This window comes from Juglans microcarpa x Juglans regia, chromosome 5D (genome assembly GCF_004785595.1).
Source record: "Juglans microcarpa x Juglans regia isolate MS1-56 chromosome 5D, Jm3101_v1.0, whole genome shotgun sequence".
Classification (NCBI taxonomy): domain Eukaryota; kingdom Viridiplantae; phylum Streptophyta; class Magnoliopsida; order Fagales; family Juglandaceae; genus Juglans; species Juglans microcarpa x Juglans regia.
In genome coordinates, this window is record NC_054602.1 from 27,955,619 (window position 1) to 28,016,566 (window position 60,948).

Below are 60,948 nucleotides of genomic sequence, written 5' to 3' on the forward strand. Positions count from 1 at the left end.
ACCCAATTCTTGAAACATCACACTCAATGTTATATACATTAGAAAAGTCTGGTAATCTTAAAATAGGAGGATGACTCACAACTTTCTTCAATTGCTCAAATGTTGTAGCAACTTCTTCATTCCAATGGAATGAATTTTTCTTCAATAGAACAGTCAATGGGGCTGCTATAGAACCATAATTCCTTATGAATTTTTTATAGTAAACCGTGAGCACCAAAACTCCCCTCAAAGACTTCAAGGTTTTGGGTATAGGCCACTCCACCATAGCTGTTGTTTTAGAGGGGTTTGTCTACACCCTTTTGCCTGATATAATGTGGCGTAAGTATTCAATTTTTGTAGCACCAAACTTACATTTTGACATTTTAGCATACAAAGTATGTTGCTTCAATACCTCCAATATAGATTTCAAGTGGAATACATGGTCAACAAGATTTTTACTATACATAAGTATATCATTAAAGAAAACTAACACAAATTTCCTCAAGAAGGGTTTGAAAATGTCATTCATTAACCCTTAGAAAGTGGCTGGTGCATTTGTAAGGCCAAAAGGCATCACTAAGAATTTATAGTGGCCCTCATGAGTTCTAAAGGCTATCTTTTGTGTATTTTCTTCTCTAACTCGTGGTGATAACCTGCCCTTAAATCCAGTTTAGAAAACACTTTGCTCTAACAAGTTAATCAAATAGCTTATTAATGATAGGCATAGGAAACTTGTCTTTGAAGGTCTCTTGATTAAGGGCACAGTAGTCAATGCACATCCTTAAAGTGCCATCAACATTTTTGACCAACAAAACAAGTGAGAAGAAATGACTTTGGTTGTGTCTCCCCACCCAGATGCCAACAAGTCTTGAATTATCTTCTCTATTTTTTTATTTATAGTAATGAGGGTACTTGTATGGCCTTACTACTACATGATTTGTCCCTTCTTTCAAATTAATAGGATGATCAAATGCCCTTCTTCGTGGTAACCCAACAGGTCTTGCAAACACTTCTTTACATTAACCAAATAAGTCAGTAATAACCCCTTAAAGAGTTTCTTCTTGTTTCTGATCCATAGCCATCAACTGCAAGAACCAACCTTGCTTTCGAACAAAGTTATACTTCAACCCTTTATTCCCAATGAGAATATAAATAGTACCAGACTTAATTCCCTCATACACAATAGTATTCTTTCTCAATCTGAAACTCATAGACATTCTTATGAAATCCAACTTAGTGGAACCCAAAGTCTTGAGCCACTACACCCCAAGAATAATATCACAACCCTTTAAAGTCAGTACATGAAAAGAGATTGAAAACTTGGATCCTTGAATTTTGATCACTTCTTCACTTTTTCCTTGACTCAGAACCTTGGCCTAATTTGCTACACTTACCTGTAAGCTTGAATCCTTCTCAATCTTCAATCTGGCAGCCTGAACCACTAGTGGATCCAGGAAGTTATAAGTACTTCTTGAGTCCACCAAGATGTCCATAGCACAAGCTCCAATTCTTCCTTGCAATCTCATGGCATTGTTGTTAGAAAACCCTAATATAGCATTGATAGAAACTTCTAAGCCTTCCTCTTCTACTCCTTGTATTTCCTCCACACTCGAAATTGGTTCATTGTCATCCAACACTGATTGGTCCAAAGAAGGCTGCTCTACTTGTAACAAGTAGACCTTGGGATTCTTACATACATAGGCTGGATTCCACTTCTCATCACAATGATAACAGATGCCCCTTCTCCACTTTTCAACCATTTGAGATGAAAAAATCTTCTTAACTAGTGGAATACCCCTCTGCAGTCTATAACTCTCTCCAACAACTTCAAACTGGGCCTTATCCCTACTTACCACACTGTCTCTCCAAACTTTTTTGAGGCCACAAATATTCTTCTTGTATTTTTGCAAGGCCTAAAGCTGCATTCTAATTGTTATGATTGAGAATTCGAACAAGCAATCGAATCTCATCCTTCAATCTACCCATAAAACAACTTAACTTGTACCTCTCAGACAATCCCTTCAGTCTATTTGAAAAAGCTTCAAACTATGCCTTGTAAACAACCACAATAGAGTTATACTTTAAACGATTAAAGCTTCCATAGGGTCATCATACATAGTGGGGCCAAACCTCACTTGATACCAGCTTGTAAAAATTCCACAATCTACAACATTTTGATACCACACAAGGGCCTCACCCTCCATGTGATAAGAGGTTATCAAAACCCTCTAATTAACTCAGGTTTGATGGAATTCAAAGTACTGAGTGGCTTTGAAAATTCACCCAACAAGATTAGTTACCTCAAAGTGTGGAATGTCTAGTCTAACTCCCTAAGGCACAGAACCCCTTTCATCAAAATTCATTCCACGCCCATAAGACCTTTCTTCATGATTCATGCCTCTACCATCATAAGAACTTGGAAGAACAGACTTACGTTGTTGACATTCTACTAAAGATTTTAGCATAATAGTGAGTTGATCTAACCTACCTGTAATTCCATTGATCGCACGATTGTGCTCCTCCAATTGTTTCAAGATTCCCTCTTGCTGTCTCAAATAACCTTCTTGTTGTGCCTTAGGCTGCAGCTGCTTGAGTATTCTATGCCATAAGAGGATTGGCCTCTTTGATACCAATTGTTTTGGATCTGCTACCTTCCCAACTTAGCCAACAGAATCAAGAACAAGATGTTAAAGAAAACAGAAGAACAATTCAAGAATTAACCAAGATTGCAAGAATCAGAACCAAGAAACTACTTCTCATTTATTGGAAGAGATTTTCGAGTAATCTCCAAACTCCAAAGGATCAACTAACATCCAGAATGAATATATTCTTTCTCAATTTCGTTCTTATACCTACGACTACTTATAGTAAAATGCATCGTTGATTACATTTCCTACAACAATATGATGGCGATTCTCTCCATCAGTTGCGACACCTTTAGGATCTAAAATGCACCGCTTCACTTAACTTGCACCCACCGTTTCACTTAACCACATACTTCCTTTGTACTCATCAAAATGCACCGCATTACTAAATTGCAACGCTCTGTTTCCCTTCATCAATTAATATCTTTATATTCCTCATTCCTAGCTAATTCCTTTCCCATCAACACAGAACCCTGACAAAGTAGATATTGGGTTAGAGTTGAAGTTTGAGAGTTTTTACACACCCGTATACGTGAAAGCTAGAGGTAATAATCTTTTACACAAGTTGCGGATTTGATACGGACGTAGGGATATGACATGAAAAATTAAGCTTAGTGTTATAGATGTGTTTTGTATTCCTATTAACGACTTCCGATAACCTACAACCAGAAAATGAGAGAGGAACCGGTGTGGGGGGGGGGGGGGATACCTCCAATGTTTAAGTCAAGATAGAGTGTGGAGAGAATTCTAATTTTCAAATGGTTCAGAAGTTACTTTAGGTGTGTTATTTGGCCTCTATTTATACGGATTGGGGCTAGACCGATATGACTTGTCTTTAGGCTTGACATCGTCTAATCCTTGATGGACGAAGGATTGTTAGGGCTTTAAGTCGCTGCCAGTCAGAGGAGGAATTGATACATTGGACGGATATCACGGGTGAGTATTGCACCCAAGTAGCTTGTCTACTGCCCTAATTAATTGCCATTAATATGCTTAGATTTGAATTCCACATTAGTGCATTTTGGCGGTTTAAACTCTAGGTTTCTAAGCAGGCCCTCGGTTTCAGGCTTGGGACCTTTTTAGACCATGTGCTCTGGCCCATTTTAGGTCAGGTGGTATTTATCCCAATAGTTACCCTACAAATTCCCATCGCACGAGGGTGACAGGATATGCCAATTATGATTTGCATTAATGATCCCATGCAGCTCGAGTGTGTCGCTTAGGTTTGTTGGCATGCACTGTCTTTGTTTCATTAGTAACTGCTTCAACGATATGCCTCCCCACGTCTTTGTGTGCAGCGTAGATCACGAGACTTGTCTGTTCTGTATTTGTGTCAGTGAGGCTTGTCGCAATCCCGTTGGGATTGTCTAACTGTCACTAGTCTTATTTAAACTTGTATCTTCATATTTTTTAGTTTCATGTTATTGCACATTCTTCCAAAACCCTAATTGTTTCTTGTTGTGGTGTTATCCTCAAAACCCTAACTTCCCATTCTCAGCTTCTTCTTATCGAGATTTGCCAGCACCAATGGCCCCTCGTAACATTTCTCGTTTTGGTTCTCTTGGCTCTCGTTCTTCATGCCCTAAGCATCTCCCAACATGTTTGGGGTGCTAGTTCATACGGTTCGGATGACTTTGAGGGCTACCATTGGTCTGCTACAACTTCACAGGTATACCTTTTGGTGAGGAACTCCTATGGGTGTTCCTGATTTCATTGTTTTAGTGGCATCTGGGGCCCGTCTTGGGGCTGTAAATACAGAGGGGTTTTCCTAATGGGTGGCCCTACATATGAGCATGTTTCTGGTGGGGCTTCAGCTTCCTTTTTGTTGCCTTGCCCAGGACGTCTTGGATTATCTGGGTCTAGCTCTGTCTCAACTCTTCCCTAAGACTTGGAGGATCTTGCTATTGTGTTGCGTTGTGTGGCGTCAGGTCTTGGAACCTATTGGCGAGGAATATCTCAACCTTATCGCTTGGAATTCCATTTGTACCCATGGTGTGTGATGCCATGATGGGAATCAATGCAATTTCCATTCAAAGACTAAGTGTAGGGTGGCGCGTTTAGAGACCTATTACTCTCATGCCAAGGAATGGCATAAGAAATTATTCTTCGTGTTTGGCATGGGCTGGGAATGTTCGGCAAGGGAAGCTAGTTGCCAAGAGTTTCCAGTTTGGGCAGTGTGGGGCATATTCCTTGAAGATTGTGAGTTTAATGTGGTGCTTTTTGATAGGAAGAAAGCTTGCCTTCAACAAGTTTATTCTTGGATTGGACTAAACTCTAAGGCAATTTATAGTGATGTTCTTCTTACTCGGGTGAACATTGACCGAAATCTAGTTATGCCGGGTCGTTTCCACATTACTGGATGCAAATTTTTTTGGGTTCCATCCAATCCTCATGGGCAAAAAGGAGCCCCTTCCATTCCACTGGAGCAGAAGGGGAATAGGCCTCACCTAGATAGGGATTTAGTTCACGGCGAGGATGAAAATTCTAGTGAATCAAACTTTGGTGCTTCCATTCCTTTGGGTGTCACTGTGGCAGCAACATGTTTCATCGCTTCCCAAAGGTAGTGGATCAGTAAAACCAGTTGACCAACAACAACATGTTTCGTCGCCCCCAGGAGACAGTGGACCAGCTCCCCCAGCCTCAACCACTTGTGACCGCTTAGAGGAGATGAAGTAGGCAGAAGCTAACTTAGCCCTAGTTTTGGATGCTAAGTCTTGTGAATTAGGCCACCAAGGGCAAGTTTGTTAGCCCTTATCCACTCCTAACCACTTGGTTAAGGCCTTTGACCAAGAGGAGGCAACTATTTACGTGGTGTTGCATTACACATTTATGGAGTCAGTGCCTGAGAGCTTTGTGGTTTTGCTTCTCAAAATGCCATTTGAGATAATGGAGGGCATGTCTGGGGCCCTAAGGGATTTGTCCAAAGCAGAAGAGGCCGTTGAGGGAGTGTTTCCCTAGGATGACCATGATGATCCCACACCATCCATCCCCTCTACAGCTTCTAGTGGGGAAACACTCAACCTCCCATTCGACCCTTGTGATGATCACTCAAATGTTGTCCTCTGCAGGGGTCAGGTTTTAATTCCTTCCCCCTCTTTCTGTATTTCCCCTATTGGATGGAAAATTCCTTCGCTTGCTAATCTTGAAAGGGATTTTGGACCAGGTACCTCTTTCGGCGAAGCTGAACCTTATGGGGAAGGTGGATCAACAATTCCAGCCAGTGCGACCTTTACGCCTTAATCGCATGCAGCCTTATCGCCCTATCATTTTGAGCGGGCAAGTGGCACCAGGCCCTCGTTTCATAGCTGGGAGCTTAATGTTTCGGGGTTACCCGGTCCCTCTGGGTCTCATTCTTCAAGGCCTAACCTGAGGGGGTCCTTTTGTCCTCGATAAATTCCCTATGTTAGTTACTAGGTTACATGTCTTCCTTATTCATAACACAAACTGGTTTCATGTCCCAGGGGGTCGATCAACTTTCCAATTAAGTCATCAATTGCCAGTTTTATTTGGAAGATAAGGTTCGCTCTCTGCGAGCCAATGCTAAAAAAGCTTACTGAGTTATTTCCAAGTTGAGGTTGTAAAGGAATGAGTTGGTAGACGGATGTTATGTGATGTGCCCGGATTCACTGTATTGCAATGCATGTTATAAACAAGGGCATGTAAGAGTTGGGATAGGCAACACATGCTTACCTGCACTCGTTTATGACAATTAAAGATACAATACAACTAGCATGCATCTAAACAAAATACAATATTCACAATGGATTTTTTTCTTTAAGCAATCCTATGCATCAAATATGATATATCCCAATCATAAAACATATTTCATAAACTAAAGATAATAGATGTTCAAATCACAGCATAAGTCCAAAAGATTTGTAACCATAGGAGTGCTAGAGATAGAGCTCCCAAAGTATATGTAAAAACTAAGGTAACTACTAGGCTAATCTATCAAGTAGCTCGTGTAACACGGTCAAGGAGCCAAAATACTATTGGTAAAATGGAGCATCGAAGTGATGAGCTCTGCATCGTGCCATCACTATCTAGTCGACCGCCTCTAGTCGAGCTTCTGCCACGTCTCCTGATCTTGGCATATGATCTACCATTCTAGGGGGAATAATAGTTAGGACTACCAGGTGATATTTGATTACAAATCTCAGCAAGTTAACAAATTATTTAAATTGACAACTTAAAGATACATGCATGACAGTAAAAACATGAATGCAAAACGTGAACATAAGTAACTTGATGTGACTTGACAAATAGCCTGACATGTATTGACATGATTTGAACTGACATGAAATAAACTAAACTCACTTGAACCTAAAACTGAACATGACATAACATGACTTGAAAATGAATTAAACGTGAATTGAGTTGAAGCTGAATATGAAATAAATTTAAACTGAACATGAACGTAGAAGCTTGTTCAACAATTAAATAGGTTAATTAAAAGTGAAATGTGGATGCTACACAAGTCCCATTGAGTCGTGTGCCCCTGCTGACACTGTATTGCTTCATAGTTATCAGCACCAACTGTTAGTGTGTTAACATACGTATCAGTTCACAGGTATCTGCACTTGCTACGAAAAACGTAATGTGTGTATCTCGTGATAGGTATATGCACCCTCATGAGTATGTATAACATAAAATTGAAATATGGGTAGCACCCTAGGCGTTGGTGCTTAATTTCTCTCCGATGACCAGTTATTTAGGCCACATTTGAAGCCTGTTGATCTTTACCTTGTCAACCCAAAGAATTTTACACTAGTTTAAATACTCCAGAATGAACAAGTGAGTTTTACTAGGATATTACCTTATCCTAGCACTTAAGGTCGTGACAAGCGTAAAAAGACTTGACTGACGTGAAAATACTATTTTTGAGACACACTCTGTACTCGAGACATGACGTGATGTAAAACGGAAAGATAGATGACATGAAATAATATAACGTGACATGTCTGTGATATGAATGACATGTCATAATATGAAATAAAAAAAAAAAAAACATCTTTTGATATAGCATAATGTGTAACAAATAAATATTTATTGACATAGTAGAATGTGTAATAAATAAACACTTCATGACATAGCATAATTGTGACATGTATAAGATCATAAGAACACGAATAACTATCTCTTAGCAACTAACCTACACAATATCCTGACAGTAAAGTATAGGCTAGTTTATATATAATCGTGTACTTGAAATAAATCATAGCATGGAAGGATATGACATTTATAACATCATAATAAATATGGATGATGGTTTCTTACCACCATATATACACAAGTATCCTAGAACTAAGCTAGAGACTAACATATAGTGAGCGTAGCATAACGAATTAAATGCGAGAATAAACATGAATTGTAAGGATACATTTCTAAATGTTAGAAACTCCTTACTAACAAACTTAGAAACATAAAAATACTGACTTAAAATAAAATTACAATTTTATCCCTCTACTTGTGGAAAAATGATTATTTTACCCCTAACTCAAGGATTTCACATCCTAACTTCAAAACTCACCAAAATTTATGCTTCTCATGTAGATTTTGTCCAAAATCTAAATATCTAATTAGAAAAATTTAAAACATAACACAACTATGTGAACTAAGCATAGGCCGAAACATGACAATGCTAAAACTCTTGATTTTTGTTGCAATTCTTTCAAACCTTATATTTCATTCTAAAACCAAAATATGCAACATTTAAAATCACATCCTATGCTTAAATAATATGCTAGAACAAACACGAAACACATATCATAAAAAGCACAAACTTTCTTCATGATAAAACTTCAAGTATTTGACCTCAAACAGCAACCCTTGATGTTTATGGTGTGTCTCCCTTCAAAACAACTCCAAGAACTCCAAGAGTTCAATAACATACTCTCAATATGTTCATAAAACATTCATAAGGCCTATCACGCTTTGAATAATTAAGCTAAAACCACAGAAAATCAAACTCAACACAATCATTTGTACCTATTCTCCCAAACCATGCACTATGAGATTTGGTTGTGATCAAACCATTAAATCCAAAACTTTCATGAATTAAATCATCAACATATAACATCATATGGTTTATATTCAAGTCCTAAAATATATCTAAGCATCAAACCTAGGATCACATGGCAAAAAGTGCATAAAAATTATAGATCCACCAGTGAGCCTCACACACAAAACCTGACCGGACCTTTGCATGCAACAAAATTTATATATTCAAGATCAACACCAAAAATCTCCTAAATAACATTCTAACATGTCATATCAATGTCTTACGAGAATCATATGTAAATATCAAAGTCATTGGTCTATGGTTGCATAACAAAAGACCTAAGCTTTTAAACAAACTTTTTACCCATCAAAAGTCCATTAAAATTCACATAAATATACCAAAAAAAACCTAGACTCAAATATGAACAACTTATATGAATAACAATTTATAGAATCCACTTAGAAGAGCTTCAAACATTTCGAGCAAGAAAGGACAAAAAAGTTGTCCGAAAATTCCTCTGGATTCCTCTCTAAGGAAATGTCTCTAACGTGACCAAAGACAAGTGAAATGGCCAAGGACAAGACTTATACACCGGGATTGGTTGAGAAGAGATTTGGAAGTGACTTTTGGGTGATGTTGTGTCAGTAAAACCTTATGCAAAACCAGGTGCCACAGCCCATGTTTTTCAGCCAAGGAAGCTTCCTTGTGAAGGATGGTAGTGAGGTGGGTGTTGGATTTCTCATCAACCACTATTTGGGGTAGACTTGGGCAGGTGAAGGCACTTATGGTAGGAGGAAACTTCTTGCACAAGCCGTGCCAATTGTGAGATTTCCTGGGCCTTAACCAGATGGGCCATCATTTGGGATTTCAATGGTGTTTGGTTTCGGGTTTGGGTTTCTAACAAGTCCAAATTCTATTTTTCTTGGCCCAATGAAATTACAAGATATAAAATAATAAATAAGGATGAAATTGATTTAATCAAGTAATTAAACACTAAGCTACAACTAGTTACACTTAGGATTTTGAGGGAAACATTTGGGGTTTGGGGGAAGCCATTTAGGGTTTTAATTTTCACCATGGTTTTGAGATTTCCATTGGATTCCAAGTATTTGAGATTTCACTAGGATTAAAACCCTCTTTGGTTTGGCACAAAATTGGATGATAGGAAGGAATAGTATTTGGCTTAGGTAACATGGTCACAAAGCTTGATTTCCTTCACATTTCCATCTTATAGTTCCTCTTGGTGCCATGTGTCCAATACTATTCACCAAGTGTGGCTAAAATTAGTATCCAAATAAAACTTTCTCTAACCTAATTTAGATATTTCATACTGTGATCTTGAAAACTCTAGATTGAGTGCTAGCACTTAAGTCACTATTTACTTCAAAATTTTATATTGTAAAATCTTAGATAATCATAATAACTTTAAAGTACAAATCGTTTATCAAAATTTGACTCCAAAGTATCTCGAATAAATCAAAACGCGATTTTGAACAAGTGTTGTTCTAGAAATCAAAAATCATTTTATTGCATCATAAAATCCTAAATATTCATCTAAGTCTAATTATGCATATTGTTCCTCATTCTCACACTCCTAAGTACCTCAAATAAATAAAATAGCATTTTTTGACATTATAATGAGTAATAAGACTCACTATACTAACAGACTAAAACCTATGCAATTGATTGATTTTTGAAAAAATTTCGGAGTTTTCATGGCATTTCTAAAGCCTAAAGAAACTCATCCATTGACTTTATGGCGGATTGTTATATGTTCTCATTGTGAGTCTTACTCTCACATGTTAGTAGAAGATGTCACTAGCCTTCAGGACATTGTTGTTGATCTTTGACATGATTTGGACAAATTTGAGGAAGAAGTGTCAAGAGTCTACTACGAGGCCAAATTTTTGGTGGAGGAATGTGACACCGCATATTCTTGGCTCCAACATTTGGAGAAAGAGTTAGAGGAAGCTAAACAACGCTCCTTGGAGTATGCTGGCTTGGCGGCCAGGTCGGAGAACACTCGTCGAGAGCTTAGTTTGTCCCTTGATTGTGTCCATGGCAAGATGGCTCAACTGGAGGCTCGAATCGCAGTGGCCAACTAGGATCTTAAGGAGGATTACCAAAATTACCTTAAGCTAAGTCGTGTCACAGAGACTCACAAGAAGAAATCTATTACCTTTAAGCAGAAGGTCGCCATGTTGGAGGTAGAGTTGAGAGCTTCTAGAGAGGAGGATATTTGCCTTTCTCCTCAGTTTATGGCTGACAAAGATGTTCGTGAGCGAGATGTTCAACAAATTTAGCATGCTGAAGCAAAGGAACCACTTTTGGAAGAATCCTCGTGTGAATTTGAGGTCTCCGGATTTGAGCTCCATTCATCACGGTTGCACAGCCTAGAAGGTGAAAGGGTTGATTCATTCAAGGGAGTGTTGCCACCCTTTGATGAGTGCAAGCGCACTCAGCATAAAGGCGAGGGTGGATGCACTCAAGGAAGTGTCATTACCCTTTGATTGTCTTGTGCGAGTGTAAGGGCACTCAACTTAGAGGTGAGAGTAGATGCACTTAAGGAAGTATCATCACCCTTTGATCGCCATGTACAAGTGCAAGGGCACTCGCATAGAGGCAAGGGTGGATTCTCTCAAGGGAGTGTCATCACCATTTGATTGCCGTGTGCGAGTCCAAGGGCACTCAGTATAGAGGTGAGGGTGGATGCACTCAAAGGAGTTTCATCACCATTTGATCGTCGTGTGCGAGTGCAAGGGCACTCGACATAGAGGCGAGGGTGATGTACTCAAGGGAGTGTCATCACCCTTTGATCATCATGTGTGAGTGTAAGGGCACTCGGCTTAGAGGCAAGGGTGGATGCACTCAAGGGAGTGTCATCACCCTATGTTCACCGTGTGTGAGTGCAAGGGAACTCAACTTAGACGCGAGGGTGGATGCACTCAAGGGAGTGTCATCACCCTATGTTCGCCATGTGCAAGTGCAAGGGCACTCGATTTAGGGGACGAAGGTGGATGCACTCAAGTGAGTGTCATCACCCTTTGATCACCATGTGTAAGTGCAAGGGCACTCAGATAAGGGATAAGGGTTGATGCACTGAAGAGAGTGTCATCACCCTATGTTCGCCATTGGCACTCGGCTTAGGGTGCGAGAGTTGATGCACTTCAAGGAGTATCATCACCCTTTGGTCGCCATGTGCGAGTGCAAGGGCACTCTGCTTAGGGGACGAGGGTTGATGCATTCAAAGGAGTGTTCTTACTCTTTATCTTCATCTTCAAGTGTAAAGGCACTTGGCTTTTGCGCGAATTGTAGTTGGGAGGAAATCAAATGTGTGTGACAATAAATACCATTAGGAAAGGAGAGAATTTTTACAGAGCTTTGAGTTTACATGGGTACACTTCGGCAAAATACTTTCTTAGATGCTTGACTTTCCTTCCTCGTCCTTAAGGTAATATGATCCCAGTCGATGGCTGACAATAACTACAAGCGTGCCTTCCCATTGAAGACCAAGCTTTCCATATCCTTGTGTCATCATTCCTACTTCCTTTTAGTAGCCAACCTTGAATGATCTAGACTTGACGCGTTGGTGGAAGTAGTGTTGCTTTCCTTTTATTATCCGCCATTTTTGTTTCAATTTCTTCTAGCCTTTTATCATTGTTGTCTTCATCATAATGTGGGTCTCTATAGATGGGCATCCCAACTTCTACCTGTACAACTGCCTCAATTCCATAAGTTAGGACAAAATGATTCTATCTCATCAGGGTCTTTGTGCTAGTTCTATAAACCCATAGGACTCCTAGCAGCTCTTCAGCCAAAGTTCATTTCTCATGTGTTAATTTCTTTCTCAAGATTCTGACCAAGGTTTTGTTGGTTGCCTGAAACCGTTAGCTTGGGGGAGACCCAAAGATGAGTATTTGACCTTGATTCCTAACTTGGCACACCAATCGCGGTAGTGATCATAATCTAACTACCACCAAATATACATATGACAACTTTCCACAAGAATCCGGTGACACTACTAGTAGTGATTGTTGCCAAGGCTTCTACTTCTATTCATTTTATAAAGTAGTCTACGGTGACAACGATGTCGACTCCTCATTGTGAGAACAACCAAGGCGACGTGATCAATGTTAGCTCTTCTGGTAGGCAATGAGGCGCTGGTGCATACAATTGGCATTTTGCACAATTCCTAACAAATTATTCCACATCCTTGAGAGCACGTGGCCAGTAATAGCCCGCTCTCATGACTTTCCCTTCTGGGCTCTCCCACTAGAGTGATTTCCATACACTTATTCATGTGTGAAGAAACCTCATTTGTATAATATGATGTCTACCAGGGTGAAGTGTGAGGCTTTGTTCTTCACTTTTCTTGCCTCCCATTTTTCATTGGGGAGCTCTCTAACAGCCAAGTACTTTATCACTTTCAGTGCCCATTTTGGGGCTTCTAGTGTTAATTCAAAAACTTCTACTCTGATAGTAGGGATTTCTAATGTCTTCATCGTTACTTCTCAAGGGAGAGTAGACTCTTCCATGCCTAAGGTTGTTCATGCCAACTTGTCTGCTTTCTAGTTTTCTTCCCATGGTATTTGCTTAATGTTGAAGTACTAGAAATGGTTGCACTTCTCCCATCTTGCTGTAAGTATTTTTTAAGTTTCTTGCCTTTCGCCACTTGGTTGAAAACCATCTAGGAATCGGCCTTTGCATCGATTTCCTTTGCCCCGAATGCCTCTATCACGGTGAGTACCACCAGCAAAGCTTCATATTCCGTCTCTTTATTGGAGGTTTTGAAGACGAGTTTCATTGCATAGTAAAACTGTTCTCCAGAATCTGTCAATAAATATTTGCCAAGGTCTTCTTGTCGGTTCAGCCTGAACTTCTTCTAAGAAATTGGTAAACTTGATGATAAAATCCTCTATTATTTTTCATTTCATGTTGTTCTGGGGAAGACACTCACTATCAAATTCACTTAGCTCGACTGATCAATTCATGAGGCGTCCAGAGGTGTTGGATTTTTGCAGTACTTTCTTCAAGGGGATTCCGATAATACTTTAATCGGATGAGCTTGGAAGCAAGGCCTTAATTGACAAGCGATTGTCAACAATGTGAATGCTAACATGTCCATCTGAGGGCAATGATCCTTAACTCCTCTTAAGACTTGACTCATATGGTAAACCGGTCTCTAGTTACTCTTCTCTTCTTTCACCAAGGCCGCCAATATTGCATTTAGGGAGACTGATATGTATAGATATAGGCTCTCTCCCAACCCAGCTTGACTTAAGAGCAGCAAATTGAATAGATACTCCTTCAATCTCTCGAACGCTTGATCGCATTCGTTATTCCAAAATTGAACCATTCGCAGCACCTTGAAGAAGGGTAAGCACTTGTCCATTGACCTAGACACAAATCTATTGAGTGTTGATATCCGACCAATTAACTTCTACAGCTCATTTTTATTCCAGGGTGGTCTTATGTCCATTATTCTTCTAATCATTTTTGGGTTGGCCTCTATGCCTCTTTTTAGACGATGAAGCCTGGGAATTTTCCTGAATGTACACTAAAGGTACAGTTTTCCAGGTAGAGCTTACTCTTGTACTTTCTTAAGACGGCGAAGGCTTCCTTTAGGTTAGCTATGTGGTGTTCGTGTTCTCTACTTTTGACGAGCAAGTCATCTACGTAAACCTTCATGTTGTGGCTTTTCTGCTTCTTAAATATGTGGTTCACCAATCTTTGATACGTAGCCCTAGCATTCTTCAACCTAAAGGACATCACTTGGTAGTAGTACAACCCACAATCCGTTATGAAGGAAGTCTTTTTGTGATCGTTTGGATTCATACAAATTTGATTGTACTCTGATAGGTGTCCATGAAACTCAGTATTCGATATTCTGTCATAGGGTCTGCTATCAAATCATTACGGGGCAGAGGAATGTTATCCTTTGGGCATGTCTTGTTTAAATCAATGAATTCAACGAACATTCTCCATTTTCCTTTTGAATTCTTCACTAATATTACATTGGAGAGCCATTCAAGGTAGTAAGCTCTCTTATAGACCCCGCAGCTAAGACTTTTTCCACTTTTTCAGCTATTGCATTTTCTTAGTCATGAAACTCCTTCACTTATGTTGGATCTTCTTAGCCTTAAGGCTTACATAGAGACAATGCTCGATGATCTTGTTGTCGATTCCGGACATGTCTTCTTGGTCATTGAGTTCGGGTGGTGACGGCGGCAGTGCTTCACTAGACTCCAAACTTTCTGCCACTCTTAAGTCTCTTCCCCTGTTTTGAGCTCTTGTACATAGCATTCTTGTGCCAGTACTTGATAACCGTGTAAGTCTTCTACACCTGCCTCTATCAGGAAATCCATCTTCAGGTGGTAGGTGGAAGTTACGGCCTTTAAGTTATTCACGGTTGGGCACCCAAGGATAGCGTTGTGAGATGAGGTGGCCTTAACCACCAAAAAGTTTGTCATTGTGGTGGTTGTGCAAGGTCCTTTCCTAAACGACATAGGCAATGTTATTGCGCCTATAGGTTGAACCCAAATCTCCTAAGAACCCTTTCAGCAATGTGGGCGGAGGCCGTAGTCAGCTTGGGTTGATTCCCATCTTTGTAAAGGCATTCTAGAAAATGATATCGGCCAAGCTACCATTGTCAACTAGAATTATTTGGGTAGTGTAGTAGGCCACCAACAATGTTAACACCATGTGTCGTCGTAGGGGTACTAGACTCATAACCAAAAAATATGTTGACTGCCTTCTGGTTCTTTGCTCTCTTTTGGGGGCATTTCTATTGAGAATACTTTTTCGTATCTAGCCCTTTGGGCATACGCCATTCCACTGGAAGATGTGGGGCCACTCCCAGAAAATCCTCCTTCTATCATCCAGATCTTGCCCAGTGGTGCATTGTTTCTAGCCAGGCTTTGGTGAGAAGCATCCTCGAGATTTCCATACATTTTCCTTCGCTGCTTTAGGCTTTCGATTCTATGCGACCTTCGAGTTTGCTCCAACCTCTAGCCCGAAGATTGCCCTATGCGCATTGAATGCTGAGTGACTAACCATTCAAGCTCCCCATTTTCTCTCATTGTCTCTATCTTCTTTCTCAGGGAGTAGCAATCTTCTGTCCTATGCCTTTCCCCTTGGTGGTAGGTGTAGAAGTGACAGTTTCTCTTATTTCAGTTGATGGTGGCCCCTTACATGCCCCTCACCTTTTGTTTGCACGTTCAAATTCATGCCTAGACTTTGGATTTCTAGAATACGTGCCTCCATCTCATCTTCTATCGTACTGGCTTTTCCTCACATTTTCCTGCACTTTCCCGCGACTTGCTTTTTTGGAGCTATTCTCTACCTACTCCAACTTAGACCTCCTTGGGGCAATTAAGGCCCTGAGTATGTCCTCAGCATTAACGAAGTCGTCTGCCCTATCCATGAATTCTTGCAATTTTGTTGGAGTTCTTCTTGCCAACTTCGCCATGAATGGGTTCCGGGGCCAAATGCCTCCTTGCAGCGCAACAAGCACAATCTTCTCATCTTGATCGTTCGCTGTCATGGGCTCCTTGTTGAACCTAGCGAGGTACTCTTTTGGGCTCTCATCCTCCCATTGTTTGACAGTCAAGAGGCACGCCCTAGGCCGCCTTCTCTGTTTGCTAGCCATAAATTGTGTTAAATTGGCTAGCAAGCTCCTCGGAGCTGTCTATGGAGCTTGGTCGCAAGGCTCCAAACTATCCTTTTGCTACCCCTTTTAAAGTGAAGGGGAAAACTTGGCATGCTCCAAGGAAACTATGGAGAGTCATTTGATCTTTGAATGTCTCTAAGTGGAACTTTGAATTTGGGCGGGAGTGGCACCATCATTATCTCGGCGTTGTAAGGTAGGTCGGTGCTATTAAGTAGTAGTCAACAAAGGAGGATGTGCCTATCTTCTTGGTCATCTCCTCATACGTTTCCATGAGGTTACACAAGTCTTGATACATCTTCCTCCCTTCCTCATTCTACGTGTATTCTGTGATTCTGCCTCGTTTCTCTCAACATGGCTTGGTGCAGCATTCTCTACACATATTTGTCTAAGGGCTTCATTTTCTTGTTGAAGATTCTCCATCCCCATAGTCATCATCCTTAGCCTTTTCTCCATCTCTGCAAATCTTTCCTTCATTTTGTTGTTTACTTGATCACTTGTTGTCGGGGTTTCTTAAGAATGCGTAGTAGCAGGCATACGAAAGGCACGTTGAGATATAAGAGATCCCACAGATGATGCCAATTCTTACGGACATGTTTTGTATTCTTGTTAATGACTTCCAATAACCTGCAATAAGAATATGAGAGAGGCTTAATGTGGTGGGAGGCACCTCCAATGCCTAAGTCAGGATAGAGTGTGGAGTATTCTAATTTTTAGATGGTTCAAAAGTTACTTCAGGTGTATTCTTTGACCTCTATTTATACGGATTGAAGGCCTGACCGATACGGCTTGTCTTTAGGCTGGACATCCTATAATCTTTGCTGGACGGAGGATTGTTAGGGCTTCAAGTTCATTGCCAGTCAGAGGCGGAATTGATATGTTAGACAGATATCCTAGACGAGTATCACGCCCAAGATAGCTTGTCTGCTATGCTGATTAATCGTCATTATTTCTACTTAAATTTGAATTCCGCATTAGTGCATTTTGGCGGTTCGAACTCTGAGTTTTATTGAGCCAGCCCCCGGTTTAGGGCTTGTGGATTTTTGAGAACATGAGCTCTAGCCCATTTCCTTCCTAGGGATATTTATCCCAACACTTTGTCTAGACTCAAGCTTATGTATCAATTTATAATAACATTCTCCATAATAGCGCGTATAAGATTTTAAAAACTAAGAAGAACAAGGATTTTATGGCACAAACTACCAAAGATTGTGATTTACCCCTTCCATCAAATTCCTGTTGTTAGACATTTGTCACCTAAGTATTTGACTCTTCGCATCTTTGGTCAAATATGACAGTATTGGCCCTTCTCAATAAATGCTTGAACCCACCTCAGTCTTAAGAAGGAGTCGAATAACAAATTGTATAGGGTTATTCAGACTTCATAGATGAGCAATCTTAACTTCGCCATGCATGACTAAATGTGTAATAGATAATACTATTTAGTTTCATGATTTTGTTCTCTTATTTTGACTGCTCATTTATTTTATTTTATTTTTCTTAATAATTAAGAAAGTGACTACTAGTGAATTTATATATTTTTTATTTTTATTTTTAAAATGTTTAAGAATTATTGAAAGAAAAGTAAAAAAAAAAAAAAAAAAATTACATTTGCACTAATGGTATAGAAATGAGTAGAGCCCCATGTGTTATTGGATTCGGTATTTAAATTTCTGCCAAGAATTCAAATTGGATTAGTTTTCTTTTTATCACTCCAAAAGAATTAGGAAAAAAAAATTAATTGATATAACTTACTGTTTTGTCTCAAATAGACAGAGGATTGTATTGTTACCGAGTGATACCCTTCGGGTACAAGAATGCTGGAGCAACCTATCAAATGTTGTTTAACCAGATGTTCAAAAAATAAATTGGACGCAACGTGAAAATCTACATCTACAACTTGCTCTTCAAAAGCAAGGAACCAAAGCAGCACATCCACGACTTGAGAGAAGCCTTTAGTATTCTGCCTCATGTGAAAGAAAGCTGGTAGCAAAACATTTGGCACCAATCACAAATGTTTTAACCCTTCTGCTTTGTAGCAAATCATTACTTATTTTTATGGCTTCCTCCTCTTTTGACAGTTTTATTTAGACTTTTGGTGTTTAGATGTAAACATTTTCATTCTTTCAAGATTATAAGAATTTTCTTGCAGTTTAAACCACATTCATCCAGGCAAGTATTCGAATTTTGTAACTGCTCATATTTGAATGAGGGTACAATTATATAATATAGATACTAGATTAATACTCAATACCCGTAACCAGATTTCACATTGTAAAATTAATTTGGCTTATAGATGAAATGGTGTCGTTTTATATTTGTAACCCTCATCTTTAAAATAGTTTGTTGACAAATTCGAGTATCCAGTTACAATTCAGGTAAACTGGCTGTCTGGATTTTTATAACTAGGTAAGGTCGGGTAATTACCTGGGTTATAACCAAGTTAACCTGAACGAGTACCTAAACTGCATTTTAAACATGGATACAAATTTAGATATAGTCGAATACATGAATCGGTATCTAGATTTACACCTCTAATTACTAGAGGTGACAACTAGTCACACCAATAATGGAGCGAGAAATTTGGCTATGGAGGAAAGGTCAAATTTATACTATGCTGATTATATATGTGTACATGTATAAGAATAATCAAGCAAAGTCCCAATGGCTTGCTCTTGAAAAAGAATGATCAAATCAAGCTTGTTATAGAGTAAACATTCCATTCTTTGCTTCCTCAACATAAATGACCTCTCTGCACGGATCAAAGGTCAAGGGCTCGCGATCTCGCGATCAAAAGGCTAACAAGCCACAACACGTCAATGCGAAATTCAAATCCAGTTGTTATTAATCACGGATTAATGGCATAACGGGTAGATAATATCCAGCGTAATATATGCTCGTGGTACTCACCACATAATAATTCTCTCCGGCGTAACAATTGATTTGGAGCCCTAACAATTCGCAATCCGGCAAATACTAGAAAAAGGTTAAGTCGTGGGACAAGCCTTCTCATCACATGCCCAACTCATATAAAAAGAAGTCAAAGAGCACGCATGAGGTAACTTTTTATCACTTTGAAACTTGAAATTCTCCAAACTCTATACTGGCTTAAGTATTGGAGTTGTCTCACACACACCGAGCCTAACCTATCTTCTGATTGTAGGTTACTGGAAGTCGTTGGCAGTGATATGAAACACGTTTGCAATACATTAGATTATAAAACTCTTTTTTTTATTATTACATTAAGTCACTTCATCATGTAAACTTTCTTACAAATGATTTTCGTGTATACCTAACACTTATCAATAGGATTTCCCAACTTCTATCTCATCTACATATAATCTTCCACCACATAGGCAGACGTTCAACAAGTTTCTTCAACCATGAGAAGTTGGATTCTACAAGAAAATAACATGATGCATGGCTTATTTGGCTTATTGAAGTAAAATTTCCATTTCAATCTCTCATCACCTTGGATTTGAAAATGAAGATAGATGTCCTGTTAATGCTAACCAAATCCTGTGAAATATTGAGTGTAAATTGAGTGTTAGCTTGAGGAAGATTTGTGTATTTTTACATTCAAACAATTTTTTTTTTTTTTTTTCAAGAGACTGCTTATCCCAACTAACATTTGAAGACTTTTTTTGACACGTGTATTGAGCAGTTATTGAGTCACTTCATGCTGATCTGTGCTGGCCAGGAAATGTTTGCCAAAACTCTAATTATTTGGGTGCTCGTCAATTTCCAGCCCTTCTAATTAAAAAGAAAAAAGAACCTAAACAATTTCTTGGAAAATTGTCACCTGGAGAGCCACCCATTCAATGCCATTGGGACTAGACATTAATTAGCCTATAGTCATTGTTTTTCAAAGAATATTTAAATAAAAATACTTTTAAATTAATCATTATAATTTTTTTAAATTATTAAATAAAAAATAAAAAATAATTCAATCTTTTTAAATCTCAAAATAAAATTTATATTAAAAATTTATATTCTAATAATATTTTAATTTTACAATATTTTTTATTCAACTTTTTCTCTCTTCTTTTCTAAAATTTAATAATTACTTAAACTATCTCATTACTATTAACAAATCATCTTATTACTATTCATAAAATTATTTTCTGATCTTATTCTCTAAGTATTTCTTATTACAAAATTTTCTTCTTATTACTAAAAATCAAACCAAGATTAAGACAAGTAATAAATAAAATAAAAATAAAATAGATTGAACCCACATGCAAACATAAATATGATCATGGTCCTAGTCATGTCTTATGTCCATCACTCAAAGATAAAGAAGAAACCAGGGGCCACAGGACATGACTCTCCCCTAACTATGGCACTGCCAAGCTTGGGACACCTGTAAGATAATGAGTTGCTACTGTAGTCATGGTCCCCAGTCCTTATTTTCCTCTCTTGATCTTGATGTTTTTTTAGATTGGACTAGGTAGGTATTTTAACGGGTGGAAAAATAATAGAATTAGTCAATACCTTGCATTGATATTTATATCTACTTCCTTTGTATGATTATGCTCATAGGTCATTATTCAATGGATTCCTTTTACTTTTTGAATTTGAACGAGATATCTTTTCATTGGAAAATGTTGGGATAAACCGATTATTAAAGGTTAACTTTGAGATTTTCACAGAAAGACCACTCTCTCTCTCTATTGTATTTATACAGCTGTCTCAAAATGTAAAAAGTACAAATACAATTAAAACAGTTTGTATTTATACTGAAACGATATGGAACCCTCAAAGGAAACATTCACTCGAGCGATGTGTCGAGCGGTGCTCGAGTGAACATTAAGGCTGGCATATCGCTCAAGCTAATTGTCGATCGGGTCTCAAGTGAACTCATGGATTGTCATCCTACTCAAGCTAAGTGTTTTCAAGAGTAGTGTCTAGCTCGAGCTAACTGTCGAGCAAACTCTCATATTGAAATTTGGCTTGAGCGGCAGCAACACCGCTTGAGCAAACAATCTGTAGAGGCGTTTTTTCAACAGGATTCAAGCCACCTCTCAACAAATTTCCACCTTGGCTTGAATTCCAACAAGCCTAACAAAATCCATTAACCAAAGAAAGACACCCTCCACCAAATCCCCTAAGGGAATTACAAACCCCGAACATCAATTAAATCCAAACAGATGTTTGAACTTATACACTAGATCTGGCTTTGTCATCATATATGTTGGATTCTTAGCAATAGCAATCTTATGAATTTCTAATACATCCTCTATAACAACCTCTCGAAGAAAATGATACCAGACATCCATATGCTTTGTCCTCTCATAATTCATTTGATTTTTTATCAAATATATTGCACTCTGGTTGTCACAAAATACTGAAATTCCATCTTGTTGTAATCCCAAATCACTGATCAGACCTTTCAATCAAATGGCTTCCTTAATAGCCTATGTTGCTGCTATATATTTTGCTTTTGTAGTTGATAAAGCAACAGTAGATTGTAGTGTTACTTTGCAACTAATAGCAGTACCATACAAAGTGAAAACATACCCTGTCAATGATCTTCTTTTATCTAAATCCCCAGTATAATCAGAATCAACATAACCAACAATCCTAGAACTAAAATCATTATCTCTATAAAAAAAAATAAGCCAAAATTCAAAGTACCTCTCAAATACCTAAATATCCAATTCACAGCCTGCCAATGAGCCTTACCCAAATTAGCTATGTATCTGCTAACAACACTCACTACCTATGAAATATCTAGATAGGTACAAACCATTGCATACATAATACTACCAACTGCACTGGATAAGGAACACTCGCTATGAATCGTTCCTCATCGTTTGTCTGAGGAGATAGAAATGTTGAAAGTTTAAAATGTGTAGCAAGCGGTCTACTTACTGGCTTGGAATTAGACATTCCAAATTTCTCAAGAACTTTCTCAATGTACTTTCCCTGGGACAAGTAAAACTTTCTAGCTTTCCTATCTCTATGAATCTCCATCTCCAAAATCTTATTTGCAGCACCTCAATCTTTCATTTTAAACTCATTACTGAGTTGGATTTTCAACAAGCTAACATCAAATGTGCCTTTAGAAGAATAAGCATATAATCAACATAAAGTAACAAATGAATGAAAGACCCATAAGATAATTGTCTGTAATAAACACAACTATCATAGCTAATCTTCAAATAACCATGAACAATCATAAAAGAGTCAAAACATTTATACTGGCCTTGGAGACTGATGAACCCCTCTGGTTGATGCATGTAAATGGTCTTTTCAAGTTCACCATGAATAAACATTATTTTAACATCAAGTTGTTGTAGCTCTAGGCCATACAATGTCACCATAGCAAGTAACACCCTAATTGAATTGTGTTTCACAACTGGAGAGAAAATTTCATTGAAGTTGATGCCTTCTCTCTGATTGTAGTTCTTTGTAAATAAGCGTGCCTTGTACATTGCATCTGCAACACCTTGGATTCCTTTTTTTTCTTGAAGACCCATTTGCAACCAACAGTTTTCGTCTTCTTAGGCAATTTAATCAAATCCCAAGTTTGGTTTTTGTGAAAAAACTCAATCTCTTCAGTCATCAATGTGCACCATTGTGCAAATTCCTTACTCTTGACAGTTTCTGAATAACTGGAAAACTCCTCACCAACAATATCATCTATCATACTAAGTGCATCCATCACCATATCTACATGAGCCTATTTGTAAGGTGGCCTGATCTGCCTCCTCTATCTACCAATAGCTATATTGTAGTCTTGCTCACCATGTGCGTTATTATTAGAATCAAAATCATTCTCTTTGACAATAGCATAATCTTTAGTGCCGACTGACACCCCTTGTGAAGCCTCAACCTGCAACTCCACCTTCTTGCCATTACCCTACTCTTCACATGTAGGCACAATAAACTCCTTTCTCGGATTAAGTATGGATTGTTCATCAAATACAACATCCATTCTAATTACAAACCTGGGTGATTTAGGATCAATACACTACAACTTGAATCCTTTCACCCCAGTAGCATATCCAATGAATATGACATTTTTTGCCCTTGGCTCAAGTTTTTCCTTATCAACATGAAAATATGAAGGACAACAAAAAATTTTCAAATTTTAGTAATCAGCAGGAGTACCAGCCTATGCCTCATTTGAAGTTTTCAAACCAATAGATGTGGTTGGAGAGTACTTAACCAAATAGCAACCTGTGTTGACTACTTCAGCCCAGAAATCCTTAGACAAGTCAACATTCGAAAGCATACTGCGGGCTCTCTCCGAGAGAGTCATATTCATCCGTTCAGCTATCCCATTTTTCTGTGGAGTATGTCTAACTATGTAGTTCTTGACATTACCTTCATCTTTGCAGAATTCATCAAACTCAACTCCTCAAAATTTCATACCATTGTCAGTTCGAAGTCGCTTTACCTTCTTGCCTGTCTGATTTTCAATCAAAGCCTTCCACTATATAAAATTAGCAAATACATCACTCTTTTGTTTCAGAAAATAGACCCAAACATTTCTAGAGTAATCATCAACAAATGTAAGCAATTATTGAGCTCCACATTTCGATGGAACAAAAGATGGATCCCAAAAATTAGAATGAATAGAGTCCACAGTACTTTTAAGTTCTGTGAATCCTTGTAGTAAATTGAACCCTACACTGTTTTTCAAATACACAATATTCACAAAATTCAAATTTCTCTATCTTCTGATCAGACAACAAACCCTGCTTACTCAGAATAGACATCCCTTTTTTATATGACCCAAATGCATATGCCACAACTAGGTAATATCTGAGTCTGGATCATCTGAAATAGACACTACAATTGCACCTGTCATTGTACTGCCTTGAAGGGAGTACATATTATTTGTCTGATCTCCTCTCATTACAATCATAGAACCCTTACTGACTCTAATAGATCCACTTTTGCCAGTGTACCAAAAGCCCAAAGAATCATGAGTGCCCAAGAAAATAAGATTTTTCTTCAAATATGGGATGTGTCGGATGTTAGAAAATGTCCTGACAATCCGATCAAACATCTTAATCCTAACTGAACCAATCCCAGCAATTTTACAAGCCATATCATTCTCCATCAGAACGGAGCCGAACCACCTTTGACTGGCTCATAATTAGTAAACAAGTTCCTTTTGGGACACTCGTGAAAAGTATAAGCTGAGTCCATGATCCACTTGTCACCAAAGTGACTATTGGAGTCGCTAATTGTTAAGACTATATCTGAGTCGTTAGATTTTTCATCAACAACACTAACGACATTAAAGGAACTACTGCCTTCCTCTTTATTTTTCAATCTAGAACACTCATTTTTGTAATGACCAAATTTACGACAGTAATGACATTTAACATTTTTCTTGTTTAACTTCAACTATGAACTACCCTTGAATTTACACCTATTCTTCTCTAAACCCCTCTCACTAGATTTATCCCTGCTAGAGGAACCCTTAACAAACAAACCACTAGCTTGCTTATCCGTGCCCTTCACATTCAATTTATTTCTCAATTCTTTAGAATTTAAAGAAGATTTCACATCTGCCAAGGAAATAGTGTATCTACCATACAACATGAAATTCACAAAATTATCAAACGACATGGGCAACAAACACAAAACAATTAAGACTTGATCATCTTCTTCAACCATAATGTCAATATTCCTCATATCCAAAATAATTTTATTAAATTCATCTAATTGTTTAGAGATAGGTGTACCTTCCTTCATTTTGAGCGTGTATAATCATTGTTTCAGATACAAATGGTTGGTGAGAGATTTCTTCATATACAGACTCTCAAGTTTAGTCCAAAGACCAGCAAGGGTCTCCTCATCAATAACCTCTCTCAAAACTCCATCTAATAATAACAACAGAATAGCATTGTGTGCCTTCTCTTCTTCTTCTTCTTCTTCTCTTGACGGTGTAGGAGAATCATTAGTCATCTTCCCATCTAATACCTTGGACAACCCTTATTGTCATAGCAAAGTCTTCATTTTGATGCGCCACAAACTGAAGCTATTCTAACTTCAAATTTCTCCATTTTAAACTTTACCATAGTCATCTCTCAAAATCTCATATATAGCATAGCGCTTTGGTATCAGATTGTTGGGATTAACCAGTCATCAAAGGGTAATTTGAAGTATAACCATGGAAGAAAACAAAAGATATAACGACAAACAATCACACACAGAATCTAAGATTTAAGTGGTTCAGCTCAATATGACCCTACATCCATTGGCGGGGTCGGTCTCAATGAATTCACTATCAACAAAGGTGGAGTACAAGAGATCAATTACAAAACCCTCAATCTCAAAGCCCCAATACATCCAATAAACTTTTAGATTCTCACAAAAGGACCACACTCTCTCTACTGAATATATACGGCTGCCTCAAAATGCAAAAACTACAATGTCAATTAAAACAGTTTTTATTTATACTGAAACGGTGTGGAGCCCTCAAATGGAACATTCGCTTGAGCGATGTGTTGAGCGGTGGTCAAACGAACATTAGGGCTGGCATACCACTCAAGCTGACTATCAAGTGGGTCTTGAGCGAACTCACGTGTTTCCATCCCGCTCGATCTGAGTGTTGAGCGGAAGTCGAGTGAACTCATGAGTTATGTCCAGATCGAGCTAAGTGTCGAGCAACTGATGAGCAAATTCTCGGGTTGAATCTTAGCACGAGCGGCAGAGATTCCGCTCGAGCGAACAATCTGTAAAGGTACTTTATCAACAGGATTCAAATCACCTCTCAACAGTAAAGGTCTCTATTTGCAGCAATTTCAATTTGTTGCAAATTGAATATATCGCTCTCTGGAATCCCGTAGGTTAAACTTCTGACCATTTATATCCACTCCCCTAATTGCTGCTTTCCCAACAATTCATGATAGTTGCATGACTCTATTTGCAAAGCCTACCAATCGTTGGGAATGATTATAAATTGCAACCCAAGCTTCCAACAAATAAATGCTAATTGCAAGGAAATTGAAAATGTTGGGAATGTTCATTTAAATCGTCATGAAATTGTTGCAAAATATATATTCTTCAACCAAATTAAATCTAACCGCCAATAATCCTTCCAAACATTCCAACTACGGTAGCTTCCACTTGTTGGAATTTTTGAGATTTTCATTTGCCAGCAATTAATAAGTTGTTCAGTAATTCATATTTATTGCCACTCATATATAAGGCCAACATATATATATATATATATATATATTCATTGTACATTTGCACATAGCATTAAATTAGTTAAGGGTTTCATATCTCTGAATCTATTTTAGTCCTTTCCAATTTTAGATTTTATATTTTCATGGAAACAGAAATTATATAATGCTAGTTTGAAACAAACCAATTGGATTTATAGTTCTGTTATCATATATCCAATTTCCCATAGTCCAATTATACTCCAAAATGTAACTACAACTTTAAATGGAACAAATTAAATAGTTACACCAATTTGCATATGATAACATCACATGCGCATTACAAATTTACCTCCAAATCATGATACTATATATATATATATATATATATATATATATACACATACATACATACATACACACACACATATATATACAACTTACATTAACATGTCTTCCATTCATATTTATATAGTGTACATATATACCTTACATTTAATTTCCATTCATTGTACTAGAAAATATTAAACCAGCTTGTTCTATCATGGTACAAAATAACCTGCAATTCATGTTTTGTCATGCGCGGATGTGAATCACATGATTCACAAATAGCCAAACACCATCAAAGCGTTGCAATAGCTCTGATTAATGGACCTAGCATACGATTGGTTGTATTTGATTTTAAAACAACCAGCGATTTTTAAATTGCAGCTAAAGAATACCTTTCCCAGTGATTTTTTTTGCAACGACTAAAAATTTGCTTGGATAGACCAATTTTCTTGTAGTGCACACAAAAACATTATCCAGCAAATTCCTTGTACACTATACACTACATAATGGCAGTTGCTTGATAATATGCATGCCTTACACTCATATACTTATAAGGTGATACACTTCACAATATTATCTTCAGTCATTCTCTAGTACTGTCAGATTGGAACAACACCTTCCCCTAACAACAGTATGCAAAACATGCTTAAAAATCTCTCAAAAGGGTCTGAGCAACAACAAATGGTCATGTAACCAACCTGCATATATACACTTACATGCATGCCATACAAATACATGTACTGCTTCCCGATTCAAATATCAATAGTACAAAATTAATGTTAATAATAAAATTTTAGGAAAGAAGAAATTTACTACTGATCACAGAATATGTTTAGAAATTAAAGATCCAACTCGTTGAGGTTGAAAGGGTCTGAACTCCAGGAGACAAGAAGTTAATTCCAAAGGTCGTTCGCGCTAATCCATACTTTTCTTACCTACCAGCACTAAACCACAACTTCACGTAACCTTTTGCTAATTTCCTCCTCAATTTACTAATACCAAATGCCACCAAAATATAAATCAGTAAAACTAAATACAATCGTATTATAAGAAACAAAGGCAAATTAAAGAGAAGGAATGTGGCCATCTACCGGAGGCTTGATCATCGAGAATTAGCTACTCTCTCATAGTCAAAACCAAGACACCCAAAACTTCAAAGAACTGGGAAAAAAGAAAGAAAGAGAAAAACCCAGAAAAGAAAGAGAAAATCTCCAGACTCAGTGGACAATAAACATATATAACAAGATACATAAATCAGTCCCTCCAGCAAAAGATCAGCAGATATATATATATATATATATATATATATAGTGATCAGAGACCTAGTGGCCTATCAAGCTGCTTATTGATCTAATAACGATGAAGTTCTTCTTCTTCTGTAGCGCCTCTGAACTAACTAATCTTCGAAACCAATCTTCTTCCAGATTGCATTCCTCACCCTCCGCAAGTCCCTCCCTTTCAAGGTCCTCCCTATCCCTTCATGAACAGAGAAAGAAGCGCCTCGAGTCCTCGCTAAATATTCATGAGGAGGAATCATGTTAACAGCTTCATGATGTTCATCTTCAACATCAACATGATGATCTTCATCACTTTCTTTCTTTCGATGCTCTTTAAAGTCACCTTTAAGAATCTTCGACCAGTCTGGTATGTTCACCGGCAATGATGTCGATGCTGCAGGAGTGATCTTGTCTCCCATGTTGTCGTTGTTCCTGATCGTTTTGATCTTTGGCTGCCGAGAGATTGGCATTGCTCTTTTGGTCTCCATTAATGGTACTGTATTAACATGATTGGAATTCCAGATATCAGTTTCTTCAAACTCGACATCAGAAGCCAATAATGTTGTTGGGTTGTCACTGGTTATGATCTCCGAGGTTGGATAGATGTAATTGGGTTTTGCATGGAAGATTTTCCTTGATGCCATAGATCATGGAAACAACAATTTGAAACTGACTACTGTCAAAATGTTATGGCTTTTGGTGTATAAATGGATAAGCTCTCCTCACTCCCTCCCTCCCTCTCTCTCTCTCTCTCTCTCTCTCTCTCTCCTCTCAAAGTACAAAAGACTCACTAGAAACAGCACAAAGCGGATGTCCTCGATCGTGTTGATAGCATGAGACAAATATTTTGTTCCTCGCTTGGTCCGTGTTAGCTAGCAAACAAAGAAAAAATTATTAGACATGACCACTTGAGAGGTTAAAAAGTAAATAGATAAAGTTTTACTATTTTTTCAAAAAAAAAAATATTGACATTTTTGTTTATTTCTTTGTTTAAATTTCTTCCGTTAATAAAAAAAAAATTATTTAATAAATTTTCTTTTATTAGACTCGGGTCAAATCGACGTGATCAATTGCTTAGTTTTTCCAATTCCCAAGCAATTAATATTCGAGAAGAATTAATCTAGGAAGCAGCCACTGTTTGGGAGTAGTCATTTTGTACACCCTACGTGGTATCATCCAAACCACACATCCCCCACACATCATTCAAACCGGGCTGAGAGAAAGAGAGATGATAGATGAGAGGTGGAGAGCGAGAGAGAAGTGGAAGGCTTGGCTGGCTCGGAGGTGCTCGGAGAGGAGTCGCGGTGGTCAAAGGAGGTGCTCGGTGGGGCTAGAATCGATGCACGACGGCAATAGGGCTGTCGGTGGCCCCGAGCCCGAGCTCGTGTGAAACCCATTTTATGGATAGTTTGCATGTGTGCGATGGAGAGGGAGAGGGAGGTTCGTGGTGGCTAAGTCTGCGAGAGGTGGTCAACGGTGTAAGGTGGTGGAGGTGCAGTGGCCTGGGTGGCCGCTTACTGCAGCGCAAGTGGAGAGAAATGGGTGAAACCCATTTCGGTTGGGTTATCGCAGGGGAGAGAGAGGGTTGCGCGTGGGGGAGATCGATGGTGGCTGGCTTGGTCGCCGACGTGAGGGGAAGTCGCCGGTGGTGGTGGTGAGGCTAGGCGGCGTCAGGCTGGACTGAAGGGAGAATCGAGCGTGGGGGAGAATCGGGCTAGAGGAGAGAAAGAGAAAGTGAGGAACGAGAAAGAGACTGAAAAAACAATGTAAGGAGCAGAAGCAGCCACGTAGTGTGTGCATTATGTGCACAACTACAGTGATTGCTCTGTAGCACTTCTCATTAGAGAATATTACAAAGGTCGTGTGTGGAATTTCATGACAGAATTGGTTAGGAAAAATAAAAACCAATTCCACCTTTTTCATTTTAAGCAACATGAATTATTTATTGAGAATATTTCAAAATTTCTCATTATTATTTATTATTTATTATTTTATTATTATTTATTATTTTATTATTATTTTTTATTTTTTATTTTTTATTACTATTTACTAATATTTAATATTCTATAATCATTATTTTTTAATTACTTTTTTTCTTACTATTCACAAAATATCTAAAAATAGCTCACTATCCAAAGGCAACTAAGTCGTGAGAACTAGGAAACAACCCAAGAAATCATGGTAAACACGAAACCATGCTTTCCATCATGGTGGGCCTTTTATGAAAGTTAAAATCGCATGAAAATTACTAGAGAAAAATATTGACGCATTAATTATTCTATATTTTGTAAATTAAATTTTATTTAATACCATATATATTAAAATGATTATAAGTCTTTAATTATGAGAGTGGAAACAAGAACTAGAAAAATTATTAATAGAAGCAACAATTTGGCAAATGCTGCATATGGATCCAAATGCTCAAACTAGCTTCGTGGACGCGTGACATAATCAGATATGATCTCTAATTAGACCAGTGCTGTCTCGGGGTCAAGTTCTGGGGCCCAGGGGCCGTCACCCTCTGATTATACGTATGGCTAGTGCATTTTACTTATTCAATATAAAATTGAGTAATGTTATATAAAGTACGTAAAGATCGTGTAATCATTTTATAAAAAAAATAAAATTTATTATTAAAAAAATTAATTTTTTTATCTAGATCTTATATTTATAAATTTTTTTTAAAATGATTATACGACGCTTGTGCACTCACGACTATAAGTATAATTTCCTATAAGATAATGATAGATTTACACCTTTTTTATTATTATTTTTTTAATTTAATTATTTTTTCTTTTGTTTTTTGAATTTGTATTAAAAATCTCAAGACATAATCTTCTTGTATAATTTAAAGAAAATAAATTCAAGAAACTAACTTAATCATGTAATTTAATTAAAAATAAATTCAATTTTATAAAAATTGACATTCTTTTACTCTTTGAGTCAAATTTTTATAAAATTGAGTTTATTTTTAATTAAATTACATGATTACGGTGGTTAATTTAATTTATTTCTCTAGATTATGCAAGAAATTCTTGTTCATTTTGAGATTTATAATCCAAATTCAAATAACAAAAGGAAAAAAAAAAAACATAGCTAGTTAGTAAAATAATAATAAATGAGATGTAAGATATCATTCCCTACAGAAAAAACTACAAAAACATTGGTACTTTTACTAAGAGTATTCACATCCGAATGAAAAAACAAATTCCCATATTTTTGTTAAAAATCATCTTTCACTAAATCTTTTTCTAAATTTTACAATCTCCTACATCACACTCTATATTCTTTCTCTATTCTATTAAAGTAATATTTCTCTATTTTTTCTTTATTATATTTTCTACTCGTTTATTTGTACATCTTTAACTACTTATTTTTTTATCTTTCGGAAAAAAATCGAAAGAAAACATTTTAATTTTTTTCACATTTTTGTAATTATTTAAGTATATGTTGTACCCATATTTTCAATTTTCATTGTGAGGGAAGGCCCGCTCTCGAAGGGCCCATGCCTAAGAAAGCCAAGACCCATTTCCGAATGGCCCAAGCCTAAGAAGGCTGAACCACGAAGCCCAGGCCCGAGTAGGGAAGCTAAGAACTCGGGGCGAGAGGATCGGGAAGTCAGGTAAGCCCAGGACTGGTCTATCCGGGCCTGTCAATTCAAGATCCGAGAGGATCGGGGTCTGCAACTTAACAAATCAAGTTACCAGGTTGGGTGGGTACAACATCATCATGCACCTGACCCCAGAGTCCCGAATCCCAGGCACGAGCCAACCCAGATCGATGTTAGGAAATTTGGCACGCAGTGGAGCGTCCCATGAGCCAAGGACGGCTCGCCAACAATTTGACATCTCCTGACATGACAGAGAAATGGCGGACGCGCAGATGAAGGACAACAGATACAGCGCAATCCCTCATTAGGCCGCAAACTAGCCCCCACTAAGGTGACAGAGAATGGGTGGTGGCAGGCCTAGGATCTGACACGCCACGATCTCCCTCAACTGAAAGGCTCAACTCAAGTATAAATAGGGGATAACCTTCTTACAGGAGGAGCTCGATTCAACCTACGTAACTCTTTATTGTGCATTGTGTTTTCCTTATCCAAAGAGCAACCCACTGATTAGGCATCGGAGTGATCTCGGAGGCCACGAGAGCCTCACTTTCTTCTTAGTTGTAAGTACCTGGGAGCTTGGGCTTTGCAGAACTTTTCAGGCTGCGAAACACGACATCAACAGTGGCACCGTCTATGGGATAAGTTTTCCATACAAACATGTACTTCGCATGCCAATAGCGACGTGATCCCAGGCTACGAGAAACGAAGACCGCGAGGAAGAAACAATGGAAGCATGACTTACAAGCATGGAGGAGACCATCAGGAAACTGACGGAGGAGGCGGGATGCTTCACCAAGAAAACGCGACCCTCAAGTTTGCGAATGAGGAGTTGGTGGGAGGCGTAGAGCCAAGTGGCAACGAGCAAAAGGGTTCACACAGAATTCTGGCGGACACTGCGGCGAAAGAAAAAAGGAGCAAAATGCACCTCAAAATCCGAGAGTTGGGAGACAAATGTGCGGAAATGGAAAAGAAGATGGACACCCTTTCGACTGTAGACCACCTGCTGATTAGCTCTGACCTCCCTTACAATGAGGAAACATTGGCTATGCCCCTTCCTCCCAAATTCAAAATTCCACAGATGGAAGCCTACGACTAGTCCAAAGATCCGCTGGAGCACCTGGAAACTTTCAAGGCCCACATGACTTTACACGGCTTCCCAGGAGAGGTCCCCTGCCGGGCCTTCCCCCTAACATTGAAAGGAGCGGCCTAGAGCTGGTTTGGGGGGCTGTTGTCAAGAATAATAGGAAGCTTTGAGGAGCTTGCGTGCCTCTTCATGACATAGTTTTTGGCCAATCGTAAGAGGAGACGCCCCGCAGCTTACCTTCTGACGGTCAAGCAGCAGGATGGCCATATTATGAAGTCGTACCTCTCGCGGTTCAATCAACACATAACCACTGACGACCAAGACGAGAAGGTCATGTTAGCAGCACTCCTGGGGGGTATTTGGCCACTGAATCCGTTCATGACTGAAATAGCACAGAAGACCCCCACCACGCTGAGAGAATTTATGGACCAAGCATATGAGTTTATCAATGCAGAAGACACTCTGGAAGCACTAATAGCCCCTCGACAAGCTGAGATGGAACGGGCCAGCATAAAGGCAATAGCGCGACGTCCCAACCATGATAACGGAAAGAGAGAGGTGGGGAGCGTCAAATGTGAAGAGAAAGAAAGAAGCACCGACTCTGACTCAGGGAGCGAGCCGCGCCCACGCAAACTTGGCAGTAGAAGGAAACCTTCGGGTGGAACCCAAAAGAGAACGCCCTCGTGGGGTGGAGAGCCGCTCGTTTTGTGAGTATCACATGAACAACCGACACAGCACGCGCGACTGCTACACCCTAAAGAAGATTAAAGAATAAGAATAGAAGAACAGGGCGCGTTGGCCGGGGAATGAAACGGACTTATCCGAAGATAGGTGCCCAAACTTTCAACATGGAGAAGTCCCGAGAAGACAGGATGTCAGGGATGGCAAGCGAAGAAGTCCCACCATGGAGGATGGGCCATTTAGGGAGATCAACACTATTACAGGGGGGTATGCAGGAGGAGGATTCACCTTGTCAGCCTGAAGGGCGCACGCCCAGAAGGCACGTTACAAGGAAGTCTTCAGTGCGATAAAGAGAGTAAGCAGACCGCAACGACGTACAGGAAGTGTTGCGATAACCTTCGACGAAAGAGATGCATAAGGCATCCTCCACCCGCATGATGATGCATTAGTGGTGACGATGCAAATTCGGAACTTCTGGAATCGGAGAATCCTGATAGACAAAGGCAGTTCAGCCGACATCCTGTTTTGGGACACTTTCATCAAGATGGGCATCAATCCGAATTGTTACTCCCGGCCCCAATGCCCCTCAAGGGTTTCACATGAGATGTCGTTCATCCGGCAGGTGTCATTACTCTCTCAATCTTGGCGAGAACGGCGCCTAGGATCGCCACCACCATTATCGATTTCCTGGTTGTGAAGGCCCCGTCCTCATACAATGCCATACTGGGGCGTCTGACCCTGAACAGCTTGAAGGCGGTGACGTCTATCTTTCACCTAAAGGTGAAGTTTCCCATCTACTTCGAGGGTCAGCGAAATCCATGGCGAACAGGTGCTAGCCCGGGAATGCTATGACAGGGAGATAAGACATGAGGTGCGAGTTGTAGGGGCCATAGAAGCACCAAAAGAGACCCAGACGCCCGGATTACCCCCAGTCCTGACCGAATGGGATGGGGAAATCCATGACGAGTAGGCCCTCTGACAAGCCGCGTCCAATGAACCACTGGAACTCGTAATAGTAGACCAACAGGAGCCCAGACGGTGTCTGAATCGGCATTAGGATGGGCCCGGGTATGAGGACAGCGCTGATATCTCTCCTGGTTGAACATCGAGATGTGTTCACTTGGAGCCACGAGGGCCTGGAACTGACAACTCCATCATCGAGCACCGGCTCTGTGTTAACCCGACGGCCCGAAAAGTGAAACAGAAATGATGCAACTTCAGCACTGAGAAATACGGGGCGATAGCAGAAGAAGTGGACTGACTCCTCATTGTGGGGTTCATCCTGGAAGTCCAATACCTGGAATGGCTCTCGAATGTGGTTCTGGTGAAAAAGCCTAATGGCAAGTGGCGAATGTGTGTAGACTTCACCGACCTGAATAAGGCCTGCCCAAAAGATAGCTTCCCTCTACCGCGCATCGATCTGATAGTGGTTTCAACGGTGAGACATCCACTCCTCAATTTTATGGACACTTATTTTGGATACAATCAAATAAGGCTTAATCCAGACAACGAAGAGAAAACCAAATTCATCACCGACCGAGGGCTCTACTGCTACAAGGCAATGCCCTTTGGACTAAAATACGTGAGGGCCACCTACCAACGGCTGGTCAACCGAATGTTTAAGCAGCAAATTAGCTGCAACATGGAAGTATACATGGACGACCTATTGGTAAAGAGCAAAGAAACCCAGAAGCATTTGGCAGACCTGCGAGAAGCGTTCTCCATCCTCCGACAATACCGGATGAAGCTTAATCTGCTAAAATGTGCATTCAGGGTAGAGACAAGTAAATTTCTAGGATACATGGTCTCAAAAAGAGGAATCGAAGTGAATCCAGAAAAAATAGAAGCAGTGATGACAATGCCTTCCCCGCGTAGTGTCCATGAAGTCTAGAAGTTAGCCAGGAGGGTGGCGACCCCGAACTAGTTCATCCCCCGATCCACCGACCGATGCCTACCCTTTTTCAAGGTACTGAGGAATGCGCAAAAATGGGATGAGGCATGTGAGGAAGCCTTCACCGACCTGAAGTCATATCTCAGCCACCCCCCGCTGCTGAGCCAGATGAGACCAGGAGAGACCTTGATGGTGTACTTGGCAGTGTCGCCACATGCAGCATCAGCAGCATTGGTTTCTAGAAACAGGAGGGGGCAGCGTCCTGTATACTACATGAGCAGAGCCTTCCGAGGCGCAGAAGCAAGATACCCCCGAATGGAAATGCTAATATTCAGCCTCATTGTTGCAGCCCGAAGATTAAGGTCATATTTCAAAGCACATCTTATCAGAGTACTTACCGACCACCCCCTCAAACAGGTACTGCAAAAACCAGGCACCTCGGGGCTGCTAGCCAAGTGGGCAATCGAGCTCAGTAAGTTTGACATAGAGTACCAACCCAGAGTAGCAACCAAAGGACAGATATTGGCAAATTTTGTCACCAAGTTCACCAACTTCCCAGAAGAAGTATCGGCCGCACCTCGAGGAAAACCTTGGCAGGTCTACGTTGATGGCTCGTCCTGCTGGGCTGGTGGGGGAGCGGGAGTGCACATCGTCATCGAGCAGGAAAAGGAACATAGTTATGCGGTCAGGCTGGCCTTCAAGGTAACAAATATTGAAGCCGAATATGAGGCATTCCTAACCGGAGTTGAGGAGATAGAAGTGAGAGCTGATTCCCAAGTTGTGGTCAGCCAAGTCCAAGGGCAGTTCGCTACAAAGGGGGAAAGGTTGAAGAAATACCTCTAGTTGGTCTGTAACGAGTAGGATCATTTTCGCTACTTTAATCTCCAGCAGAATCCAAGAACGGATAATCACGAAGCAGACCGTCTGGCCAGGGCTGCATCTGGGCAGGAGGAACTCCAACTTCCAGAGCATACCGTGACCAGGAAGGTCAAAGCCCCATCCATTGGGAAAGAAGTATCTGTTACAGCCCCAGCCCCCCTGAATGGGCAACGAACATCCGAAGGTTCTTGCAAAAAGGACAACAGCCTAGCAACCCGGAGGAAGTGCAAAAGGTCAAGAACTGGGTAGCCTGATTCATGCTGCTAGAAGGGGTACTGTACAGAAGGGGTTTCTCTGAGCCACTCCTTAGGTGCATCTCACCAGACGAGCCCAATATGTATTGGCCGAAATCCACGAAGGCATTTGTGGTAGCCATTCGGGAGGGAGGGCGCTAGCTGCGAGAGTAACCTGAGCCAGATATTACTAGCCTCGTGCCCTCAGATATGCAGAGGAATTCTCCAAAAAAATGCAAAAAATGCCAAGTGCATGGACTGGTCCCCCACTGTCCAACAGAGGAATTGACCTCAATCACAGCCCCGTGGCCCTTCGCCCAATAGGGCCTAGACCTGATTGGCCCTTTCCCGGTGGCAAGAAGGGGGTAGGTTTGTTATGGTCGCGGTCGACTACTTCACCAAATGGGTTGAGGCGGAAGCACTCACAAGCATCACCTCTCATGCCATAACGAAGTTCTTGTGGAAGTCGGTAGTCTGCCGATTTGGCATACCACAGAGCTTTGTCTCGGACAAGGGAAGCATTTCGATTGCGCACACTACAGAGAATGGTGTGCGGAACTCGGGATTAAGGTAAAATACTCCTTCACGGGTCACCCCTAGGTCAACGGACAGGCCTAGGCAACCAACAAGACTCTTCTCTCCACCCTCAAGAAATGGATTAGGGCACACAAAGGAGCATGGGTTGAAGAGCTTCCAAGCGTGCTTTGGGCATATCGAACTACTGTCTAAACCCCCACCGGCGAAACACCCTTCGCTCTCACTTATGGGAGTGAAACTGTGATTCCTGTACAGGTCGGGATGCCCACCTTCCATTTCCAGCACTTTGACCCAGACACGAACAATGAGAGCATAGCAGAGAACCTGGATGCCCTGGAAGAAAGAAGGGAGGAAGCGGCTATCCGAACGGCAAATAACAAGCGAAAGGTAGAGCAATATTTCAACAAATGGGTCAGGCCACGGTCTTTTAAAGTGAGTGACATGGTGTTAAGAGAAGCGGGAGTAACCACCCCGGAAGAAGGGAAGTTGGAAGCGCGATGGGAGGGGCCTTACGTAGTCATGGCAAGCAACCGACCCGGTTCTTACCCCCTCAAAGACAGTGAAGGGCACGACCTGCCTCACCCCTGGAATGCTGAACACTTGAAAAAGTTCTATATATAGAGACTTTATCACACCTCATATATGGCAGCAGCATCTACGATCAATTGCTAATGTATGAGAATGATGAAACGTTCTTTTGCAAATCTCCTACTGTACAAACAAAACTAAGTCGAGTCCTTACACTCGCAAGAAGATGGGTCTCTTGACTCGATAAAGCTGCGAGGTACCTTCGGTGTCTCAGGACTTGGAACCGAACCCCGCCCCAACTAAGTCGAGTCCTTACACTCACAAAAAGACGAGTCTCATGACTCGATAAAAGGTCAAGTCCTTACACTTGAAAGAAGACGGGTCCCTTGACTCGATAAAAAGTCGAGTCCTTACACTCGCAAGAAGACGGCTCTCTTGACTCGACAAAGCTGCAGAGTATCTTCTGTGTCCCAGGACTCAGAACCGGACCTCGTCCCAACTATGTCGAGTCCTTATACTCGCAAAAAGACGAGTCCCTTGACTCGATAAAGCTGCGAAGTACCTTCCGTGTCCCAGGACTCAGAACAGAACCCCTTCCCCACTAAGTTGAGTCCATACAAAGAAAATGAAATAGGGAAAAAGTATAAGAGAAAGGAATCTAGAGCGCGAAGTCCTTTGCATTATCAAAATTTTGTTATCAAAATATACAGAGGACAAGGGGCTGTTCCCGTCAAACAAAAAAAATAATACATATGTAACTGTTACAAGAGGCGCACGGAAAGCCTATCGCTAAGTTGGAGGAGCTGAGGGACCGCCAGGGAGGAACGGGGGATAATTTCTAATGAAGGTCGGCTCCTCAGGACCAGGAGGCAGAGACGTTAAGGACAAGGCGCGTAGGTCCAGCTCGGGATGCTATAGTAGGTGTTGATGCATTCTCTTCAGGCCGTCGTTGTAGCCGTAGGACCAAGCTACATCACGGATGGCATTAGTATTCGCGATCCGGGACTGGATCTCTTTGGCAAACCGGTCGACATTGCCCAATTGAGACTTCAGGTTGGCAATCTCCCGATCGCGCGACAGAAGATCGAGATTCTTCTGGATCCCGGACTGCGGAAGCTCGCCGACCCGAGTTGTCGCCAGTCACAATTGATCCCTCAAGTGTCGGTCTTCGTGAGAATGCCAAAAGGTCTCAAACAACAACCTCGAACGTTGCCTAGCCGCAGAGGCCCGAGCCTGGCGAAACTCTTCAACCTCTTTCTAGAGGGATTCTGTCTCTCCTTGGGTCCTCAACAGTTCTTCCTGAACCGACTCCAACTGAGCCTGGGAAGCGTTCAGCTCAGCTTCCCGGGTGATCAAGGCTCGCTCGAAGGAAAGACAGGCCTTCTCAAGCCCCTTTTTCTCCGAGGTCAGGCGAGACAGTTCTAGCTCGATGTCGTGAAAGAGGCCTTTGAACCTTTTCTTTTTATCCTTTTGCCTTTCAACAGCAACTTTCAGGTCCTAGTTCTGGTCCTTAAGGAGCATTATCTCCTTCAACAAATTCCTCCGCTCAGTTTTTAGCTCCTTTACCCGTCGGGTCGCTCGCTTCAACTTAAAGTAACCGAAGCGACCTAAGGAATTGAGCCCCCTATTGGCCTCTTCCAGCTCCCCCAGCTCTTTCCCGATCGTGCCAGCAAGTTGGTCTGTGGCCTACGAAGACAGGAAGCAACAAAGAAAGAAAAAAAAATGCTCCGTCACAGACAACATAAATCGCAGCCAGGAATGAAGCAATTTTGGAAAGAGTAAGCATACCTGGGCAAACAAGGGCCTCAGCATGTGGCCGACCCGCTCGATAGCGTCGGCCCAGGCTTGATCCAGACTTGAGGGCGGAGGCAGTGAGCCCTTTGCTTCCGAAGAGGATGAGGGACCGGCAGTCACCAACTGCCAAGAAAAATTGGGAAGAGATCCCCAAGTCTCGTCCCACCACCCAGGAGCCCTTGGAGTCGAAACCAGGGATTCCTCGTCGTCGCTAAGATCGATGACTAGGGAGCAACATCCGCCATGATCCAAACTGAGGCGGGAGAAGCTTCAAAACCAAATCCTCGGCATTGTCACCCCCAACACTCCATCCCTCTTATTCTTGAAGGGGAGACCCGCCAGGCCCCTCCTTAGGGCTTCCAGTTTCGAAGGGACCGGGCTCTGTCTCCTGCAATCCCAGTTCATGCATGGAGTCACCGTAGTCGCCCGCCTCGCCCCGGGGAACGTTCGTCTAGATGTGGATTCGGGATGGGCCAACTCGCTACCCGCAGAACCTGAGGTGGGCGAAGAGCTCCTCACCCCCTCACGCGGCCTGGATCCCGGGAAGGTATCATCTCCCTCGTCTTCACTTACCCCGAGGGCCAGATTTTTGAAAGGAGGTAGCTCGGCTGTTCATAGCCCAATCAGAGAGTCGTCTCAAGTAGACGCAGCAGCAGTCTCCTCCTGGAGAGTGTCCTCGAAGGAGGAGAAGGTTGTAAACGAGCTGGGCTCGTGGGGAAAGGGGTGTACTAGGGAGGCAAAGAAGGCCGCCTGAAGGTCGCAAGCCTCCAAGCCTTCTTCAAAGTGAGGCAGCGGACTCTGAGAGGGCTCCACGACGTGGGAGCTGGTGGAGGCGGAAGGACCATCGGTAGGAACTGGGCCCCTCAGGAAGGAGGTGGTCTCCCATGACGAGGGGGTCGGAGCATCTGCACAGGCAGATGCCTGCCGCTGAGACGACTGGGCGCGCGCTCCAGACTCTCCAACCCCTGGCAATGCTGTTCGGTGGGGGAGAGTCGTGCCGCACCCTTGGCCGTTTGGCCTGACCACCAGAAGGGCTTGTGGCTCTCTTTCGGCCAGGGGCAGACTTCATGAGGGGGGACACTGCCCAGGAAATTCCTTCCCACGACGTACAAGCGATCAGGGGATGACAAGTAGCCATGGATGTTTTCGCCGGAGAGTATGATGTCAGTATTCAACTCTCTGGGATGAGCCCTCACCCAGGCCGTAACCAATTTGTATCGGGCCTCCTCCCTCTGGTTGAGAGTGAGCTCTAAGCTCTCAGCTAATAGAGGGTACCCCCAACTTGCCTAGACGGGGAACTCTTGGTGAGGGCCTCCCCATTAGGGTACTCCTAGGCCTGGCCGGACACGAAAAAGAACTTGCGCGACCACTCTTTGATACTCAAGTGACGCTGTACGAGCGAAGCTATCTTGCGAGCGAAAGATCGGGCTTGGAAGCTGATAATGTTGCCCGGGCGGTAGACGAGCCGATACGCATAGAAGAATTCCCTTGGCGTCAAGTTAGGATATTCTTTGGGGGTCTTGCTTAGCACCATCCTATAGATAATGCAACTGGAGATCAAGAGGCACCACGCATTGGGGTGTAGCTGTGCCGGGGCCAACCCGAGGAAGTTCAAGACTTCCCGCACAGGACTGCAGAACGAGAGGCGGAGGCCGTTGGTGAACATCAACTGAAACAAAGGTACCCTCGTCTCAATGCTGTCGGAACCCACTATGTGTTCACTCTGTGGCATCTCCAAAACCACGGAGGAGAGAATCTCGTACTTAGAGCGAAATGCTCTAAGGTCAGCACCAGTAACGGAGGATACCCAACGCCTCCCCCCATAGAGTGGAGTAGCGACGTCCATGAAAGTCATCGAGTGTGCGAAGAGAAGGTTGTCGAATGAAAGGAAGTGAAGAAGGAGAGAGTGGTAGGGAAACTGAGAGCGAATGAAGAAGACGAAGTAACAGGCGGGAAGGCAAAGGTAGAAGAAATAAAGACTTGGGGGGATGAATGGCTTAAATAGCGAAGAAAACAAGCGGGAGGAAGCTTGGGAAGTGAAACGACGCCACGCGGCACGAATGACAGTCGGAAGGGCGAAGGAGTGTAAGACACACACCAGAAAGGTGTCAAGGCAGTCAGAGGCGCATCCCGCACGTCTCATCAAGCCTCGAGAAATGGGACAATTGCAGGAGCGAAGAGACGCATTTACTAACCCTCAGGAACGAGGAGCCGCCCGCGCGTCTCATCAACCCTCGGGAAGCTGAATCGACAGACACCGAGTCATCTCCAAGAAGCAGCAGGAGGAAGGGCTTCAGAAGACCCGAAGCGACGGGGATCAAAGGAATCGACCAGGATGAGGAAGGATGGAATTCCCACCACGTGTCCGTGGTAGGAATTCGCCAGGTACTGTGAGGAAAGGCCCGCTCTCGAAGGACCCATGCCTAAGAAAGCCAAGGCCTATTTTTGAATGGCCCAAGCCTAGGAAAGCTGAACCACGAAGCCCAGGCCCGAGTAAGGAAGCCAAGGACTCAGGGCGAGAGGATCGGAAAGTCAAGTAAGCGCAAGCCCGGTCTATCTGGGCCTGCCAATTCAAGGTCCGGGAGGATCAGGGTCTGCAAATTAGCAAATCAAGTTACCAAATCGGGTGGGCACAACATCATCAGGCACCTGACCCCAGAGTCCCGAATCTCAGGCACGAGCCAACCCAGATCGATGTCAGGAAATCTGGCACGTAGTGGAGTGTCCCACGAGCCAAGGACGGCTCACCCGCAATCTGACATCTCCTAGCATAACAGAGGTGTGGCGGCCACACAGACGAAGGACAACAGACACGGCGCAATCCCTCATTAGGCCGCAGACTAACCCCCACTAAGGCGACAGAGAATGGGTGGTGGCAGGCCTAGCATCTGACACGCCACGATCTCCCTCGACTGAAAGGCCCGACTCAGGTATAAATAGGGGATAACCTTCTTATGGGAGGAGCTCAATTCAACCTACGTAACTCTTTATTTTGCATTGTGTTTTCCTTCTCCAAAGAGAAATCCACTGACTTAGGCATCAGAGTGATCTCGGAGGTCACAGGAGCCTCACTTTCTTCTTAGTTGCAGATACCTGGGAGCTTGGGCTTTGCGAAACCGTTCGGGCTGCGAAACACGACATCAACATTCATCTATAACGGTTTTTTTAAAACTATTTATCTCTCTAAGTGATAATATTTTTAAAATCAGTCCTTTCATAGCAATAATATTTTAAAAACAAATCATATTTTCAGAAATGGTCATTTAAAAAGAATTTGGATCAGCACAGTTTTTTTCAAATTTCAACTATAGCAAATATGAGCATGAGAGAAAGTACAGATAATTGAAAGAAAATTTTGTTTTATTTGTTAGAAAAAAATATTTATAAAAAATGATTTAGGGATGAACAGTGACTACCTAATGTGTGATTTGAATAGTGAGATGAGATGAAATAGTTTTAAATGAAAGTTAAAAATTGAATGAAATATTATTAGAATATTATTATTGTTTTGAGATTTAAAAAAGTTGAATTGTTTATTATATTTTGTGTGAAAATCTGAAAATATCATAATGATGAAATGAGATAGTTTCTTAATCCTAACGGCCCCTAAATATGAGGAGCTACTATACACATTCCAAAGCCTTTTCTAAAATAGGGCATAGATGGGGGACGAATTTTTGCCCAAAATTCAAATTTTTATCTAAAATTTAGAGAAATAGAAGTTTTTGGCATCCGAATGCGGATGCTATAAGGTTCTATAAGGTTGCCAGCTGGTGGTATTTTAGGGACTAGAGATATATGTCTTGTATTATTATTTTACAAGTAACGTTAAATCAGTTTTAAGTTGCATAAGTTTGGTATATAAATTGATGTAGTTTAATATAATATGTTAAATTGTAAAGTTATTTTTTATTATAAACTATATATAACGTATCATATAAAATCATATTAATTTATAAATTTATTTTTATAAAATCTGTTGTAATTAGAGTGCAGAACTTACACACTATGAGTTTGTACAAATCAATTTTCTTATTTTTTTTTTTCCCTACTTATGAATCTTACTGTGCGCATAGGAGGAAAATAAATAACGAGGAACAACAATTAATTATAATAAAAATTATAAAGTGTTGTGCACTTCTTTTGAAAAAAAGTGAGTAGAAATTTATATTAAAAAATTAATTTTTTAATAGTGAACTTCACTCATTTTCAAAAGGAGTGCATAACGCTTGTATAATCCATAATTGTATCTAACATTACTCCAATGATATCATTCACTACATGTAAACATTCACATGTTTCCATATTTTTTGGCCGCTTAGGGACATCGTTAATGGATTATAAATAATCTTCTAGGATGACCAATTATAATAAAATGAATAGTTTGCAACAATAATATATTAATAATCTCCGTTCTTGATCATAAAGAGATTTGGTCTTCACAGTTCGTACTTTTGGATTGTCCAAGAAAACTAATATATATATATATATATATATATATATGTATATGTATGTATGTATATATGTATACGTATAACAGGTCATCTTCATGCTGCATGAATATTATAATAAAAAAGTTGGCATATATATAACTAATGGTATATATTGATAATGAGATATATATTTATAAGCTAATCATACCGAAAGATCCTAAAAATATTTAAAACAAGATCATGGTTCATTAATATGCGAATCCTTTAAACAGCAATGTGTGTGTGTGTGTGAAGGTCCAATAATGATGTTCTTAATTGAGATATTTTAATCATCCTATGATTATTTTGTGGTTCGAAAACATCAAGCAAGCCATCTCCATCTTGTCGTTATAAACAAACATGCTAATTGTAAGGGCATTTTCCCCTCAAGGCCCAAGAGACCCAATTAAGCCCAGCTCAAAGTAGAAAGTCATTAACTCGGCCCATTAAGAGGCTCCTCTGTACATGATTTGTAGGAGGGATGGTACTACAAAGGATGAGACTCGTCGATCTGAAGATCTCTTGGGTTGTGTCTAGTCCTCGAATGCCCGCCCACACAGCAGACATGATATAAGGGGAACCGTTGATCTACTAACAGAGAATACATGAAAGAACTAGAAGGGAGATAGACTGAGAGAAGGAAGTTGGACAACCACGCCACATTAATGACTCACCACCCTGACAACACACCACATTAAATGTTGTTGTTGCAGAGCCACGCCACATTAATGACGTCGTCGTAGAGCCACACCGCACTTAAAACTCTGACACGATAAATAGTACAAACTCTAACACAATAAACAATACGGGGAACACGGACGTAATGGTAACAAGCATTGTTTTCTCCTCAGGCCTGTAGTATAATGGCAGATTCCAGGTATGAGAATATCTCTCTGATCCCTAGACTTTCTTACTTATTTACTACATTTCAAGAATATTTACTAACTTTCGCATCAGAGGTTACCCGACCCCGAAGCCGTCCTCTCAAAGCCATACTCTTTCCTACCTTGCACCCTTTTTGAAGACCTGAGTTATCGGATCTTGGCCCAAAGGTGTGCAAAACACAACATTAACAATGGTGCCGTCTGTGAAATCGTAATAGATCTTGCATGTTCTTCTCATGCCTGTGACAACCCGTTCCGAACAACTCAAGAGAGATATGAGAGATGTCGTGGAAGCAAGGTTGAAAACCATGGAGGAGTGGGTAATGAAACTAACTGGCGAAGTGGAGATGCTATGCAAAGAGAACGAGGAAGTCAAAAAATCTCATAGAGAGCAAGACAGCGGGCAGGATCCAACGACACAGAGCACGCAGGATCACATGCAGGACTCAACAAGGATGAGAAGCAAAAAAACATGCGAGACGAGCTTCGTAGCCTCAAAGGGAAATATGAGAAAATAGCAAGGAAAGTGGGTATGTCGTCAACAATAGACCAGTTGCTCACAAGCACAAGTCTGCACTATACTGAAGAAGTAATGGCGGTTCCTTTGCCACCGAAGTTTAGAGTCCTTGCTATGGAGATGTATGAGGGAGAGTGGGACCCCCTCGAGCACCTGGAAACCTTCAGGGCTCACAGGATGCTGCATGTCGTCCCTAATGAAATAGCTTGCGAGGCATTTCCGCTGACCCTAAAAGGGTTGGCACGTGTATGGTTTGGGTCACTAGCACCTGGATGGAGGATAGCTTCGGCGAGCTAGCCAAGTTGTTCCTAACCCAGTTGATGTCCAGTCGGAGGAGGCAGCGTCCGACTACATACCTCCTCACTATCAAACAAATGGAGGACGAAAGCCTGAAATCCTACTTGGCCCAGTTTAACAAAGAGCGTATGACCACTGGCGACCAAGATGAGAAAATAATCTTGGTGGCGCTCTTGGGAAGGGTCTGGCCATGCTCCCAATTTATGGCAGAGCAAGCCAGACGGACTCTCGCGACATTGCGGGAATTCAGGGACCAAGCCGATGATACGATGTACAAATTTAATGCCAGTAAAAGAAAAAAAAAAGATCCATGAAGCGAAAATCAAAGGGACGCCATTTAATGCGGAAAACCTAATTTGCACTGTGTTGCCACGTATGCAAAATGAGAACAGTCACTCAGCATGCGACCAGGCAAGGCATAAGGTGAAAGGAAATAAAAAGAATTCTTCTCGGACTCGTCCAAAAAAAATTAGCAAGGTAACTATAAGAGATTTATTCCCTTTACTTAAAGGCCATTGGGTCTCTAGCCGTTACCCGGCCTGAGGGAGCTGAATAGTCAACAAGGCAAGTCAACTTAACAATCCATGGCCGCTTTTAGAAAGTAGAAACTTGCACAGAGGGCGAAAAAAAAAAAGAGAAAGGGTAATGAAACAAATAAAATCTTTAAGCCTCAGTGCCAGGAACATCGGTTTTAGTGGCAACAGGAGCAAGGTTGGCCAGCTCCACTAATGCCAGTGTAGGTGCAACTGGACAATGGAAAGCATCCGACATCTCTTTCCTTAACAGTTCACGGTTGGTTTAAAAAAAGGATGTTTCACCAGTAGGAATTGTTGCAAGTGCAAGCTGCTGAAGGTACTTGGTGAAAGATCTTGAATGTAGCTCCAGACTCTCCAGAAGGAATGCCCGCATTGATCTACGGCATTCAATAACCCTGCATCCCCACACCTCGTCGCGAAATTCCGAGAACCATCTCAGCTGCCCTTGTAAGGAGAAGGTGGCGTCCTAAAGGCTTTGGGTCAATTGCTCCAACCGGTCCTTCTCCTCCCACACTCAGGATAAGTTGTCTTGAAGGCTCTAGTTCAGCTGCTCCAACTGGTCCTTCTCCTTTCACGCTCGGGATAAGTCACTTTGAAAACTTTGGTTAAGCAACTCCAATCGGGTTTTCTCCTCGTCCCACTTCCGCTTGTGCTTCCGCCAACAATGCTCCAGCTTTTTGCTCTTTTGCACTCATTCGATAGGTTGAGTCTCGTCCTCCTGAGGCTGCGCTTCAACTGTTCCCTCTCCTCCTCTTCACCAAGAGCATGGTCTAGATTCTCTTGAATGGCGGCCCCTCGATCATCCACAATGGAAGTCGCAAGATAAGAAGTGCCCTAGCGACATAAAGAAAAGACTAAGAAAAAGGAAAAGAGAAAAAAGAAAAAGACGGGGAAGAAGCGGTCGAATCTCGTAAAAAAAGTCAGACAAGTACTCAACCCGACCAATAGCTTCCTCTCGGCTCCTCTCCATGGCCAGTCGGGATAAAGAAGAAAGGGCGTCCGCAAGGGCTGAAAACTCAGGCAATCATGCAGAAACCTCAGCGGGAGCAAGTGCGTCTCCACTCAAAACCCCCGAACAATAGCCGATCGCAGCATCCAAAAGAAAGTTACCCCTGTTGGACACTCAACCCGACCTAGAGGTTCATCACTCGGATCCTCACCGTTTGCATCACCTACGAAGCCTCCACCTTCAGGGAACTCCACCTGGATGAGTGGATCAATGATTGGACTCCCCGGACCCTTGTCAACCGAAATATGCAGAAAAGGACTCTCCCTTTCTGGGAATGCGGCCTGGACAAAAGAATCCACAGCAAGACTCTTCGCAACCCTGAGGATGGCAACGTTTGGAGGGGACTTACTTCCTGTATGATCTCTTGCCTCCGCGCAGTTTCTAGAAGTAACCTCCACCCATTCATTAACCACCTCAAGAGAATGACTCCCGATGGCCGAATGGGATGAAGTAGGAGGAGAGATCCATGAAGAAGAATGTTACCCCTCATCAGGAGTGGTAAACGTAAAAATACTCTGGACGATGGCGTCCATCTCAACCTCACCCCCAAACACTTCAACAGTCACCACAGGTAGAGGCACCATGGGAAAACTGCTCGCCCGCCACAACCTGCGCCGGAACTACCATAGTAATGGGAGGGATGGCCTCCAAGGTAGCCTCTCCCCATATTAAGGAGTCATGTACCCCAGGAAGAGGCCTATCCTCGGTCTAAACACTATCTCGACAAATTTTCTTTCCCTTGTCCGGCAAAGGAAAGTATGAGGAACGCTTCCGAGGCAGAGCAACTTGGGTCACGAAGCAACCCGCCCATCACCAGAAGGAAGGTGTCCCAAAAGAGGTAGAAAGCTTCTCAAACTCTTCTAAAAAAGAAGGATCTCGGAAAAAACATTGTCAGGATGGTTCTACACCCAGTCTCGCACAATCGTAATGCGTTTCGCTTCGTAAGGAGTGGTTGTAGGATGCACAACCTTGTCTTCTGGTTCTTTTCCCTAGTTCATCCATATTGGGAACTCCTGGCAGTTCACCTGGCCTACCGGAAACTCCTATCTGTAGCCAAATAGGAAGAGAAATTTGGTAGACTAGTCTTTCACTTTACGGTACTGCGATTCCAAGGTGAATAAAGCGTGAGATGCCTTGAAACTGCAGACATTCTCCTTCAAACGTAGCACCCTATGGGCAAGAAGAAACTTGCGGCTAGTAAGGTCCGCGTCGTTCGGGAAGGACTCTAACAAAGCCCGCTGTTAGATAATGCTGCAACACATCAATAATCTACAGGCATTCGGGTGCAGTTTGGAAGGGGCCAAGCCAAGGCGATGCAGGAGGTCACGAACAAGACGAGGGAATGGCAGTCTCAAGCCGCATGAAAACATGGAAGGGTAAAGGGCCACCTTAGTGGAATGACTCTGTGCATCGATGGTGCGTTCATCAGAGCCAAAAACTTCGAAGGAAGTGCACTCTAGTACTTGGTAGGTGAGGGCTAAGGAGGCAAGCGTTAGTTTGTTGGTAGTTGAGCGCCATTCGCTACACAAAAACAATGGCCCAGTCTCAATAGAGCCCCCGTTGGAAACGTTGGGTTGAACGAATTTTTCAGAGGCCATCACTACCAGAAAACAAAGGAGCAAAGAAGACCGATCGAAGAGAAGAAAAATCAAGAGAACTAGAATAGCAGGACAATCACGACGCAATAGGCGGAAACTAGGTCTCACTCCCACGTTTTATAAAAAGAATGTGACAATTAGACTCTCAGGCACTATGGTAACAAGGATATTTGTTGTTTCAGATTCAAGGAATGTGGTTTACGAAGCAACAGAAAAACGCTTGACACCCCTTCATTAATGAGGTTGAAAAGATGTTATGAAAATGTGAGCCCATCATGGAAGATAGGAACGCCGTCAGAAATGCCAATCCCCAGAAGCCTCCCGGATCTCAGAAAACCTAAGTAAGGTTCCCGGCCTTGGTAAGAAGGCAGAAGAATCAAATGATGATAAATTGCCACCGTACTTGTCCGGTGAGAATTAGCGGAGTAACTGTAAGGAGATTTTCCCTTCAAGGCCCAAGAGGCCCAACTAAGCCTGGCCCGAAGTAGAAAGCCATTAACTCGGCCCACTAGGAGGCTCCTCTGTACATGACATGTAGGAGGGATGGTGCTGTAGAGGATGTGACTCATCGATCTGAGAACGCCTCGGGTAGTGTCCAAGCCTCGAGTGCCCGCCCATAAAGCAGGCATGATATATGAGGAACCATTGATCTACTGACAGAGAATGCATGAACGGACAATAAGGGAGATAGACTGAGAGAAGGAATGCGGATAACCACGCCGCATTAATGGCTCACCACCAGGACAACACGTCACATTAAATGATGTCGTAGCAAAGCCATACCACATTAATGATGTCGTCGCAGGGCCACGCCGCACTTAAAAACTCTAACACAGTAAACAATACAAACTTTGACACAATGAACAATAACACAGACGTCATGGTAACGGGCATTGTTTGCTTCTCAGGCCTGTAGTATAAATAGCATATCTCAGGTACGAAAATATCTCTCTGGTCCCTAGACTCTCATACTTATTTACTACACTCCAAGAATATTTACTAACTTTGGCATCGGAGGTTACTCTGTCCTGAGACCGTCCTCTCAAAGCCATACTCTTTTTTACCTTGCGCAGGGCCTTTTTTTAATATCTGAGTTGTCGAAACTTAGTCTTAAGGTGTACGAAACACGACGTTAACACTAATAATGTAGATGCATCTTGTGTTGATCATGGTAAGTACTATGCAATGTTAAAAGCCTTGCACTGCAAACCTCTGGATTTTTTTTCCTCCACCAAATAACCTAAAACACGCGTTCTATCTCCTCCTACCCAAAATTCATTTCCAATTTCCTCTTCCCCCGCTAGCCATCGCATCTATGGCCAATCCCTTGCTAGCCATCGCCTCTACTAAAAGTTCATTATGACATCATGAGTTAGTCTTAATGGATCAATTGTGGCTCCCAACCCCTTAGTTAGGTCCCTTTTAAATGGCTCCCTCCTGAATATAGAGTGGGGTGCTAACCTTTACAACCCATTTGGATACTTAGAATATTTTAGTATATTTATAAATAGTAACGAAAAAGTTTGAATTAATATATTGTATTAACTTTTGGAAAATAAGAGAAAAAAGTTGAATAAAAATGCTATAAAGTTAAAAAATTGTTTGAATATAATTTTTTAATGTTAGATTTTTTTTGAATTTTTTTTTTTAAAAAAAAGTAGTATTATTTTTTGAGTTTTGTTTGGGAGTTTGAAAAAATTATAATAATTAGATGAAAATTTTAAAAATTTAAAATTAAAAGTTGTAATACCCTGCTCCCCAATAAATATATTTTTAAAATTTTCGGGGAGTCAGTGTGCTACTAAACTTGACTAAAAAATTTTCTTTTAATAACATGGCAAATGCGAATGATTCTATAAAGAAAACAAACTTTACTAAATACTTAAAATCTAAAATAGAATCTACGGAAGCACTTATTAAAAAAAAACTAAAATCTCATGTGCTTATCAAACTAATATATTTAAACCTTAAATCTTAAACTAAACATGATATAAACTATCTAAGCCTTTGTCTCGCCTCCCTGGGGCAAGTCCTATCCAGCAGTTTCATCCTCATAAATGACATCACCTCAGGTAGTTTAAAAACATAAAAAAAATAATATACAAAAATGAGTCAAAGACTCAGCAAGAAATCAATCACAACGTAAACATAATAAATATAAGGTTTTCATACTAAGAGCTTAAATTCATGATTTTTCATACTGATGTTTATATTATGTATGACTGATTTATCTGAATTAACTGGCTGATCTGACTTAACTGACTAGTATGACTGGCCAACACACTTAACCCTGTGTACGAGGTTGTGCATCGGCCCCACGTTCGGCGGCCGTAAGGGGAGCTGCTGTTAGTATCCGGGCATACTATGGTAGACCACGCTTGAGTTCATAGCTTGCACATCCACCCTGATCTAAACTGCATTGGTATCATGCATCTAAATGACCATCTGATTAACTGATCTGATCTTATCTTACACTTGAATTTAAGATAGCTTACGTGTCTTATGCACATAAGATGCATGACATAATACATATATAATTATAATTTCTGAATCTGAACATGATGTGGAATAACATGATCGTATGCTATGTTGGATGACATGTTTGCATATGACATAAGTGGTACATAAAAATGGCTATCAAAGAACTAGCGCTAATAATAATCTATATAAGCTAAACTGTGATGATCGTAGTTTGTGATCAAATTACTTACCTCGTGGCGCTTTCTGATATCTCCATCACAAAATCGATCACCTGTAAAATATGCAAGTAATTTTCATAAATCTCTAATTAAACACGACTTTGTAATTATAACCTAAGATACTAAAATAACCTATATTCCCCAAAACCTAAAATCATCACTCTCCTTATATTCACACGATTAAACCCTAAAATATATTTCCACATCCAAGAGCCTATTTTCTCTTGATTTTAAGATAAAATATCAGCACCCTTAAAAAATCCGTGCGAACTTTAGGACCTTGTACCTAAAGTTGTCACTCGAATTACCTGCAACCCGTTACACATGCATGCCCACGTTAAGTTTAGGCTAAGTTCATGACCCATTGACATAAAACTATATTGGGGAGGGGGAGAGAGAGAGAGAGAGAGAGCTTGATGTCGGGAGGAGCAGAGGGCGATTACAAGTGCGTTGATGACTTACAATGCCACTGACGTTGAAGGAAATGGTCGAAACTGGGTTGTCTCTGACGTATGGTAGTGGTCCGACACTGGAAAAGCCTAGGTTATGTGGTCTCTGAGTGCTCTATTTTTTGTGTGAAGAACAAGGTCTGTTCATGTATCAGTGGCTTGGTCACAGTTGGGCTTTGTCTTAATGGTTCTCGGTGCAGCTACGCGGTAATGGTGTGGAGGAGGTGGCTAGTTTGGGTGCTCTATTGTGTGGGGCTAAAACAGAGGATGCTCGGCCTCTTGTATATCACTAGTTTCCTTTTGATTATGGGTTGTGAATGAGGAAGGGTGATGGTTGGTGTCGTGAGGCTGGTGGTTGTTCACGCTCGAATATTGGCTCTGGTTGGACATAGTGAGCCTCTATATATAGACCAACGGAAAATCCTAGTAAGAAAGAGAGACGTACGTGCATGGAGTAGAAGTAGATTCGTGGGTAGTTGAAATTCATAGAAGGAAATTCGGCAGCTAGGAATTTTATTATGAAAAGAAAAGCAAAATGGTAATAGTGTTTGGAGTCTAACACTTATTAGCTTGGAGTTAAAAAAAAAAATAGTGCATCAACTCTAGGTTCAAATAAATATAACTTATCTGATAAATTTGTTATGAGCTTTAATTCATTTATTGAGCTTAATAAAACTATTCATAATTTATCTCTAATAATATAGGATCGGGTCGTTACAAAAGGATTTTATATTTAAGTGATATTTAAGAAGGAAATATATGAAAATATCTTAAAATACTTAAAAATAATTGTATTACCAAATGACCTTAGTCTCCCCCTTATTATTTTTATCAGAAAAAGGTTAAAAATAAAAACGATGTTTGTAACTTGTCTTAATTAATGTAAGGTTGGTCACTGTACTTTTCCATTTAACGTTGTACTTATTTTGTGAATATTATAAAATTAAATGGAAAAGCAAAGTAACCAATTTCTGATTGTAAAAGGAATCAAATTTGTCCTTCGTTTCAATTTTCTTACTTAAACCAAGCTTTGTCCTTCGCTAGACTAAGGTCGTACAACTCTTTTTGAAAACCCAAAGAACCATTATTGGAATTACATAAAATAAAGAAAAACTCTTTACGAACAATCACTTCATTGTAAATTTTAAATGCTGAAATGTCCTTTTGTTCTATGAAGGGCAAGGTGGAGTCGTTGTTGGGGCAAAGAATAGGGTGCTTCGAACGTAATCTCAGAGATGGCGGATGAATTGGTTCAATTAGGGCTGTGTAAAATTTTGAAATTTTCGATTCCAACCAACATTCACTCCGATTCCAAGTCAGAGTTTGGAGTAGTTCCGAATAGGGAGTCGGAATCGGAGCTCCAAGAAGCTCCAAACTCCGACTCTGAATTTTTAAAAAAAATCCAGATGTACATCCTTTTACAGCTAGTTTTTTTTCTAAAAGAAATTAATGTGGAACGGCGTCATTTCATCACAAGAGGTGTCCAAAACGCAGGACCTCCCTTCCCTTCTTCCTTATTCATTCTTCCCTTCTCTCTTTCTTCCTTCTTCCTTCTTCCATTCTCTGAACCATAGAACCCTACCAGCATACGCACTGAACGGTGAACCTCTCGCCGTCTCGTTGTCTCTCTGTTGCCGTCATTCCTCTTTGCGCCTCCATAGTGCACAACACTCCATTCCCCTTCACTTCTCAAGCCAGCCTCCGTAGCCTTTGCCTCTGGTATGTTTTCGATTCCGAGCCTTGAAGGTTGCTTAAATTTTATGTTTTTTTTTTTTCCATGTTGTTGGGTTGCCTCGAATTTGTTGTTTTGGGAATTATTTCTTGTCAATTTATGTTGTTGTAAGGAAATGAAAATTGAATATGGTAATTGATGCCATTCGAACTATGCAAACCAGTATGCATGTAATGTGTTTGATAAAATGTTTAGCAAAAATTTACCATAAGACGTTATTGAATTAATTGTCTCTTTCTCACGTATGTGCACCTAGAAATTGAACCTCTAAGATTACCAATATGTGCATCTATCCAGTGAAAGCTACCATTACATGAATAGCCCAGAAAGCATTTCTTGATTGAATTATACATGATAATCTTCAAGAGGAAAGCCGAGGTTCTGCATGCATTCCGGGCTATTCAGAGTACTATATTCAGAAACTAGCACGGACGCGTTCCAGTTCTGTATCTATGCACCACCCTACGTTGATAAAGACAACGAAAACTATAACTACAAATAAAGATTCAACTCCACAGTACTGATGCAACAATGGACCAAGCATAAGCAATTAAGAGGAAGCAAGCCCATCCAGCAGCTAAATTATTAGTAGCTTAGCTACGCGACTAGATAGCTAGCTAGCTAGCGTGTATGGTGTGCCATTCTTGTGCTGTGTGAATATGGTGATAATTAATTAGTTTAGCCAGCTTTAATCAATAGGCCGCCCAAGACTGGAAGGATAATGAACTGATTCTCTTATTGTAACTGCCACATGAAACTTTATGAAGCCGATCCTTAGGGTTTTCAAAAGCAGGCAGACACTCAAGCATAATCAATTAAATCAAGAACTAGTACACCCAGGGCCTATCATTATAAAAACTCTGTTGTCTGGTTATTCAAACAGGAAAAAAGAAGTAAATTAAAAACATGCATAAAGGATTTGCATCATAGAATAACATTAAAGTATTTTGCATGGTTATGTCAAAAATTATTCAATACTGTCAGTTCCAATATAATTGGATGATTGCTAATTATATCATGTAAGTCATACCTAAAAATAATTAGTGAGCTAGCTACCTAGGTTACAGCTTGTTTCTTATATAAATATGGTTGAGATCAGCGCGCATATTGCATCTTGCATTTCGAAATCTCTATGGTCAATTACATCTTGTTTAGATAAAATATTGTAAAATAAGTTTAGGATGTGAGTTACATTTAGATGCTTCCTGGAGTTAATGGTTATCTTTTTGTGTGTATCATATGCATGAGTTTATGAGTTTCTCATTTTGTATGTGAGTTTCTTCCTTCTATCTGGTTTGACCTTCATGTTCTTTCCTACTTGACATGTGTATATTCATTAGCATTTGTTTTAGCCATATATGGTAATACATCTGAATTGAAACCCATCACGTCAACTTCTGCAAGTTAGTATTTGAATATGAAAGATCTGTCGACTCATCTAATTTATGAAATTTGTTGCGTTTCATTTTCTGGAACTTTGTTTCTTCCACTGTAATGAAAAAACTTCTTCCACTTTTGCAAGTCGAAGAGGGTCAAAATACCCCAAGGACCTGTGCCCAAAACTAAATGGGAGAACAAAAAGCTGCTTCTTCCCGCTTTTCTCCTTTCTTTTCTTCATTTTCTTCCTTTTTTATTTTTTTTAATATAATAGCTGTCTTTTATAAAAAAAAAAAAATATATAATAGCTGATGTGTTAGTGGAGTTCGCGGGCAGGCACATATAGGGGTGGCAGCATGTGACATGACTCGTTAACCTAATACGAACACGACACGATAAAAGCGGGTTAGGGTTTAGCCTTAACGGGTTCGAGTCAAAACTGGTTGACCTGTTAAGACACGATAGCTTAACGGGTTGATAACGGGTCAACCCGTTATGACCCGTTAAGAAAGTTAAAGTTACAATTACACCCTTATACCTAAAAAATAAAAATTTTAAGATTTTAATTTCGATATTTTTATTATTTGAATTGTAATTTTAGATTTGTAGTTAGTTTTATATTTTTTATAGATATAGTAATTTTAACATTTATATAAAATTATGCTAAACTTAACTAGATCAAGAAGGTTAATTTTGGGTCTGTTCAATCCATTTACATAAACGAATCAAAACGGGTTGACACGACACGACCCGTTATGTTAATGGGTCGTGTTAGGGTTTAAGATCTTGACACGATAAGCTTAACTGGTCAGGTTAGAGTTGACCTATATAGTATAATATACATGTCTTGACATGATACGAACACGACCTGTTAACACGATTTGACACCCCTATACACATATTTGTGCCTGACTGTAGCACTGCTCTTTAGCTATTGAGTGCTCTAAAAGGTCTGAAAGTGAAGCCGAACTCGCAGCATGGACCGGACATTTTGGGGTATTCAACCGTGACTTTTCAAACTTTTTAGGGCTCCACAACTAAGATTTTTTAATGGGCTTTGAGTTCACGTATCCGACAGTACATTTAACGGGCCATAAGGTATAAACCCAACGTGCGAGAATTCCTAATATTTCTAGGGAGAACTCTGTCAATTCACACACCCCATTCGCAAAACCCTAGGATATAGAAGAGCTTAAAGCCAACACCGTATCTCTTTGAGCCACTCTCTCATAGCACCAACCATAGTCGCCTTCTTCAGATAAACCCTTGCAAAGCCAACCCCACTGCGTCGCAAAGAATGCCTCCGAAGTTTGACCCCTCCCAGGTTGTGGACGTTTACGTCCGAGTCACCGGAGGCGAGGTGGGCGCGGCGAGTTCACTCGCCCCGAAGATCGGACCGCTCGGTCTCTCCCCGAAGAAGATCGGAGAGGACATAGCTAAGGAGACGGCTAAGGACTGGAAGGGCCTCCGTGTGACGGTCAAGCTCACTGTCCAGAATCGTCAGGCCAAGGTCTCGGTTGTTCCATCTGCTGCCGCTCTCGTCATCAAGGCCCTGAAGGAGCCCGAGCGCGACCGCAAGAAGACCAAGAACATTAAGCATAATGGCAACATCTCCCTCGACGACGTCATCGAGATCGCCAAGGTTATGCAGCACCGATCCATGGCCAAGGATCTTAGTGGCACCGTCAAGGAGATTCTAGGCACCTGCGTCTCGGTTGGATGTACGGTCGACGGCAAGGACCCCAAGGATCTACAGCAGGAGATCACCGACGGTGACGTCGAGATACCTCTGGATTGATAAATATTGTGAGGGTTAATTTTATTAATCAGTTTTGGATTTTGAAGTTAATTCTTATCCTTATCGGTTTTGTGTCTTTAATCACGTCTCCGAATGCTAGGGTTTGCTTCCGGAGCTTGAGTGATTTTCATGAACTGCTGTGGATGCTTTATTTGAATGAAATGTTGGAGTTTTTACATTTCTAATAGGCATCATCGAGCTGACATTGTAGTCATTAGATTCACGTAGTCCCTGTTTTAAATTAGTCTGAGTCTTGCGTCACATGAAGCCTTTCGATCGTTTATTTGCATTTATGGCAACATGGTATTATGACATAATTATGGAAAGTGGCTGAGGCACGGACAAATACCACCAAAGGCTGGTTTTGGATTAACCGTAGACTCAAATATCATAGTTCGATTCTGCACTAGTTTATCCTGGATTAACTGACATACCGTTATGGAATTATTATTAGAGTCTCAGAATACTTACTATGATGGTGGGTCATTAATAATGAGTGCTTAAGTGAATAGTTTTTATGTCATTGATAAGTAATCCATACTTTCGGATTACTTAATAATTTTTCGTTGTTATGGCTATTGTGGTGTGCCTGGGGTTTACTCCACGGCCTTGGTTTGGTTCCATGGAGCCTTATAGAAAAATATAATCACTCGTGATTGGAAGAGATGTCATATTTTTACACATCTTTTTAAATGATTGGGTTTGTGTCAATAGCGTTGCTTATGACTAAATTTGGCTTAGCTGGTGAGGTTCAGTTTTACTTTATCGCTTGAAATTAAATTTGTTGCATTTTTTAATTTTGTTTTACTTGTGTGCATTTTTTACTGATGTCTCTACACCAATACTCTACGTAGACCCCGCTTCAAATAACCCAGATTTCCTTTTGACCCCTGCCATATTCTCCTGGAACTTGTTATAGGGACAAGGCCGAATCCGATTTTTCGCTTTCCTTTATTTGAGTTTAAAGGATTCGGGCCTATCTTAGTCTTGTTTCTTACAACCTTGTTGCCTCCAGCTAAAAGTAGGTCTATTTTCGTAGATTAATTGTGTATACTTATTAGTGAGAGCTGTAGGAATGCCATACGTCAAATTTGTATATACATTAGGGGCTTCCTTCTACTATCTTAGGATTCCTTAACGGGTACATTTAAAAATTACTTTCCCATAATTAGATCTCCCCCCTGATTTTTAATGATATATTAAACATGTTTTGGGGAACCTTTCAAGTGATGCCATTTCATCATTTATTTGAACTTCTCAATCTTTCCTCATTCTTTTATCTCAAACCCTTCCTTTCAGAATGTATCAATTTAGTCTGTTACATAAAGACCACTCGACGATTGATTTAAAATGGGAAGAGGATTATGTAACTAGGGTATCATAGATCATACTGCATCACCCAATTCATTATAAGAATTCATGAATTTATTTCAAACTACTTGATTGTACTTTTTAAAGTTCGTGGAGGTTAAATGTAATTATGTCTATCCATAGTAAATTTACACTTGTTAGAATCTAGAATTGAGTGATGCACTGAAACAAATATATTCAGTTCGGTTAAATATGTGGTGCTTTTGTTGTTGATTTTGATCTGGAGGAAACCTGGCTTTTCCATCTGGCTTAGGTTATGAGTTGAGCTGGGAGCTGCTATGTTGGCACCCGTGTTTCACTAGGTGCCTAAGAAACAGAGGGAACCGTGCGGTATTGGGGGTATGTGTCTGGTGTCTATTGCGTTTGCTTAAAGTTATATCTTGATTTGTAATTATATTGGGTGTTTATGCTGGATTCCTAGCATTTGTTACATACATAGATACATATCCATTTTCTCAGACTTAAAAGTTCTAAGGAGCATTGTGAAGAAAGTTTTGGGCATGTTGCTGATTGTAGAGTCCCGAGCAGTTGCATTAATGATATTGCTTGGAAATATTGAGTATTCCCCATGTCATTGGCAACTCAAATCTCTACAATCTTTTGGTTGCTAAGAAATTTGGAGCTAACGTATGTGAATTTGGTCATTTTAAATGGGTTGCTCTTTTCATTGCATTTTGCATGTCCTAGTTATTTTCTCAGTTGAAGCATGGTTGCCTTTTCAATTGCTGCAGAAGAAGCTCGTTGTGTGGCGTGCGTTCATAATCATGCTTGTTGTGTTGATCTATGGTATAGTGCACTCAATTTGGCAAATAACGAGCATCCTTCCGTAGTAATATTCCTGATGCCTCTGAACAGAAGTTTGAAATTGCTTTACATTTTAGATAAATGTCATGCACTAGCCTTATAATCATTTTCATCCCATCATCATAAATAGCTTTTTCATGATCTTTTTATGTAAATATCAAATAAATTGTAAAATAATTATATCGTTTTTTTTAAATATTCTCCACTAAAAATATCAAAAGGAGCTGTCTATGTTATAAATCAACATCATCTTTTCAACTATCATCTTACAATATTGTAAGATGATAGTTGAAAAGATGATGTTGATTTATAACATAGACAGCTCCTTTTGATATTTTTAGTGGAGAATATTTAAAAAAAACGATATAATTATTTTACAATTTATTTTACAACATTATGAGTATTTTTTTTTTTTTTTTTTTTGAATTACATTTGAAGATGATAGTTGAAAAGATGACACGGAATTATAAAACGAAAAGCTCCTTTTACAATTAAATTCTAACTGGAGAAAATTTTATAAAATAAGAAAAATTATTTACAATTTATTTTATAAAGAAATATCTTCTATTTAATAGATTTGTGAAAAATTATACAAAAGCTACGTTTTAATATTTTTCTATTAAAAATTCTCTCAGGGTTATTTTACCGTTTATATATATACTAGCAGTTATATAACGTGCAAATCACGTTTGCCCATTTGTCTAATTGAAAATTGAAAATGATTTGTCCAAAAAAATAATATAATGTGTAAAAATAATATTTTTTTAAAAAAAAATTAATTAATTAATAATTTAATGCACAGGAACAGGAAAATAAAACAAAATGTTACAGTAATTTGAGTAATATAAAAATTAAAATATTTTAAATATTTTAATAATAGTTTTCTTAGTAAAATATATGAATTATGTAGAATTTAACCACAATACTCAATGATGCAAGGAGCACTGCATAAATATAAAATTTTTTATTTCTATATTACTGTTACATTTTTCATTATTAAAGTAAATCTTTTCTATTTTAAAAATTTTAAAAATATTATAATAGTAAAAAATCATTTTATCTAAATAATTTTAATTAATTAAAAATATTATGAGATTTAAATTATATTAAAAATTATAATTATTTATATAATTTTGATCTCTTAAAAATATTTAACAAAATTTTATTATTTATTTTACTGTTTAGTACTGTTTATTATTATAATACTTATTACTGTTTACATTTATTACCACTTTAAAGTTAAAAGGAGATAATTTATCATTGAATAAATGAATACGTACATCTTAATTCATTTACCTTTTTCTAACATTGGCAGATATATGGGTCAAAAAAGATTGAGTGAGCTACTGCAATTTGGGCTGGGCAGGGGTCATTACTTGTACGTTGCTCCTGTTGACTGCGCAGGACTACCTTTATCCTTAATTTTCACAGTTTTTTTTTTTTTTTTTCCTTCTTTCTACTTTTTGACCCACCAAGGGGGAAAGGAAGTAGGAAGCAGAGGCGTGGAACTGAGCACAACTTCTTCTGACACTGTATATATCGTATACACAGAGATGCCCTTCTTCATCAATATCAGCAGCCTGCATGAAGGTATGAGCGTTCGGTTACAAGATAAGGTCACTGTGATCTTATTGAGTAATGTTTTAGATACGAAAAATATTCTAACCATAAACGTATAACATAAAAATAATCTTATAAATTAACGTAATTTAATTTAATTTATCATATTATAAAATTATTTTTATTATAAAATAAATCTAACAGATCAGATAAAACTGTATCAATTTATAAAATTATTTTTATGTAATTTATTTAAACGTAGGAGTACTCTTCAAAATTTGTTCATTTAAAATTGTATAAATTATTTCAATATTAAACAGTTTAATGATTAAAAATAATCAAAAAGTAATTATACTATTTTTCTGGAAATTAAAATGGCCAGCAACAACCGTTACTAATGTAGTCGTGTATTGCCATTTGGAGAAGATGATTACTATTTACTCTAATAAGTAATAAACACCATATTAAATGAATTACCAATTAAAAATTAAAAACCCCAAAAGTGAGAGTGGACCCCACACACAATTGTTTAAGGTCCCAGTCAATCAAATTTTGTAACCGTGGTTAAATCGCAGTTAAA

At 40.1% G+C, this 60,948-nt stretch overlaps 2 protein-coding genes across 2 annotated transcripts; one reads left to right on the forward strand and one right to left on the reverse strand.

Moving 5' to 3' along the window:
* Positions 1-27,771: 27,771 nt before the first annotated feature.
* Positions 27,772-28,766, reverse strand: LOC121264826. Its single transcript, XM_041168131.1, has one exon. It carries the CDS (start codon positions 28,670-28,672, stop codon positions 28,148-28,150), a length of 525 nt encoding a protein of 174 aa, XP_041024065.1. The 5' UTR covers positions 28,673-28,766; the 3' UTR covers positions 27,772-28,147.
* Positions 28,767-55,998: 27,232 nt separating this feature from the next.
* LOC121264828 (60S ribosomal protein L12) lies at positions 55,999-56,818 on the forward strand. The gene has a single exon (XM_041168132.1). It carries the CDS (start codon positions 56,133-56,135, stop codon positions 56,631-56,633), a length of 501 nt encoding a protein of 166 aa, XP_041024066.1. The 5' UTR covers positions 55,999-56,132; the 3' UTR covers positions 56,634-56,818.
* The last annotated feature ends 4,130 nt before the right edge of the window (positions 56,819-60,948 follow it).

What these genes read in the sequence shown, in the direction of transcription:
- LOC121264826 (XM_041168131.1), bottom strand. Translation starts at nt 28,672, where the DNA reads ATGGCATCAAGGAAAATCTTCCATGCAAAACCCAATTACATCTATCCA.
- LOC121264828 (XM_041168132.1), top strand. Translation starts at nt 56,133, where the DNA reads ATGCCTCCGAAGTTTGACCCCTCCCAGGTTGTGGACGTTTACGTCCGA.